This window comes from Budorcas taxicolor, chromosome 22, assembly GCF_023091745.1.
Source record: "Budorcas taxicolor isolate Tak-1 chromosome 22, Takin1.1, whole genome shotgun sequence".
Lineage (NCBI taxonomy): Eukaryota > Metazoa > Chordata > Mammalia > Artiodactyla > Bovidae > Budorcas > Budorcas taxicolor.
Window position 1 is genome coordinate 4,320,331 of NC_068931.1, and position 71,168 is coordinate 4,391,498.

At 49.6% G+C, this 71,168-nt stretch overlaps 3 protein-coding genes across 4 annotated transcripts in view; all 3 read right to left on the reverse strand.

The window, feature by feature from the left end:
- ZNF407 (zinc finger protein 407) overlaps positions 1–15,167 on the reverse strand; it is a 383,689-nt gene extending 368,522 nt beyond the window's left edge. The window contains exon 1 of the mRNA XM_052660331.1: positions 15,116–15,167. The gene's annotated coding sequence lies outside the window, so the exon portion shown is untranslated. The remainder of the gene's footprint in view (positions 1–15,115) is intronic.
- Positions 15,168–25,481: 10,314 nt separating this feature from the next.
- Positions 25,482–46,792, reverse strand: CNDP1 (carnosine dipeptidase 1). The gene is made up of 11 exons (XM_052660531.1): positions 46,694–46,792; positions 45,037–45,186; positions 43,486–43,648; positions 42,750–42,838; positions 38,011–38,211; positions 36,750–36,834; positions 32,433–32,593; positions 31,028–31,192; positions 29,268–29,409; positions 25,741–25,888; positions 25,482–25,557 (listed from the first exon to the last, which is right to left on the reverse strand). Exons 1-11 carry the CDS (start codon positions 46,775–46,777, stop codon positions 25,482–25,484), a joined length of 1,464 nt encoding a protein of 487 aa, XP_052516491.1. The 5' UTR covers positions 46,778–46,792.
- A 10,730-nt stretch (positions 46,793–57,522) lies between these two features.
- The window catches only part of CNDP2 (carnosine dipeptidase 2), a 15,350-nt gene continuing 1,704 nt past the window's right edge, over positions 57,523–71,168 (reverse strand). For both annotated transcript variants that reach the window (XM_052660439.1, XM_052660438.1), the window contains exons 2-12: positions 69,593–69,683; positions 68,369–68,512; positions 66,080–66,242; positions 65,231–65,319; positions 63,640–63,840; positions 63,348–63,432; positions 62,521–62,681; positions 61,688–61,852; positions 58,741–58,882; positions 58,419–58,566; positions 57,523–58,060 (exon numbers count right to left, since the gene is read on the reverse strand). In XM_052660439.1, coding sequence (XP_052516399.1) covers positions 57,991–58,060; positions 58,419–58,566; positions 58,741–58,882; positions 61,688–61,852; positions 62,521–62,681; positions 63,348–63,432; positions 63,640–63,840; positions 65,231–65,319; positions 66,080–66,242; positions 68,369–68,512; positions 69,593–69,652 — 1,428 coding nt within the window. In that variant the 5' untranslated portion in view covers positions 69,653–69,683 and the 3' untranslated portion in view covers positions 57,523–57,990. The remainder of the gene's footprint in view (positions 58,061–58,418; positions 58,567–58,740; positions 58,883–61,687; positions 61,853–62,520; positions 62,682–63,347; positions 63,433–63,639; positions 63,841–65,230; positions 65,320–66,079; positions 66,243–68,368; positions 68,513–69,592; positions 69,684–71,168) is intronic.

Consider the following 71,168-nt stretch of genomic DNA (forward strand, 5'->3'; position numbering starts at 1 on the left):
TTCCTTCTTCTTCCTGGATTTTTTCTATATGCTTTCCTACATGTATTACTTTGGGAGGAAGACTATGGGGGAAGCTTTAAAAAATTCCCTACACATGGTTAAGTAATGGAAAATGATTCCTCTCAAGAAAGGAAGAGCAAGCCCTCAGGTAGAAATACATTTATGATTGTGGTTCTTGGACTAAATTGAGAATCAAAACACCACAAATAAAAGGAAGATTAGGTGGTGACTTGCAAAAACCAGAGATGTTTGGGGTCTAATTTTAGTCAAACACCCAGGGATACGAAGAAATTTCCCTGTGGCCACTGGACTGCCCACTAAACTCAGAAAGGAGGCGGCGGCCCAGGAACAGCAGGCACAGCTGGCACCCACGTCTTGGCCTCCCATTCCATCCCCACTGAATAGACCCTGGGCTCCTGAGGACTGGCGGGACCTAGGCCTGAGGCATGGTAGGTACGTGATAATTAAGTACCGTTAAACATAGGAATGAAGAAGTCTATGTTGACGACTGGGAGACAGACAGGCAAGCAGACAGACAAACAGATGGACTGACAGGGCCAAGGCATGGCTCTGTTTAGAGCAATGCTGAGGACCAGCCGGTAAACGTGGAGGGAGTGCAGGGGACAGAAAATCATTTGACAAAAACTGTATCAGGGAAGATGGATGCTAAGTCCAGGGGGGTAATTTTGATATGCAGAATATCTGAGTAGCATTAAACCATCTCCCTACACTGCTTATTTGTTGCAAGGGAAGATGACAAACTGAGTAACTGCACAGTGGCTACACCAGCTACATCTTGCAGGGGTGATCAAAAGTAACCTCAGCGGTGAAGGTGGACACGGGCTGCCTGCAGACAAGCACCCTGAGAGGGCAGGACGCCTGGGCTCACTGCAGCTGAGAACGGCGAACCTGCAGCTAACGGAGACGAGACAGCAGACAACCCAGAGCGAGGAATGCTTTATTTGATGATGAAAAAAAAAGTGGGGAGGACTGCATTCTTCACAAATGTCAGTGTCATAAAAGACAAAGACAGACTATGGAAATGTTCCAGATTACAGGAGGCTGAGGAGACATGTGGCAACGCACTCCAGTATTCTTGCCTGGAAATTCCATGGACAGAAAAGCCTGGCAGGCTACAGTCCACGGGCTCAGACACGACTGAGCACGCACACGCACACGCGTGCACACACACACACACACACACACACACAGACATGACAACGAAATGTGATACGTGTTCTCAGACTGATCCTCTGGTGGCAGGAAAACGTGCCAATAAGGGCATCCTAGGTCGGCTGACCAAAAGCACCGTGCTAGTTAACTGTGTGTATGGCTCAGGGCTGCACAGACAGCTGGTAAGATATTCTTTCCAGGTACATCTAGGAGGATGTTTCTGGAAGAGAGGTGCATTTGAACAGTAGACTGAATAAAGATCTTCTCTCACCAGTGTGGGTTGGCAGTGCCCAACCTGTTGAGGGCCGGAATAGAACAAAATGATGGAGAAGTGGACAGAGGGCAAATTTGCTTTTTCTCCTTGAGTTAGGACATCCACCTTCTCCTCTAACATCAATGCTCATGGTTTTTGAGCCATCAAACTCAGACTGAATTGTCACCAGCTCTCCTGTTTCTCCATGCTACAGAGAGATTATGGAACTTCCAAGCCTCCATATTCACACTGACCAATGCCTACGAAAAAAAAAAATCCGGATATATATCTGTATACATCCTATCAGGCTTCTGAGGCGGCGCTAGTGGTAAAGAACCCACCTGCCAATGCAGGAGATGTAAGAGACCCGGGTTCGATCCCTGGGTCAGAAGATCCCCTGGAGAAGGGAAAGGCAACCCACTCCAGGATTCCTGCCTGGGAAAGTCCACGGTCAGAGGAGCCTGGTGGGCTACAGTCCACGGGGTCACAAAGAGTCGGACACAACTGAAAGTGGCTCAGCAGACAGCATGCATACACCCTGTTGGTTCTCTTTCTCTAGAAAGCCCTGACTGACACAAGTTTTGGTACAGAGAATGGTTCTAGACGAATAGGATTTTCCCTTGAATTGGAACCAAGGTTTCTGGAACTGACTTTCTAATGACTACCTCCAGTAGCAAAGAGAGTACCGATAGCAGTCTGTGGTGTGAACAGGAAAACGCTGTCCCAAAGCCCCACCAGACACACAGGCCTGCCGATTCCCAGCTGAGTGCATCCGCTTCCATCAGAGCCTTGTGGATTAAGCGCTGAGGGCACTAAAGAGTGCTCATCATGGGAACAGTATTTCCAAGTATGACAGAAATGCAGTCGTGGCCTTCAATAAAGCTACGCAGCACAAGGAGCATTTTCAAGTAAGTATGTGTTTTTAGCAAGTGTTTTAGGAAAAAAAGGAGACACCAGCCTATGACTCCACCTGTGTTACTTCTTATGGCAAGGCTAAGTCTGGGAAAAAAAAAAAATAGGTAATATACTATGGCATAAAATATAGCAAAAGCAATGAAAGAATAAAACAACTAAAGTATGGAAAACTCTGCTTACATATATCTTACTCATTTACTAATTTTTTAATTATATTCTAAGAAATCAATTAAAATAGTTAAGAGTTCTCCACTCTAAATTTGTCAGTAAATCAGGGTGTTTGGAAAGTCAGTCCCTGTCCCTCCACTGGCAAGCTTTCACAGGCGGCCTCAGTCCCTCGTTTTCACACATGAGTACTGGCACCTTGATGGCACCTCTCAGAAAACACTGTGGCCAACGAAATGTCCTAACTCTGTATACTGAGAATTAAACATCCTGAGAATTAAATAAGAGAAGTCTATATTGGGTTGGCCAAAGAGTTCGTTTAAGTTTTCTGTAAGATCTTATGGAAAACCCCAAATGAACTTTCTGGCCAACCCAATATGTGGAGAAGGAAAACTACAAAATGTTAATTTTCTACACATTCGGAGCTTTCCTTAAGATTTGAGTACCGCGGCTTCCCTGGTGGCTCGGACGGTAAAGAATCCGCCTGCAATGCGGGAGACCTGGGTTTGATCCCTGGGTTGGGAAGGTGCCCTTGGAGGAGGGCAGGGCAACCCACTCCAGTCTTCTGGCCTGGAGACTCCCATGGACAGAGGAGCCTGGAGGGCTGAAGTCCCTGGGGCCGTGGAGTCGGACGCGACTGTGACTGAGCACAGCACACACAGCAGCTAGAATCGCCCTGACAAGAAGCCAGCGCCCTACTACCACAATCGCGGCAAGAAGTGGACTTGCACCCGGCTCAAACACAGGTTCACATCTCGCTCCTGTAACTCCCCAGGCCGGTGCCCCAGGTAAGCAGGCCAGCAGGCAGGCTGCTCCTAGCCAACCCAATATGTGGAGAAGGAATGTGTGACTCCGAGATCCTGGCGCTTTCCATCCGGATGCTCTGCCTCAGAGCTCGCCCATTCTCTGCATCCCCCTGACAGAAGCAGCAAAGAGGCAGGGCATTGCCTCGTTAAAAGCCTTGTCCCCCAAGCGGCATCTGCCACTTCCACTCAATTCCTGCTTCGCTGCAAGAAAATCTGCAGTGTTCCCTGGAGCCACGCACCTGGCCTGTGTGGAAGGGAAGGCCTGAGTTAGGTGGACAGCTAGCCATCCCTGCCACCAATCCAAAAACTACCACACTATAAGCCATCCCATTAAGGAAGGCTTTTGGTCTTTATTTGTTGCTTGGTCTTTATGAGACTTCCCAAAACCTGGTTTGATAAATGCAGCTGTCCCTTTAAGAGAATACTTAGAGCCATTAGTTCCATATTTGTAAAACAAAGAGACTTACAGACTATATCAATCCTTGGAAAATTTAGCTAATCATCAAAACAAGAGTCCCTCGGGCCTACACGTGAGAGATTCTAATATCTGGGGTGCTGACAAAACCTGTGGTTTTAAAGAGCTCCCTGGATGACTCTGAAGAGGCAGATTTGGGCCCACTGGCTAAAAGTCCCTCCTAACCTCAAGAAAACCTGTATACTTAACACACATGCACCACACAGAGCTGAGGTGGACAGAAGAGCAAAAAAGGTGAGTCAGGACGGAGAAAAATGTACTGCCCTAAACAGGGGCCCCACACCACATTCCAGTCTCACTTGCCTACTTAATAACTGGCCACACATTATTCCGAAAGTGACTTTCAGCAAACACTGCCTCAATCTGCCTCAACCCTGAAATCCTAGGGTTTTAAACACTACCCCATGGGAAGCCAGATTATGGACCCTGAAGGTTCTCAATGAGAGCCACTCGATCTCATTTTCTGAAAGACTGTAATTTCCACTTCCTCTCCTTGAATGATCTGAATTTTCTGGACTATTTTTAGACATACATTACACCTTAGTTTAAATTCTAACAGTTTTCTGATTTTATACAGTCCTATAAAGCTGTGATTCTTCATTCTGTAATAACTGATCCAATAACAATATATCAAACTCTGATCCCTAATCCACAGTAATTCACAACTGAACTGTACACTTGGGAAGGAGTGGTTTGTTGCTTGTTGCAGGTCTAAAACTCACAGTTTTCATTATATTTAGTAACTGACAAGTCGGCTAGGCTTTGGTTACACTGGATGATCATACTGGTGTTACTCCAACTGTGTTAAGCAATGTCTTTTCCCAAGGAGGTTTCTTATTACCTTGCTTGTTTTTATCTAAAACTACTTTGCTTTCTAACAAAAGGGGGAATGCACAGCATATAAGGGAAAACAAAAGAGAAGTGTGAACATCAAATACACTGCAAAGCACTGAGAATCAGGACTGAGATTGTCCCACTTTAGCAAAACACAGCTGAAACGAGAAGAGCTGAAGCACCTAAACCCCGTCTGAAGAGGCCTGGGCTCCACACGTGCCCGTCAGGGAACTGCGACAAGCGCCACGTGAGTCTGAAATGCAGACATCCCACTATGGAAGGACTCTCATGGGCTGTCGGCTCCTTAGTGAGGGGCTGGCTCTGCTAGAAAGGATGACATTACATCATTACAAATGCTTGACACTTCCCGTGTTTTAGACAATTTCAGCACTCCGAATATCAAACAAAAATAGTGGAGCTATTTGGTTCCACAGGACATGCAATTTGACTTCAGGCTTCTAGAACCATCTTTTTATTGTCCCTCTACTTGCTCATTTCAAGGAGCAACTGTCACATCATGATGACTTAAATTAAGGTTTACAGCATAAGTAATGTTTATTTAAAAAACAGTCCTTATAATATGGGATACATATGACACTCCAAAAAAAGTTATCAAAGGTAAGAAAGAAAAAAAAGGAAATAATAGGGGAAGGCAGCTTTCTCAAAAGTGCCCTTCTTAGCAACCTAAGCAAAGAAGTAATGGTTTCCTAAATCCTACAGCATGACACAACCACTTCCTAATGAAATGGAATATACAGTCCTTAGAATTAAAACAAAACGCAATTACTTTTCCTGCTTTCAAGACCGTCACATGCTAGAATAATAAAGGCATGTGTGTGTCAGTGGCTCAGTCGTGTCCGACTCTTTGCGACCCCATGGCCCTAATTTGCATTTCTCTAATTATTGATACTGGGCTTCCCTGGTGGCTCAGCGGTAAAGAATATGCCTGCAACGCAGAAGACACGGGAGACTCAAGTTCGATCTCTGGGTCAGGAAGATCCCCTGGAGAAGGAAGTGGCAACCACTTCAGTATTCTTGCCCGGAAAATTCCATGGACAGAGGAGCCTGGGGGGCTACAGCCCATGGGGTCACAAAAGAGTCAGACACAACTGAGCACCGCATACAGTCATGTACTGAAAAGAGCTATTCCCACTTGTGACTTTTCTGTTCACCTTATTGATGGTTTCTTTCAATAAGCAAAAGTTGTTGATATGACTGTTGTCAAACATCAGTCTTTCCTTCTATGGTCTGCACCTGCTACGATTTGCGTAAGAACCTCTTCCCTCTAACAGAGTGACAGGACTATTCCCCTACACTGTCTTCTAAAAGTTTCACAGTTCTGCCCTCTACTTGTAAGCCTCTAACTGATTTTGGTGAATGATATGAATTAGAAATGCATCCCATGGATAAGAAGGCCCCTGTTTGGTAAGGGCCACAGTCACAGCCAATCATTACTAGACACCAAATATGCCCCAAGTGGTAGGTGTTAATCACTACTTTATTGAGGTTTATACTGATCTCTCATTGAGGCAAACAAAAAACTAGACATTGTCAACAGGAAAACTTGGAAAGTTTAGCAAATTAGTCAGAATATGATCCCCAGCCACCACATTTCAGACAGAATCTTTAAAAATATCCCAAAAGGGAGATGGCAGGGAGAGAACATAGGCATACCTATGGCTGATTCATTTTGATGTTTGGCAGAAACCAACACAATTCTGTAAAGCAATTATCCATCAATTAAAAAGTAAGTTTAAAAAAATACCCCAAAAAACTCAATGTTGTCTTATTCTTAAAAAAGAAAAAAAGAACAAGAGAGACTTAAGCATTGGGGAAATGGGGAAAGTATGGGAAAATATGCATTCTCAATAGTACTGGTTGGCATATAAACCTTTACAACCTTTCTAGAGGGTTATTTTACAATTGATAATCAGAAACTTTCAAACGTGTATCTTCTCTGAGCTCCCAATGACTCTGCAGAATTTACCTTAAAGAAATAACTGGACAAAATACGTGTTTAAGGATATGTTAAGGATATGTACCATGGACATCTTTACAACGCAAAGAATCGGGAGCGACCCAATACCCAGTGACAGGCACTGGTTAACGAAGCTGCCGTGGTGCGTCCACGCTGAAATTCTGTCCATACTACAGAGCTGCACTGACGTGGGGAAACGTTCACGGTACTCTGGGAACATTCAGAAAAACAGTTACAAAATGCACACATAACATCTCTTTCAGTTCAGTTCAGTTCAGTCGCTCAGTCGTGTCAAACTCTTTGCGACCCCATTAATCGCAGCACGCCAGGCCTCCCTGTCCATCACCAACTCCCAGAATTCACCCGAACTCATGTCCATCGAGTTGGTGATGCCATCCAACCATCTCCCCTTCTCCTCCTGCCCACAATCCCTCCCAGCATCAGAGTCTTTTCCAATGAGTCAACTCTTTGCATCAGCTGGCCAAAGTACTGGAGTTTCAGCTTTAGCATCAGTCCTTCCAATGAACACCCAGGACTGATCTCCTTTAGAATGGGATGGCTGGATCTCCCTGCAGTCCAAGGGACTCTCAAGAGTCTTCTCCAATACCACACTTCAAAAGCATCAATTCTTCGGCACTCAGCTTTCTTCACAGTCCAACTTTCACATCCATACGTGACTACTGGAAAAACCATAGCCTTGACTAGACAGACCTTTGTTGGCAAAGTAATGTCTCTGCTTTTGAATATGCTATCTAGGTTAGTCATAACTTTCCTTCCAAGGAGTAAGCGTCTTTTAATTTCATGGCTGCAATCACCATCTGCAGTGATTTTAGAGCCCAAAAAACCAAAGTCTGACACTGTTTCCACTGTTTCCCCATCTATTTTCCATGAAGTGATGGGACTAGATGCTATGATCTTCGTTTTCTGACAGTTGATCTTTAAGCCAACTTTTTCACTCTCCTCTTTCACTTTCATCAAGAGGCTTTTTAGTTCCTCTTCACTTTCTGCCATAAGGGTGGTGTCATCTGCATATCTGAGGTTATTGATATTTCTCCCAGCAATATTGATTCCAGCTTGTGCTTCTTCCAGCCCAGCGTTTCTCATGATGTACTCTGTGTATAAGTTAAATAATCAGGGTGACAATATACAGCCTTGACGTAGTCCTTTTCCTACTTGGAACCAGGCTGATGTTCCATGTCCAGTTCTAACTGTTGCTTCCTGACCTGCATATAGGTTTCTCAAGAGGCAGGTCAGGTAGTCGGGTATTCCCATCTCTTTCAGAATTTTCCACAGTTTATTGTGATCCACACAGTCAAAGGCTTTGGCATAGTCAATAAAGCAGAAAGAGACGTTTTTCTGGAACTCTCTTGCTTTTTCCACGATCCAGCGGATGTTGGCAATCTGATCTCTGGTTCCTCTGCCTCTTCTAAAACCAGCTTGAACATCAGGAAGTTCACGGTTCACGTATTGCTGAAGCTGGCTTGGAGAATTTTGAGCATTACTTTACTAGCATGTGAGATGAGTGCAATTGTGTGGTAGTTTGAGCATTCTTTGGCATTGCCTTTCTTTGGGATTGGAATAAAAATTGACCTTTTCCAGTCCTGTGGCCACTGCTGAATTTTCCAAATTTGCTGGCATATTGAGTGCAGCACTTTCACAGCATAACATATTTATTGTCTCTTTATACCAGGTACCAAGCAAGTTACTGGTTAAAGAGAAAGGGGTCTGTTCCCTGCCTCCTAGCAGCGTTCAGGCCCAGGGAGGAGACAAACCAGGTATGTATCTTCCAGCTGACTCGGGCTGGGACATTAAAGGCACACACATTTCGAAAGCAAAGCCAAGTTACAGGTAGAGATGCGTAATACAGCCAACAGTTTCATCAGCCAGGAGAACACATGCCCCAGCACCCCGGGGCGGGCCAGGCGTAGGCAGGGGGAGATGAGGGGTGGTGAGGCCCTGTGATGACCATCCATCTCCCACGACAGTGCTCCAGGAGGATTCCAGGAAATGCAGCCGATCCTGGAAAGCTGTGCACTGGAAAACACACCTGAGACAGAACCATAGCTATGCAATTCCAACAAACAGCTTCCACCACTGCCAGTTCAAGACGGACACTGATTGCGATCACAGACAAGTCGCTGAGCCAATAACTGGTCTCCCAGCAGTGACACCATTGCCCTTCCTGCTGTCTGAGTCTAACAAATGCAGTGAAGCCTCCCAAGAAATCTCCCACGGTTCACGTCAGCCTCAAAGTGTTCTGACATTAGATGTTCATTTATTTAAAACTTATGCACCAAAATCAGTCATTAGCAGGGTCAATAATTATGAAGAGAAAATGTTTAACCATAGAGCACAGAAAGATGTCAGACACCACCTCAACCAAGAGGTCAAAGGTAACATTCACCACTGATAAGATATACCGACATCACGTGCACTCCAGTGTGACACACTGAGGGCAAGCCTCACCACTGGTATATTCTTGCCCAAAACACCTAACCCTCAATTTAATCCTGAAAGAAGATGACACAAATTCAAACTCACTAACAGTCTACAAAAGAACTGATCAGGACTCTTCAGAAGTGCCAAAGAATTGTTGCTTTCAAACTGTGGTGTTGGAGAAGACTCTTGAGCGTCCCTTGGACTGCAAGGAGATCCAACCAGTCAATCCTAAAGGAAATCAGTCCTGAATATTCATTGGAAGGACTGATGCTGAAGCTGAAGCTCCAATACTTTGCCTGCCCGATGCGAAGAGCCGACTCATTGGAAAAGACCCTGATGCTGGCAAATTTGAAGACAGGAAGAGAAGGGGACGACAGAAGATGAGATGGTTGGATGGCATCACTGACTCAAAGGAGATGAGTTTGAGCAAACTCGAGGAATTCGTGATGGACAAGGAGGCCTGGCATGCTGCAGTCCATGAGGTCACAAAGAGTCAGATACAACTTATTGACTGAACAACAAGATTACCACCACTCTTCAGAAGTATCAAGGCCAAAGAATATAAACCTAAAAGGAACTGTCACAGACTGGAAGAGACTGCAAAGACATGATCAGTTCAATTCAGTCACTCAGTTGTGTCCGATTCTTTGTGACCCCAAGCACTGCAGCATGCCAGGCCTCCCTGTCCATCACCAACTCCAGAAGCTTACTCAAACTCATGTCCATTGAGTCAGTGAGGCCATCCAACCATCTCAGCCTCTGTCGCGTCCCCTTCTCCTCCCACCTTCAATCTTTCCCAGCATCAGGGTCTTTTCCAATGAGTCAGTTCTTCACATCAGGTAGCCAAAAGTATTGGAGTTTCATCTTCAGCATCAATCCTTTCAAGGAATATTCAAGACTAATTTCCTTTAGGATGGACTGCTTGAATCTCCTTGCAGGAGACAGGGTAACTGTGTGCAAAGGAGGTCCTGGACTGGATGCTGGACCAGGAAAAGGACATCAGAGCTGAAACTCAAATACGGTCTTCAATTGTATCAACAGCCTGCTTTCGCTAACTACGCTCTGGTTACATAAGATGTTAACATCAGGGACCTGGCTGGAAGGTTATAAAACTCTCTGGACTGTTTTCGAAATTGTTTTGTAATTCCAAAATTATTTCAAAGTAAAAAGCATTTAAAAATTATTTAAGATGAGAGGTAAAAATGTACGGGGACCACTCATTAACTCTAACATAAAAATACACTACCTCTTCCAATAACTGTGCTAAAAAACCGCAGCAATTACAAATAAGGCTTAAACCAGAATAAATGACAATTATTCAATAAAAGCCCATGAACAGGATAATCTAGAGAGCAGAGTAACTTTCCAGATAAGTGACCTACCTTATTTTATTTTCCCCTTTACTCTTTTTTAATTCAATTCAACTTACATTTTTTTAACATCTATTATAGGCACAAACTGTGTTTGGGCCTGACAAGATTTTGATATATAAGAAAAGAACATTTTAGTACATAAACGGAAAAGCATAGAAAAATGACACTGGAAGTAACTTTTTACTCCCAGACAATCCAGCAGTCAGTCTGGACACTGTTTTCGGTGTGCATGTTGGTAAGATTGGGGCTCTCACAGCTGAAGTGTATCCCCTTCAATAGTAAGTGTCTCTGACCACTAGAATCACCTTCAAAAATTACCCCTGAAAATGCCAAAATGACTCTGAGAAATACTCCATGTCTAGTCCTTTCTATTTTCATCCAATTGTATGATGTCCTTTCAACAGTGTCTCTGACCACTAGAATCATCTCCAAAAATTACCCCTGAAAATGCCAAAATGACTCGAAAAATACTCCATGTCTAGTCCTTTTTATTTTCATCTAATCATATGACATTGGTGCATTACTGTTTGTAATGAGTACGAGGGGAAAGGTGAGGCTGGTAAAACCTGTGGTTTACTTGCACTCCTCTTATAAGAGATCAAAGGCAACATCACGTGAGACCAGGTTCCCAAAGTGTGGTCTCGAAGCTAAGAGCTTCAACATCACCCAGGACCTGTTAGAAGTAAGAATTCCCAGGCCCTGTGCAGACCTGCTGAATCAGAGCCCCGGGTGATGTCCAGCATCCATGCTTTCACAAGCCCCCCAGGTGACTCCAATGCACCTTAAATTTGAGAAACACTGATGCTTCAAAGAGCAAGAAAGATTGGCCTATAAACCAGGAGGCCTGATTCTAATCCTTGTTCTGCCACTAATTTCTGAGACGGATCTGTCACTTAGCTTCTGTGGGGTTCAGCCTCCTCATCAGACAATGAGGGAACGAAATAGATCGCTTCCACAGCCCTTATGCCCTCTAAAATGGGACAACTCTATGAGGCCCAAAAGTGAAAAAAAGATCCACAGCATCTCACATATTTCTCTTTCATCAAAAAGAAACAAAAGTTCTTCATCAACTGGTCTCTGAGTCATATTTTTCATAATTTTAAATAAAGCTGCATAAGCTTTAATGAAAGTCATATAAACTCTGATTTTGCAGTTTTCTATTTGTTCTATATCAAGTCTGTTTTGGAGGAGTTTCACATAACAAAAATTCCAAGAAACCGTCTCTACAGACTGAGTTGTAACTTCCGCCCCCCAACCCCTACCCCATATTCATGATTTGAAGCCCTAATGCCCAATGTGGCAGTATTTAGAGATGGGGCCTTTGGGAGGTAGGCTTAGTAAGGTCATGAAGGCGAGGATCCCAAGATGGGAGTGGTGTCCTCTTAAGAGGAAGAAAGACCAGCGCTCTCTCACTCTCCACCACATGAGAACAGAGCAAGAAGGTGGCCATGTGCAAGCCAGCAAGAGCCCTCAGCGGGACTCGGCACCCTGATCTTGGACTCCTCAACCTCCAGAACTGTGACAAACAAACGTCTGCCGGCTTGGCTGCCAGGCTACGCCGTTTTGTGAGAGCAGCACGAGCTGGCGGAGGCACTCAGGCTCTGGCATGGGGCTCTCAGACACCACCTTACAGTTCAGAAGAAGGGTGCTCCGTGACCTCTCATAATGCGCGTGATCAGACCAGAGGAAGCATTTAGCAAGCATGAAAAAGAGTAAGTTTTGTTTCCTAGACCTTTGGCCTAAGCTATACCAACGTAAATACAAGCTCTGTCTTTATTCTTCCTACATCTGCAGTTTCTATCAGACACTAACACGTGCCTGGCTCTGTCCTGACCCAAGCTTCTATCAGCCTGATCCCAAGCGACCCTGGACCTTGGCATGATAACCCCACTATTCCTTCAGAGACCAAGAATAGTATTTCTCCTTTAGTGTATTTAAAATTACTGTGACTTTATGTTAGCAATATATATGTTTTTTGTTTCAATAAACTCTATGAAACTCAAAACCAAAATCATAATGCCTATTATTATCTCTTGCTATTCCACTAAACAGTATAACAACTCAAGGAGGGTTGTAATTACAAAAGGTCTAAGGAAATGTTGTACAAGTGAGACATTATGCAATAATTCTTTCCTGGAAGAAAGAAATTATTTAGGAAAATGAAAAACTGTTGATTGGAAGAATCTTTTGTACGGTATTTCATTTTTAAAAAGTACACTTAAAGTTTCAGTTTGAGAAGATAAGAATGTTCTGGAGGCAAATGGTAATGATGGCTACACAATGTAAACATACTTAATGTCACTGAACTGTACACTTAAAATGGTTAAAATGATAAATAATATATTATTTATATATCATATCATATTACCACCAAAAATTGATATACTGATAAATTACACTGGGCTTCCCAGGTAGCTCAGATGGTAAAGAATCTGCCTGCAGTGCAGGCAGAGACCTGGGTTCAATCCCTGGGTCAGGAAGATCTCCTGGAGAAGGGAATGGCAACTCACTCCAGAATTCTTGCCTGGAGAATCCCATGGATAGAGGGGCCTGGCAGACCACAGTCCATGGGGTCACAAGAGTTGGACACAACTGTGACTAACACACACAGTAAATTATGATACCTTTTAAGATTTATATTTAAAACATACCCCTTCATTTCAAGCTAAGTGCCACCCTCTTTCCTTAAAATATTCGTGTAATAAACATTCTTGAGAAACTCAAAATTAAAAAAAAATAACAAAATGTATCAGTCTTAGGTATTTCCATTACGACAGGGCTTTAATTTATCCTCGTATTCATGGATTTATAAACCGGGATTCTTCTCACACCCTGTGATACCTAAGAAAACAGATCTCTTCTTTGAGGGGCTGTGAGAGAGGGAGGGAGGAGAATCAGATTAGAAGAATCTGTTTTATAACGGCTAGAGAGCTCTCCTCTAATAAAACCTAATTAGAATGAATGCTGGGGAAAACGTCCCATCAATCAAGGGAACCCCCATTAACCCTGGAGATCTCACTCAAGGCTGCACCCTGCAGGCTCTCAGCGCTCCACCCCCGCAGTGACCACTCCCCCTGTAGGCCCGCGCTCCACTTCAGCACTGAGCAGCAGGCACTGTATCTGTCTGTGTATCTGTCTCCACGACCCGCCCTGAAATCATCTCGGGCAACACGTTCATCTCTCCTTCACCTAGAAGGGTGTCTGACAGGAAGCAGGAAATGTTTAAGTCAAGTCAGAGACTGTGCTTTGCTGAACAACAATGGAACTCTGTCCAATCTTGCAGTTTTTGTGCAAATTTGAAATTATTCGAAAATAAATTTTTTTAAAAGGGGACGGGTAAACTGCGCTGTCCGCAATCATCACAGCTGTCTCACATGTCACATCAGAAGACACGAGCTACTGAAGAGTCCTGCCCTACTGTTCACCACCGGCGACACTAGGAGGCCGTCATTTCATACGGAGCAAACTTGAAAAGGAGGCTTCCCTGGTGGCTCCGTGGTAAAGAATACGCCCGCCAGTGCAGGCAGGGGACCGGGGTTCCAACCCTGGGTAGGGAAGATCCCCTGAAGGAGGGAAGTATTCTTGCCCGGAAAATCCCATGGACAGAGAGGAGCCTGGCGGGCTACAGTCCACGGGGTTGCACAGACTCGGCCACAAGTTAGTGTCTGAGGACTTGAACACAAACTTGAAAAAGAATGAGTAACAAACATTTGAGATTGGAATCCCCGATGTTAACTTTGACCAAGTTATTTACTTTGGGTCTCCGTTGGTGAAAAGGGAATAATTCCTACTCTACAAGACTGCTGTGCTAAATCTGAGTATCTGTCAAACGAGCTCCTAAGGATGCTCTGATCAATATACGTCCGGTCCTCCCACTGGACTAACAAACACTTCACCGCAGGGCAGGTGCAGGCGGTGACCAGTTCCAGGGGCTCAAACTGTAAAGTTCTCCCTCGATCGGCGCCAGGGCTACAATCCTCGATGAAGGAGTCCTGCACGTGTGTGCGTGGGTGCCCACCCCGCCCAGGCGTCCTGTTGCAGAGTTCCCCTGGAAAACAACCCGGGCCGTTCACACCGCGGCGCAGCCGACAGGGGTCAGCCGCTTTTGCGGCCCGCGGCGCCCGGCCGGGTCCCCGGCTAGCGGCCCGAGAGGACGGAGGGCGCGCCCGCCGGCTGCACCGGGCGGGACCCACGGCGGCCGGCAACCCGGGCGGTCTGTGTCCCGGGCCGGGCGGCTTGAACCCGAGCGGCCGGGCCCCGCGGCCTCCAGCGCTCCGCCCGCCGGGCGTCCGTAACGGCGGCGGCGCGGCTCGGGGAGGCCGGGAGCGCGCGGCCGGAGGCGGCCAGCACGCGGCGCCCGGGCGCGCTGCGCTTCCCTGCTGAGCAGCCCGGCGGGGGGAAGCGCCGATCGCGGGCGGGGGGCGCGCGATCGCGGCCTCGGCGCTGACAGCCAGCCCGGCGGGGAGAGCCCGGCGCGGGCTGCGGGCGTGTGTCGGGGGCGTCGGGGCGGCGCCGGGAGGGACCGCCGAGCCGGGAGGGGCGGAGGCGGGGGGAGGGGGGCGGAGGCAGAGCGAAGGGCCGCGGCGGGGCGCTCAGCACCCATCGGCCCGCGCCCCAGCCCGCGGGCCCCCGCCCCCGGGCCCCGCGCTGACGCCGGACGGCCCCCGCCCCCACGCCCCCCGCCCCGGCCGGGGGGGAGCTCACCTGTTTGTCGGCGGGGCCGCTCCCGCTCGCCCCTCTGACTGACTCCTCCGGCTCACCGTCTTCCCTCTGGGAGGAAGGGGCGGGACTTCCGGCTTCGGCGCTCCCCACTTCCGGCGGCTCCGAGGACAACTCGTTCGGGGACGGGGCGCCGGGCATCTTGGCCAGAACCCCGGATCTTGGAGCCGGGGCTAGTGAAGGCCACATCGAGTTCCCCCTCCCTGTCCCGACGGGCCGGAGGGCCTGTATACCTCCTGTGTTCAGTCTGGTGCCTCCTGCCGGTAGTCACTGGGCTGTGGAACAGGAAGTCCCGCCCCCTCCCCAAGTGAGGAAAACAGAAAAATCGGAGAGGTCAGCTGCAAACCAGGGAAGATGCGGGTCAATCTGGGTGGACGACTGGCGGCGTCCGACCCGGAGGGCAAGGCGGGGTTTGCGGGGCTCGCCAAGCGGATTCCTGCCGGACGGTCCGCCGCCCTTCCGACCCCGTGCCCACCAGTCCACCCCGCTCGCCCGCCTTCGCGGATCCCGGGGGAGGCCGCCGCCCTGGGCCCGAGTGGGCCGAGCGGGGCCTTGCGCTGGTCTTGTGGGGACAGGGTCTCTCTGCCGCGCCGGGCGCGTGCGCGGCTCCAGGGACTCAGGAAGACCTGACAAGCGCCTCAAAAAAAGGGATCCTCGGAGCCACGGGCCGAATTCCGATACTAACAGGGAGGCAGAGATGCCAAAGGTGGTTGTTGGCCGGTTTGGCAAGAGAAACCGAAGACATCTCGGGCGTTGAAAACGTCCCCGCCGAACCGTTTTTGTAAACGTGAAGGGCACAGCGCAAGAAGGGTTAGGAAGACCGGCACGACGGAGCCTAGTAGCCACCGACCCCTCCTGCCCCTTTCCGGGGGACTTCGGGAGACCTGAAGCTTACAGCTTTTCTCAGGAGACTCAGAAGTCCGGAGAGAGGACCGCAGCTTGAAAAGTCTGCAGAGAGGAGCGGGCCGCGGTGCCACCCCGCTTAGGGTCAGTGTAAAGACAGAGCTTGCTAAGGAGTTTTGACTTTGTCTCGAAGATGTAGGGAGGGGAATTTCCTAAATAATCAGCTTTGTATAATTTTTAAGTAAGTGGAGTTTTTCCAGGATAGTATTACACTGATAGGCTTATCTCAACCTGGTGGATCAGATAGATGGTAAAGAATCTGCTTGCAGTATGGGAGATCCAGGTTCGATCTCTGGGTGGGGAAGATCCCCTGGAGAAGGGAATGGCAACCCACTCCAGTATTCTTGCCTGGAGAAGCCCATGGACAGAGGAGCCTGGCGGGCTACAGCCCCAAAGAGGGAGACACAACTGAGGGACTAACAGTTTAACTTCTCAACCAAATCAATTCTCAAGGGCAGTTCCAGATCAGTGATTCTGAATCAGAACATTCAGGTGATAATCGTTTTTAAATACTGTCTTATATTTTTCATAGAGATTATCTGGTCAGATTCTTGTTACAGTCTACGTGAAGCCTCATGCCTGTCACCCACAACAGGAAATTGCAGTTTAGAAGAGTCAACTATTCCCAAGATCACACAGCTAGGAAAGGTGGCCCTCGCCTACAGTCAGCCTTTTCCAGTCCACCATGCGTCTTTTGGATGACAAGGTGATGAATTTCTCAGCAGTTACAGTAGCTAGCACTGTTTTCCAGGTAGAATAGACATTCTGTTGATTTTGAGTTCGATTTATCTTGCTGCCTTTCTTTTCTTACCTTGGGAATTTGACTTTCCTCTTCCTTCTTGGAGCAGTGTAAGCAAACCTGAGTTTATTTTTCAGTTCCCCATCATCCGTTATTTTACTGAGACAGGCAGGACCTTTACATTGTATAGTGACCTTCAGGAAGTCAAGTTGACTTCATTTTCCTCATGTATAAAATGAGTCATTTAGGGTAAAGTTCCCTTCCTTCTAAATTCTGTTAAATGTAAATGGAGATGTTCTCAAATTTCCAAGCCACAGTAATACTGTTACTGTCAGTAAAACAGACTGTTCCATTAGATACTAATAACAGTGATGCTATGCGTGCTGAGTCACTTCAGTCGTGTCTGACTCTGCAACCCCATGGACTGTAACCCTCCAGGCTCCTCTGTCCATGGGATTCTCCAGGCAAGAATAGTGGAGTGGATTGCCATGCCCTCCTCCAGAATAACAGTGATAGCCATAGTTTATAGAGCACCTACTGTATATCATGCAGTGTGCTAGAGAATCTAAGAATATAGGGAAAAATTGATTGTTTTTCTGTGTCTTGTTAAATTTTTTATATATGTATGTCCTTGTATGTGTGTGTATATATGTAGTAAGGGCTTCCTTAGCTCAGTGAATCTGCCTGCTAAGGGGTCAGGAAGATACCCTGGAGAAGGAAATGGCAACCCACTCCATTACGCTTGCCTGGGAAATTCCATAGACAGAAGAACCTAACTGGCTGCAGGCCATGGGGTCACAAAAGAGTTGGACACCACTTAGCGACCAAACAACAATGCATATGTAATAAAGCCCCTTTGGAGCATCTTTAAGAGAGATTTGTTAAAAGGGATATCCTTCCGTGATTCCTGGCCTCCATTTTTTCCTGATGGGCAGAGGTCATTCAGATCTTTTCTCCCTTTTATATTTCCCTATATGTAATTTGTCATTTTTCTCAGGCTACTTTCAAATTTTTCTCCGTATTTTTGGTTTTCAGCAGTCTTGATTATGCTGTGCCTTGACATGGTTTTCTTCATAGTTATCCTGTTTGGAGTTTTCTGAGCTTTTAATACCTGTAAATTTATGTATTTCAGCAAGTTTGGAAAATATGAAACAATTACTTCTCGAAGTACTTTTTCCCATTCTCTCTTTTTCTCTTGAATTCCAGTTAAAGGATCAAACCTTCCCAGGATTGAACTGGGGTCTCCTGCATTGCAGGCAGATTCTTTTCCATCTGAGCCACCAGGGAAGCCCCAGACATACATGACACCTGTTGATATTATGTGTGACTTACTGAGACTCGGTCCTCTTGTCTTCATCCTTTTTTTTCCCCACTGAGAACTTGAGCTTGGATCATTTTCATCAGTCTGTCTTCTATTCACTGATTCTTCTGTCATCTGTCATGCGTTAGAAGCAGCTAGTGATTTTCTTTCCTTAATTCAGATATTGGATCTTCTAGTTCTGAAATTTCTAGTTGGTTCTGTCTAATCTACTTCTAAAAATTAAAATTTCTATTTCTCTACTGAGATTTTTTACTTGTTGACTTATTAAAGGCCTATTTTCCACTAGCTGTTTTGACATTTCGTCTTACTACAACACTGGAATCATCTTCAGGTTAACCTTCATTAATTTGCTCTTTTCTCTTGATTATGAGTCATGTTTTCCTTTAAGTGTCCAGTAATTTTGGTTGTATCCTAGATATTTGAGTAACGTGGAGACTCTGAATTCACATGTTCTTCTGCAGAGGTTGTTGTTACTGTTTTAACAGGCAGTTATTTTGGCTGTACTCATACTCTCTCTGTCATGATAGCGGTGAAATCACATTCACTTCCCTCAACCTTAGCCGGCAGGATTTAACCTGCCTCACACATACACAGCCCCAGGGTCACCCAGAGACTCAGGCAGACTGTGTGGAACATGGGGCTGAAACTCCTCCCCTCACCCTGCACTGATATCATAACCCTGGGGTTAGCCTTCTGGCTCCTCAGGTGTGGTTTTAAATAAAATTTAGATAACTGCCTTTATCTATTTATAATTATTTATTTAAATTTGAAAAGAAGCATTGGTGACTTCCCTGGTGGTCCAGTGGATAAGCAGGGGATGTGGGTTTCGTCCTGGGTCTGCGAGCTAAGATTCCACATGCTGCAGAACAACTAAGCCGACACACCGCACCCACGACAAGAGCCCGCATGCCACAGCTAGAGAATGCGGACCCTGCTCCAAAGATCCCCTATGGCCGCTAGGACCCGATACAGCCAGAGAAATAAACAAATAGAAATGCAACCAAAAAGAAGTATTGGTCATTTTTGGTGATTAACCATTCTTGATGACTAATTTACTTTTAACAGTGTCATTTAAAGTTCTAATTTCCTTTAAGTTAACGCCTTCTGCTGTTACATTCACATGCCATACAATAACAGTGCAAGTGTGCTGTGAACACTTAGTGAAGTTGCTCAGTCATGTCCAACTCTTTGTGACCCCATGGACTGTAGCCCACCAGGCTTCTCCATCCATGGAATTTTCCAGGCATGAGTACTGGAGTGGGTTGCCATTTCCTTCTCCAGGGAATCGTCCTGATCCAGGGATTGAACTTTGGTCTCCCACATTGCAGGCAGACGCTTTACCATCTGAGCCACCAGAGAATCTCCTGTGAACACTTAACCACACTAGACATTTAAATGTAAGTTCTCCTTAAGTGCGTTTTGGTGAATTTCAGTGTGGATGGTGAGATGATGTAAAACTTCATATTTTCTGTTACTCAAAGGCATAATTTCTCTGACATCTTCATTCTCAATAAGAAATTACACTAGAATGTTTTTAAGTAAAACTTTTCCACATGATGACAGTTTTTTTCCTTGTTCAATCTACCTAATCGAAAAAAACTGAGAAGCATTTATTTACTTATAACTGTTAAGAAATTACAGTCATTACATCTACATCCGTTTTCCACATGACGCTGGAAAGAACAAGAATAACGTTACTTTGCTTCAGAAAATCTCCTGTATTTCTGTCTGTACTTCGCTGATTGAGCCCTTGGACAGCCCTGCAAAGAAGAGAATATACCCAACGCAGCCCTCAGCCTCCCCAGGCTTTCTTCCTAAAGAGGAAAACTGATTCAATCCATTAAGAGGGAGGTTATCTTTCTTAAAGTGGCCTATGTCTAAGGTGCAGATATTACAGGGTTGGTCAGTGGAAGAACAGGAATATATGCACAAATACTAGGACTTAAGTTTCAGTGCTTGTCATGAATGGCCGTGCTGTTATGAACAGGTAAACGATTCTGCTAGATTTAACTATAGACTACATTATCACAGAAACAAGTATTTCATCTTAACAGAGTCAAGACCTCAAATCATTATTTAACTCTTTAAGTTTAGTTCAGTCGCTCAGTTGTCCGACTCTGCGACCCCATTAATCGCAGCACGCCAGGGCTCCCTGTCCATCACCATCTCCTGGAGTTCACTCAGACTCATGTCCATCGAGTCCGTGATGCCATCCAGCCATCTCATCCTCGGTCGTCCCCTTCTCCTCCTGCCCCCAATCCCTCCCAGCATCAGAGTCTTTTCCAATGACTCAACTCTTCGCATGAGGTGGCCAGAGTACTGGAGCTTCAGCTTTAGCATCAATCACTCCAAAGAAATCCCAGGGTTGATCTCCTTCAGAATGGACTGGTTGGATCTCCTTGCAGTCCAAGGGACTCTCAAGAGTCTTCTCCATCACCACAGTTCAAAAGCATCATTCTTTGGCACTCGGCCTTCTTCACAGTCCAACTCTCACATCCATACATGACCACAGGAAAAACCATAGCCTTGACTAGACAGACCTTAGTCAGCAAAGTAATGTCTCTGCTTTTGAATATGCTATCTAGGTTGGTCATAACTTTCCTTCCAAGGAGTAAGCGTCTTTTAATTTCATGGCTGCAGTCACCATCTGCAGTGATGTTGGAGCCGGAAAAAAAGTCTGACACTGTTTCCACTGTTTCCCCATCTATTTTCCATGAAGTGATGGGACCGGATGCCATGATCTTCGTTTTCTGAATGTTGAGCTTTAAGCCAACTTTTTCTCTCTCCTCTTTCACTTTCATCAAGAGGCTTTTTAGCTCCTCTTCACTTTGCCATAAGGGTGGTGTCATCTGCATATCTGAGGTTATTGATATTTCTCCCAGCAATCTTGATTCCAGCTTGTGCTTCTTCCAGCCCAGCACTTCTCATGATGTACTCTGCATAGAAGTTAAATAAGCAGGGTGACAATATACAGCCTTGACGTACTCCTTTTCCTATTTGGAACCAGTCTGTTGTTCCATGTCCAGTTCTAACTGTTGCTTCCTGACCTGCGTACAGATTTCTCAAGAGGCAGGTTAGGTGGTCTGGTATTCCCATCTCTTTCAGAATTTTCCAGAGTTTCTTGTGATCCACACAGTCAAAGGCTTTGGCATAGTCAATAAAGCAGAAAGAGATGTTTTTCTGGAACTCTCTTGCTTTTTCCATGATCCAGCGGATGTTGGCAATTTGATCTCTGGTTCCTCTGCCTTTTCTAAAACGAGCTTGAACATCAGGGAGTTCACGGTTCACGTATTGCTGAAGCCTGGCTTGGAGAATTTTGAGCATTACTTTACTAGCATGTGAGATGAGTGCAATTGTGTGGTAGTTTGAGCATTCTTTGGCATTGCCTTTCTTAGGGATTGGAAGGAAAACTGACCTTTTCCAGTCCTGGGCCACTGCTGAGTTTTCCAAATTTGCTGGCATATTGAGTGCAGCACTTTCACAGCATCATCTTTCAGGATTTGAAACAGCTCACCTGGAATTCCATCACCTCCACTAGCTTTGTTCGTAGTGATGCTTTCTAAGGCCCACTTGACTTCACATTCCAAGATGTCTGGCTCTAGATTAGTGATCACATCATCATGATTATCTGGGTCGTGAAGATCTCTTTTGTACAGTTCTTCCATGTATTCTTGGCACCTCTTCTTAATATCTTCCTGCTTCTATTAGGTCCATACCATTTCTGTCCTTTATCGAGCCCATCTTTGCATGAAATGTTCCCTTGGTATCTCTAATTTTCTTGAAGAGATCTCTAGTCTTTCCCATTCTGTTGTTTTCCTCTATTTGCATTGATCACTGAAGAAGGCTTTCTTATCCCTTCTTGCTATTCTCTGGAACTCTGCATTCAGATGCTTATATCTTTCCTTTCCTCCTTTGCTTTTCACCTCTCTTCTTTTCACAGCTATTTGTAAGGCCTCCCCAGACAGCCATTTTGCTTTTTTGCATTTCTTTTCCATGGGGATGGTCTTGATCCCTGTCTCCTGTACAGTGTCATGAACCTCATTCCATAGTTCATCAGGCACTCTATCAGATCTAGGCCCTTAAGTCAGTTTTACCTAGGAACAACATGAGGCAGAGAGCATAAAGATAGACATCCACGTCAGGGACAACCAAAAAATGCAGCTGCAGAACCGGAGGACGATGTCAGCGAGCAATACTGAGCACCTACTGTATGCAGTGCACTGCGCTGGACCCGTGAAGTATAGAGATGAGTTGGAAATGGAAGACAGAGATGGGAAAGAAGTGTAAATGTTTCCTTTTAAAACTTCCTTTCATTGGTCTCCTGCCCAATAAGTGAGTCGATTTCTCTCTGCTCTCTCAGTGGAACCAACCTGAAAAATACTTCCTTTCTGGCTTCCAAATCGCAGCAGAACCCAGGTTGTCACATGGCTCAGGGCCAGGTGGAAAACCCAGGTGGAGCAGAGACCCCTCATCACCTGAGGGCTGAATAATTAACTAGAGGTTGCAGGGCTCAGGAGTGCAGCAGGAAGGTAGATCAGTGAAGGAATAATAAACTTAAAATTTATAATTTAGTGCTTTGGTAAAACTGATGTTACTTTGCCCAGAAGTGGCTACAACGTATCTTAACCACCTTTGTCAGTCCTCTAACATGAACACCCCTTTAAAAACACAAACGGGTGGACTCCTCTGGTGATCCAAGACTCTGGCTGCCAACACAGGGGACACAAGTTTGACCCCTGGTCCAGGGAGATTCCACATGCCCCGAGGAAGCCAATCCAGAGGGCCACAGCCACCGAAGTGCACCTTCCTGGGGCCCCTGCTCCACCGCGAGAGATGCCACGGCCGGGAGGAGCCCACGCACCGCCCGGAGAGCGGCTCCCGCCGCCTCAGAGAGCGGGCCTGAGCGCAGCAGCGGAGACCCAGTGTAGCTGTGATACATTTTAAATTTTTTAATATTTTTACAAAATACAAATTGGCATCATAAACTTCTTGTATATTTAGTTGTTGGGAACTCTGTGAAATATACCAGGTAGGTCCCACAAAATCCAAGATATTAGAAGATTCAGTGTAAACTGGTGAGCATAAACCAAGCTTAATAGGAAAGAATATCAACACCTGTCAGTACTTAACAGCTAGATTAATTTTAAGTTGTCTTTATTTGGCTGTGCTAGGCCTTCATCATGGCATGTGGGATCTAGTTCCCTGACCAGGGGTCAATCCAGGTCCCCTTCGTTGAGAGCGGGTGTCCTACCCACTGGACCCCCAGGGAAGTCCCAACAACTAGCATTTAAATGTCCTCTAGGCGATGGCACCCCACTCCAGTACTCTTGCCTGGAAAATCCCATGGATGGAGGAGCCTGGTAGGCTGCGGCCCATGGGGTCGCGAAGAGTCGGACATGACTGAGCGAGTTCCCTTTCACTTTTCACTTTCATGCATTGGAGAAGGAAATGGCAACCCACTCCAGTACTCTTGCCTGGAGAATCCCAGGGACAGGGGAGCCTGGTGGGCTGCTGTCTATGGGGTCGCACAGAGTCAGACATGACTGAAGTGACTTAGCAGCTTAGCAGCAGCAGCATCAGAGGAAGAATGCCCCCGCCTGAGCACCCTCGTGAGGCTAGGGCCTCAGCTGGGTCCCACATCTGTGACGCGGGTCAGGACAGGCTGAATTACTGGCCCTTGGGTCCAGCCATGTTAGATGAGGGGCAGCAAGTTTTAAAACTGACATTTCAAGAACCCATGAAGCAGTAGGATGTGTTATGCTTGTTTTTTATTTAGAATTATAAGAGAAACATTTTTTTATAAACCCTTAAATCCTCCATTAATGTGATTTAAATAATGAATTTATAAAGATTAAATCGGCTTGTTTACATATCCTCGACTGTAGAAAAATTGGAATATTTTTTGTTTGTTTATACCATCAAATCCAATCAAGCCAAACAAGATGGTTAACTGAAATGATTAATGATTAATGCATTGGCTGATGGCTTTAAATTTAGACTGTGTTACTGATGTCAGGGTTGATTAGTTCTCTATCTAAAACTGATGCTATTAAGAGCTTTGAGCAGTTTAGATGTAGTCATTGAGTAAAGTTCCAGCTGGGTGAGAGAAATCCTATCAGGATGAATTCTGGCAAATTCACATGTGCATAGATGCTGAAGAGAAGGCAGGCCTTTACTGGAGGGGCAGGAAGGAAGACCAAGATGCAAGAGGGGCAGCAAGCTGGCATCGGGTAAAGAGGCTCAGAATTTCAAACACACTCATCTTCACCCAAGGAATCCCAGGGGGCATGATCCCACTGATCATTTCCATCTCAGCAGTTTTGAAGAAGGAAAAGGGGAACAAGAGGTTAAGGTGGTACCATGCTGTAGTTGAGCTTCCCAGGTGGCGCTAGTGGAAAAGAACCTCCTGCCAGTGTAGGAGGCATAAGATATGTGGGTTTGATTCCTGGGTCTGGGAGATCCCCTGGAGGAGGAAATGGCAATCACTCCAGTATTCTTAGGTCACCTCTCCCCGCTCCAGGGGAAGGTCGGGTGGTGTGTTATTTACAACCCACCTAAGACCCTCTTATTTTGGGGCTTCCCTGGTCGCTCAGCTGGTAAAGAATCCGCCTGCAATTTGGGAGACCTGGATTCGATCCCTAGGTTGGGAAGATCCCCTGGAGAGGGAATGGCTACCCACTCCAGTATCCTGGCCTGGAGAATTCCGTGGACTATACAGTCCATGGGGTCACAAAGAGTCGGACATGACTGAGTAACTCACTTTCACCAGTATTCTTGCCTGGGAAAATCACATGGATGAGGAGCCTGATGGGCTACAGTCCATGGGGTTGCAAGGAGTTGGACACAACTGAAGCAGCTTAGCACATGAACACATTTTAGTAACTCCTCTAGCAGGGAACCCACAGCGGTAGTCAATGCAGGAGACCAACACATTTATCAACAAGAGAAAGGAGACGTAAGAGCAAGGGTGACATAGGATGGAGAGTCAGTGGGTGGAATGATTGTGTCTCTTGAGCACTTAGAGGCCTGGAACACAAACCAGGATCACGCCAATGGAGCTGCAAGCAGAGAACATAGTCAGAGGCTTGTCCTCACCCTGAAGGGCACCGCAAGCCCAAGCCGGAGAGGGCTGCAGCAGGACGTGGGGAAGTAACTTGTCCAAGGTGGCTGTGACTTCAGAAAGGCGTGCAGCAGCGACATTAAACCATGTCCAATGTCTGTGCCTCAGAGATATTTTATTAGTGGTCCAAAAGTCCAGGGACACTCTAAAACAGGAGAGGAAACATTATTTTCAAGAGCAAAACTCTCTGGATATTTAGATTCTGTTCTTGCCCAGGGTCATGTGAGAGGGGAATCTGTTAGCAATTCAGACTGAGGCTGGAAGGTTCCTACCATGATGAATGCAGCTTTGCCATCTCTAGGAAAAAGGCAGCAAATAATTTGGATCCCTCTATATAGTTCCACCTAACAAAATAAATAAGAGACACTGTTACTCCTGCTCAAATGACAGAGGAAAAGGGTTCTATACTTTAAACAGGAAGCCTTGATGATGCTCATTCCAACTAGAGGAGGCAGCCTGTCTGGGTCAGCGGTGTGGAGGCCCTGGGCTTGTGCAGGGAGGCACCAGCGCCCACGGGCTCCACTCACCTGTTGATCTTCTCATTCTGAGAGTGTTCTCCATCATCCACAGCGCCCAGCGGCAGCATTATCACACTCTTCTGGGTGGTGTCCTGGAGGATCTTGGCGATGGGTATGGTTGACCCATCCCGGATCATATCTGGCTCGGTCCCAAAAACTGAAATGCAGGAAAGGCAGGCATTTGAATAACGCAATGGCAAGACCACCCCAAGTAATCTCCTCAAATGTTCTGCTTACTTTGTCTTTTCTTTAAAAAAAAATCATTAAAAATTTAATATTTGGGATAAAAAGCTTCTTGATTCCACATAATATATATTCTAAAATCATCAAAAGAGTCAAGAAGAAAACCACAGTTGTCTTCTTTACAGTTATGTACTTAAAATATATATATTTTGGGGGGCTTCCCCAGTGGCTCGGTGGTAAAGACAATCTGCCTACCAATGCAGGAGACACGCATTCAGTCCCTGGTGCAAGAAGAGCATTCAGTCCCTCGTGCAAGAAGAGCGTTCAGTCCCTGGTGCAAGATTCTCTTCTGTGATTTTGCTTCGTTTTTCATTCCTGCTCTGTCACCAGCAACTTGTCCTGTAGCCTGGAAGGTCTGAACTCATCGCTTTCTAGACCTTAGGATATCCATTAATACTATTTCCTGGAGTACCTTGAAAGTTGAGTACATGTGCCACAGAGCAACTAGGCCCGGAGGCCACAACCACCGAGCCTCTGCTTTAGAGCCTGCTCACCTCGAGCTCATTCTCCACCACGGCAGAAGCTGCCACAGTGCACAGCCCTCCCACCACAATTAAAGAGTAGTCCTAACAGCAACAAAGACCCAGAACAGCCCAAAATAAACAAATGTTAAAAAGAAATTTTTAATGTATTTTTAGGTTTTTATTTTGAACTAATTTTATACTTACAGAGAAGTTACAAAAATTAGTACCAAGTTCCCATATATCCTTTCCTTTTCCTAATGTTAACATACAACCACTGTACAGTTATCAACAATAGGAAATTAACATTGGGGTAACATTGTTATTAATAGCTAGACTCAGGCCTGAAGGGAATTTTATCACGTTTCCCCTTTCCTCGTTCCAGGATTGAGCCCAGACTCCCACAGTGCATTCTGTCATCACTTCTGAGTCCCCTCTGGCTTGTGACAGATTTGTACCTCTCTTTGAATTTCATGAACCGGACCCTCTTGTAGAGTGCTAATCGGTTGTTGTGTAAAGCATCCTCCTGATTAACTTTGTCTGATGCTCTTTGTCTGATGCTTTCTCATGATCGGAAGTCATGCATTTTTAGCAGGAGTACCATGAGATGGTGTACCCACTTTTATGGTTGCTACATGAATTAACTATTAGGAAAGTGGGAATTCTTTTGTTTTTATTTGTATTTTTAATCAACATATAAATAAATAGCTGTACTCAACTATTACCTGAATGTCTCAGTATTTGTGTACTCAACTTTCAAGGTACTCCAGGAAATAGTATTAATGGATATCCTAAGGTCTAGAAAATGGAGAAGGCGATGGCACCCCACTCCAGTACTCTTGCCTGGAAAATCCCATGGACGGAGGAGCCTGGTAGGCTGCAGTCTATGGGGTCACAAAGAGTCGGACATGACTGAGTGACTTCACTTTCACTTTTCACTGTCATGCATTGGAGAAGGAAATGGCAACCCACTCCAGTGTTCTTGCCTGGAGAATCCCAGGGATGGCGGAGCCTGGTGGGCTGCCATCTATGGGGTCGCACAGAGTCGGACACGACTGAAGTGACTTAGCAGCAGCAGCAAGGTCTAGAAAGAGACGAGTTCAGACCTTCCAGGCTAGAGGACAAGTTGCTGATGACACAGCAGGAATGAAAAACGAAGCAAAATCACAGAAGAGAATCTGCCCCAGGACATGCTTATCCACAGAGCAAGGTGTGAAGGTGAATAAAGGCAGTGTTAGCAGAATGGTCCAGAACATAGACAGGCCCTAAACTGCGTAAGCTTCCCTGCAAGAGTAGGTCAGGCCTTGACATTTCAATCACATGCCTCTCTTCAGTGGCAGTTCCTTTATCTTCCTAACCCTTCCTCCTTTTCACTCGGCAGTGGGGAAGATTATGTAGCTCTAAGTCTTGGACTTGCCCTGTGATGGTTAATGTCTGTGTCCCTGGACTGACCATCCTGGTAGAGAGTGAGGGCACCAAGGAGGTCTGGACCCCAAGTTCCAGCTCGCCATCATTAGGGGCGTGCCCCAAGGCCCCTCTGTATATAAACAAGTGTCAGTGTCTTCCTGTCTCACATTTGGGCAGACCCCCAAGGCCGCCCTGCCTTTAGGAGAAGCCCCCATTTTGTAATTGTTGGCAATGTCCCACTCCTGTTGAAAAAAGGCTGGCTATTCCTTCTCCCCTGGCAGCCCGGGCCCAGACACGTGTCCCCTGCTCACCACTCATGGGATGCTATGAATATGAAAGTCAAAAGAGGTGCCATGGAGGAAATTACAAATAAGGTACTCCCCATTTCTGGAGAAGGACCGCTGGTTTTAGATACAGATGGGCTGGAATTGAGTTTCTCTTGTGTTCTGTGATTTTGTACAAGGAGCTCATATCCAGGAAGCTGCTTCAGTGGAAGCTCATGTTCCTGCCTTGGGGCTGTTTGCTCCAGCCAGGCAGCCCAGCAAGGGCTTTGGAAGAACGAGACCATACATGGTGGGAATTAGAGACCCAAACTCATTCCAAGATGGGTCCATGGTTAAACATTCTCATGGGGGGACCCTGTGTTCACCCAAAACCCAAGCAAGGAGGGTCAAGCTTACACATATACACACCCCTCTAGGGTGAGCCTGGCTCCTGGAGAATACCCTGCCTTATGTAGAAGGTCTCGTTTTCTGCTTCTTGATGCCCTAAGACCATTAATACCCAAAGCGCCCTATGACCAGGAAGAGCAAATTCCCACAGGGCAGCCTGGTGTCAGCTTGCTCATTCCACTAAATCTTAGCTGCTTCATGTTTAATCCCAGAGGATTTCCTTTACTTTCATGCAGCTTCAGCTGTGCCTTTAAAAGGATGTTTTTAAATATTAGTCATCATTTCCTGGGTCAGGAAGATCTCTTGGAAAAGGAAATGGCAACCCACTCCAGTATTCTTGCGTGGAAAATCCCATGGACAGAGGAGCCTGGTGGGCTGTAGTCCATGGGGTCGCAAACAGTCAGACATGACTGAGTGGCTAACTCTTTCCATACTCCCATCATTTCTATGAGCACTGGAGGTTTTCAAGTCCATCATTTTCCCCAAAATTCAGGTCTCCTAGTGAGCTTAAATGCTGGCTTTTCCACTAATAGCTGGGTGCCCTTCAGCAAATTACCTTGTCTCTTTGGGCCTTCTTTGTAAAGTGGGGAAGGTAATAGGGAAAACTCACGATACAGAGCATTGTGCATGCTAGTACAGCCTGTAGGAAAAGGACGATGACACTGAGGCTTTACTCTCACCTGCCTTGTTCACTGCTCCCCCAGGCACCAACCCCCCACGGTAAACTGGCAACTCAAAATATCTTAAGCCCAACCTGTTCTGATGGCTCTTTTTGCTGCGAGATACTGACGGCCGCTGATATTTGCGATCCACGGGTGCAGTCCCAGCGCCATGGAAACAGTCATCTGGTTGGAGCTGTTTCTTTTGGAGAATATGTATTCAAGATGCTGCCTCACCTGAAAGGTAACATTTTCAGGTGTAAGAGAAACCTTCAAGTAATTCTCTCATACCATGAATGCACAGTCATCTCTCATCAGGAAACGAATTAAACCTCAACCCAACAAATCTGAGTATTTTGGGCTTTGCCTGAGTTCTTCCAGAGGGCCGGCCTGGAGTGAGCAGGCTCTCCAGGACTGGAGGGTGAGCGGGGGGCTTCATCCAATGGGAACAACACTGGGTCTCACTCCCCTTCCTCCCCTAGACTCTCCAAGCCCAGCCCTGCCCCAACCTATCCTCTGCACAATGTCTGTTAGCATCTGGTTATTTGGAATTTTGTTAGTTATGAAACATAATACAAGTATAACTTCATCTGATGACTGATTGCCCTCTTTGGACTTATCAGTACCTTCATGACTGTTTGGGGAACATCATGAATTTGGAAATTTCCCAGAAGTGAGAGCAGTTCTGAGCTAAGCTGTGAAGGAGCCTTGTCATCAGTGTCCTTCTCTTCCCTCGGCTCTGTTAGCTGCTACTAGGGAAATCCTCCGAGAGTAACTTCAGACTCTGAAATAGCCCTTCCAGGGAACTCCCAGGGGTCCAGGGGTTGGGTCTCCATGCTCTCACTGCTGAGCGCCCGGGTTCAATCTTTGGTCAGGGAACTGGGATCCCACAGACCGTGTGATGCGGCAAAAACAAAACAGAACAAAAACTCCTTCCACTCTTGGCTTCAGCAGATGTCAGTGGACACCTGTCATGTGGCAGGAACCGTTCTGGGTGCTGGGTGAGCACCCAGGTGGTCACAGCTGTGAGCAAAAGCAGAATGGCCCTGCCCTCCTGGAATCTATATGTTGTAGAAAGAGGGACAGTAAGTCCACAAAGAAAGGGGGGGGTGGGGAGGGAAGAGGGAGGAGGGGAGGGAGGAGAGGGAGGGAGGGAAGAGGGAGGAGGGGGAAGGAAGAGGGAGGAGGGGGAAGAAAGAGGGAGGAGGGGGAAGGAGGAGGGAGGAGGGGGAAGGAGGAGGGAGGAAGGAAGAGGGAGGAGGGGGAGGGAGGGAAGAGGGAGGAGGAGGAGGGAAGAAGGGGAGGGAGGCAGTGTGTGGATGCAATCAACAATAAAAGGGAGACGACATGGGGACAGAAAGGGATGGGATGAGGTGTTTCCTGAGCGCATTTATTCAGAGTCTACTTTCCATTAAACTTGAGCGAACTGACACTTGGTGGATAATTTAGACACTGAACTCCCGCCAGATAGCATTGTCATTAAAATGGCTGCGTTCAGAGAGCGGATTTCAGACAAGCTGATGACTGCGGCTGCGGGTTTTTCCGGCTCAATCCAGCCACAGGCAGTTAGCTGCTCCATCTGGATGGAAAACCAATCTTGCCTTCAAGTCTACCATTTAATCTTAAAATTTCCCATCACTCTAACTCCAAACGGTCACTTATCTGACTACTGTAATTGCATATAATTGAGCAGAGAGATTTTCACCAAACTAAAATTTCTATCAGTTTCTTGACATTTGTTCCAGTCCCTTTTCTATTGGGGAAAAGAATGATACTTCAGTGCTAACAACTGAACTGCCCCCTACAGTGTGGTGTGCAGCACTCGGACGCAGTGCAGAACCAGGCACGCGGTTACCTGGGTCTCCACCACAGACATATCCATGTGAGGGACTAGACGGATGGAGAATTTTCCTATGACTCGGCCAGGAATGACTGTTTTGGCTCCAGGCTCATGAAACGCACCCTCAATCCCATGGATAGAAAGAGATGGGTACCTCCATAGGTGCATTAGAAGTTCCTCCTATGAGATAAAATTATTTATTACAGAGAAGAATGTTTCATTAAAACCCAGCTGAGTGGTATCGCTTGTGTCACCAGTTTCTGTACGTCTGTGACACCGCTCATGACAAGCTAATTATCACCTCCTTACTGAGACGGGTCTGGACGGCGGTACTGGTGGACTTCCCCAAGGACCCAAGACCTGCCTGAGCCGCTTCCGCTGACCACAGCCCCTCATCACGCCAGCTCTGAAGTTTGCAGTTAAAACTGGGGTTCAATTATAAATTTCTGTCCCCAGCCATTCCAGTGATAACTTGTGTGCTAGCTGCATTTTGTTTTCTTTGACAGAAGCCGTCAAAGAAATCTGCAGACGTTTGAGCCAGTGGCCCCCAGAGAGCCAGTCTGAGCGAACAGATATACTTCCTGATAATAAACTCCTCACTTCTGTTCAGGGTCCCTCCCTCCCCTGGAGGTTCCTCCTCAGGAACCAGCCAGAGTGGCCCATCACTGGAGGGGTGGGCGAGTTTTTGTTTCTTAAAAGGAAGAAGAGAAGGAGAAGGGAAAGCAAAGAAATCTAAATTGGCCAGTGTGTGCGTGCTCAGTCACTTCACTCGTGTCCGACTCTCTGTGACCCTACAGCTACTCTGTGGGATTCTCCAGGTGAGAATACTGGAGTGGGTTGCCACTCCCTCCTCCAGGGGATCTTCCCGACCCAGATATAGAATCTATGTCTCTTATCTCTCCTGCAGCGGCAGGCAGGTTCTTTACCACTAGCACCATCTGGGAAGCCCAGATTTGCCAGTAGCTAATGCTTTTGGCTCTGGGCTCATTTACTACACTGAGGCAGTGATGGAGAATTTACGGATTAAACCCTAAAGCTCCAGTTTTGTCTTTTTAAAAATAAATTTTAGAAAAGAACACTTAGGGATCTTGGAACTGAAATAATCTCAGCCTATCTCAATCTCTAAATAGACAGGAAGCTCAACTCACTGGCTGAGGCTGGCATGGGCTTGAGTCTCATAAACCGACTGGAAACACAGGGCCGTGAGTCAGGCCACCCAAGGCCCATGCCGGACGGACCCCAGGAAAAGGGCTGGCTGATCTTGACCCTGGGATGGGACCCTGAAAGGGAAACCTGCCCTCATGAGCACGTGCTCCCAGCTCTTAGATGTGCAGAACAGCAGCGCATGGCAAACCAGGCGCTGGGAAAGCACAGGTTCTCAGCATTCCTCTTTCAGATTACCCATCGAGGAGTGACCTACCTTGGTGTCAAACAGGAACCTCTTAACCTGGCTGCTGTTCCGGTACTCCCCCATGTCCAGGTCGATGTCCTCATACACCCTCTTCTCCTCTTCGGTAACAGGAGCCACGTGCTCATAGATCCCAGGGACCAGGATGCGGCCAGACGCATCCACCAGGCTGCCTATGAGAGACACACAGGGGCAGAGGCGGGGGCAGTTGCAGATGTGTGGGGTCCTAGCCCTGGAGAGGAGCCTAAGGATGGACGTGATTGTTTCCAGCCCGTTAATCTGCTTCACCAGAGCCCCATAGCTCATAAGGTAAAAATTGTAAGGCAGGTACCATTAAAGAACAAATATTCATTATAAAGAAGAAATTAAAGACCATATTTTATAATATACATTCATTATAAACAAATACAACCATAACTGCCCTTCAGGGATGTACTTGTAGATGCTGTGCGCTTATCCGTCCCGCTAGGGTCCTGAGTTATGAATTCCCGTCATTTAGCCTAATAAGGGGTATCACATGTCAAATAAAAGATGCAAACTCATTAGTAAAATTCAAGTCAAAAATAAGTTGGCAATGTATGGCAAAACCAATACAGTATTGTAAAGTAAAATAAAGTAAAAATAAATAAATAAATAAAATAAGTTGGGCACCGACAGACTGGGGCTGGCTGTAACTGACTCACAATCAGCCTCTGTCATCCCTTGCTCCTTGGAAGAAAAGCTATGACCAACCTAGGCAGCATATTAAAAAGCAGAGACATTACTTTGCCCACAAACATCCATCTAGTCAAAAGCTATGGTTTTTTCCAGTAGTCATGTATGGATGTGAGAGTTAGACAATAAAGAACCTGAGAACTGAAGAATTGATGCTTTTGAGCTGTGGTGTTGGAGAAGACTCTTGAGAGTCCCTTGGACTGCAAGGAGATCCAACCAGTCCATCCTGAAGGAGATCAGTCCTGAATATTCACTGGAAGGACTGATGCTGAAGCTGAAACTCCAATGCTTTGGCCACCTGATGAGAACTGACTCATTGGAAAAGACCCTGATGCTGGGAAAGATTGAAGGTGGGAGGAGAAGGGGACGGCAGAGGATGAGATGGTTGGATGGCATCACCGACTCAATGGACATGAGTTTGAATAAGCTCCGGGAGTTGGTGATGGACAGGGAGGCCTGGCGTGCTGCAGTCTATGAGACGGACACCAACTGAGCGACTGAACTGAACTGAATTTCTGTCACCCCACTGAAAACAACACAAAACTTAAAAGCCCCCCCAAGTGACACAGTCACTGAGTCTTTAGCATCACTGAACCTAAACTTCTGCTGCCCGGCCCATCTTCGAGGACAGAGGTGAATGGCAGACAGACCTGCTGGCAACCCAGCTGGAAAGACACAGGTAGGAAACCAGCAGTGGGACCACCTGGGCCAGCCCATGGGGCCAGCCAAGGCAGGCGGCACAGTCAGCGATGAGAACGGACACGTGTATCTGAAATGCCAAGGGCAGCAGAGGCCAGGATGCCCAGGGTCCGGGTCACGGTGCCCATTTAGCCAGACCTCACCCCTGAGTGGGGCAGGGGTGATTCAAACAGACATCTGAGACCCGAGGCTGTGATCTGAACAGCTCACCACTTTCTCCAGCAGAAATGCCCCAGGGCCCAGTCCTGTAAATCTCTGTTTTCTCAGGATGGAAGTGGCCTTCCCCATGCCAGCTGGGGGAAGTGAGTATCTGATTTGTTTCAAAAACAAAGTGAAAGCATGTGCTTTTCATCCTGTTCATGACCCTGGTGGGACTTTTCCTAGCAGAGACTATGCCCTGGCAGGGCTGAATGGAGTTCCATGTCTGGGTGAAACCACAGTCTACCAGGATGTGGTGAGGCAACAGTGCCTGGGGCAGGTGGGGGGAACTTCTAAATGCAGTCCCAAAGACGTAGGGATGCCACACTTTCTGTGCAGGGAGGCAGTGGAGGATGAGCCTGATAAAACAGAGATTATTTTATCTCCCCCTACCCTGCAAAACAAAAATATTAAGTTGTATGCTATCTGAATTCTTCTGGAAACAATTTAAACACTTTAAAGAAAAATGGCTCGCTATTTTCTGTCTGAAGCCATCAAGCATGGAAAATACTGGCCAAGAGTTACACTGCAGGAAAACTAGAAGGCCTTAAAAAATACATGATAGATGAATAGGCAGACAGCAGAGAGGGCACAGACAATAGATGGATCTCACTATTTCACTGGGTAATGAAGCGGCAGGATGCGCGAGGATAAAGTGACACTAAAGACTGGGGGCGACCGCCCAGCAGGTCTGCCGGAGGGCTGGTGGTTCCCTGGGGGAGGCCCCAGGCCACCGGGACGTGAGCATGCAGGGCTGAGGTAGCGCTGTGTCAAGGCACAAAAAGGAGGGGTCTTTGCTGATTGATCCCCAGGGTGCATGCGTGCCAGGTGGCTTCAGTCCTGTCCAACTCTTTGTGACCCCAGGGACTGTAGCCCTCCAGGCTCCTCTGTCCATGGGACTCTCCAGGCAAGAATACTGGAATGCTTTCTGGCAATTTTCCCAAAGGGGCTTGTTGTGAAATTTGCCCAAAGTCAATCTTTATCCAGGTGAGAAGGATCCAGATGTTGTGGGGTCTGAAGCTTGTCTAACCTGAGAACCTCTCTTTAAAAAAAGAAGCAAATTATGACTTGAATTGATGCTTTTGAACTGAGATGTTGGAGAAGACTCTTGAGAGTCCCTTGGACTGAAAGGAGATCAAACCTGTCAATCCTAAAGGAAATCAACCCTGAATATTTGCTGGAAGGACTGATGCTGAAGTTGAAGCTCCAATACTTTCGCTACCTGATGTGAAGAACTGACTCATTTGAAAAGACCCTGATGCTGGGAAAGATTGAAGGTCAAGGTAGAAGGGGACAACAGAGGATGAGATGGTTGGATGGCATTACTGACTCAAGGGACATGAGTTTGAGTGAACTCTGGGAGATAGTGAAGGACTGGGAAGCCTGGCGTGCTGCAGCCCATGGGATCACAAACAGTTGGATATGACTGAGCGACTGAACAAGTTATTAACAGCACGTGCAGAGTCCCTACCAGGAGTGTGCAAGCCACCCTGCAGATGTAGCTTCCTTCAGCTCCACGATCCACCTGACTGCTGGGCTGTCCAGGTGTAGGTGAGAGCTACAGGTGAGTCAGGTGGGTGAGCTGGCTCCCTGGACACAGACACAGACACACACACAATTACATTCACCTGCACCCACCAGGCCCACCACCAGAGAAGTTAGGGATGAGGGGTGGGGGACAGCGAGCAAACTTGTTAGGGGAAACACTGACTGAAACCGCCCACCCTGGCCAGGCACCATAGTAACCATCTGCATGAGTTGTTTTATGACAGGAGGTGCTGGTAAGGAATGCAGAATTAGCAAGCCACCACCAACCAGAAGAATTACAGGAAAGGTCTAAAGGAGGTGCCACTCATCCTACCAACCCCCCAGGATCCTCCTCGCTGGCATCCACCTTGGCTGAGTGATGCCTATGCCACCGAGAAGGACCCTGAGCCAGAGTGATTGGCCAGAGAGCACCCAGAAACAAATCCCATCACCATAAAACCCAGGACGGCGAGCCACATGGCAGAGCAGTCCTCCTGGGCCTCTTCCCCTGCCGCTGTCCACCCGGGGGCCCTTCCAGTGAAGTCTCTTGCTTTGCCAGCACATGTGTCTCCTCAGACAATTCATTTCCAAGTGTTAGCCAAGGGCCACTCTTGGGCCCTGGAAGGGCTCCCCAGTGCTGCAACAGACTCACTGGTGCCCCTGGGGACCCGCAGGACAGAAGCCAAGAGGTGTGGGTAGACTGGGCACCGGCCCTGGATGCTTTTCCAGAAGGGTCTGTCCACCACTGTCCCCGAGGATGGCCAGATGTGTTGTGACACCCAGTAAATGAAAAGGGGGTAGATTGAGAGAGGGTTTCAATCCATGGAAATAAATAACATGGACTTAATAAGCCTCAGGAGTTTTAGGTTTTCCTCTGAAAGTGAAAGTTGATCAGTCATGTCCGACTCTTTGCTACCCCATGGACTATACAGTCCATTGAATTCTCCAGGCCAGAATACTGGAGTGGGTAGCCTTTCCCTTCTTCAGGAGACCTTCCCAACCCAGGAATCAAACCGGGGTCTCCGGCATTGCAGGCGGATTCTTTACCAGCTGAGCCATCAGGGAAGCCCCAGGTTTTCCTCTGCTCCGCCCTTGTTCTGGGCTGGTCTGAAACCGAGCAGGAGAGGGCTGAGTCCAACAGAACCACGTAAGCAGATTCCTTGAGGCTTAAAAAGTGAAAGAGGACGTTACCAAGAAGAGCAACCAGATCCGCCATGGGTTCGTTGAGGATCCCACCAAAGGTCCCCGAGTGGAAATCTTGATCCCGGCATTTCACCTGTAAGACAGTCAAAAGGAGAGCAGCTCCCACCACGGCCGCTCAACGACAGCCCTCCCCTGGTGCCAGACCCACCCAGGTGGCCCTCAGGACTCAGGAGGGTCAGCTGACACCCCCGCTGCGTTTCTCGCACACAGATGGGGGGCTTCATGTCCCACTGGCTCCCCTGAAACTGGTGTTGGCCCCCAGCCTCACCTCCAGCAGTGCTGGGTCGCAGGCCACCAGCCCCCCGGCCCACGGCGAAGTTCACGGAGCTGTGTCCCTCTTGTTTCACCCCGTCTCTTATTCAGCCCTCCTTCCAGAGAAATTCTCCAAGAAACTGCCTTCTGCTTGTTCTCTCTTGCCCGCAGGACCGGTCTCCTTGTCTCTTCTAGTAAGCGCTTTTCCGTCTGCTCACCCCGATGTGAGCCTGGAGCCTCCTTCCTCTGCACGTGAAGTGAGACCCAAACGGCTCCTTCATGGGCTCCACGGGCTCAGCGCTCATCCCTCGAGGTCTGACCTTGGACCCACCCACAAGACCTAAGGCTTCTGTCTCTTTGGTACTCAACACTTCGGCATGCTCCCAGCTGCTGAACTGGAGGAGGTCTGGAAGGGAATATCTTCTACAGATGCCTCCCACAGCTGCCGTTTCCAGGAGGGCTGCAGACCTGTGACTCCATCCCCTTCACATGACCTTGGCCTTCTCCTGTGCACACAGTGTCCAACCAGCTCCCAATTTCTAATGAGTTTGGGTTTTTGTTGTTGTCTTAATCGTTTTCAGCTCCTTCCCTCTCAGCCTTCCTGCCCGGCTGGCCCTCCCCTGCCCTGCCATCTCACGGCACTGTCAGATGAATCCTTCACTTACTCACTTAAGCCCTCTGCCTCCTCAGGCAGCAATGCTAACAAAGCATTTGGGTTGGTAGTGCTCCTCCGGGACCCCGCGCTCTTATCCCTCCTTCTGGCCCCAGCATCTCTCCTGCATCGCCCTGGCCACAAACCCCTCTGCCTCCTCACTCCAGAAACGTGCACAAAGCACATGCATTCACTACTTGGGGGCTTCATGGACTCCCCCCAATCCCAAGACCCCGTGATTCCCCCACACTGGGTCAAGCACCCAGGTCTGCGTCTGCTCCGTCCTCCCACCAGGATCCCAGTGTGGACACCCCCACCTCCCTCACGGCCACGGTCGGCAGGTACCTCTACGGTGAAGTAGCTGTTCCCCCGCGTCCCGTAGATGAGCGCAGGCTTCCTCTGGCTAATCCACAGGTTGTCCGAAATCACGATGCAGTCCACACTCGAGAAGAACCCAGACTTTTCTTTCCGGACAAGTTCCTCCAGGGCTAGAGACCCGGCCTCCTCCATCCCTTCGATGAGGAATTTGATGTTCACCGGGAGATCCTGCATTAACGATGGGGCAAATTATGCTGCAGGAAAGAGTGGACCCCTTGCCCTTCACCTTTTGAAAACCCAGGACGTGTTTGTGTGTAACATAAATACACTGCACTGTTACACACGTTCCCACAAGCCTGTTTACAATGAAGCAGTTTTAACTCAGGTTGTGAGCAAGCCAAGGTAAAGGCCAATGAGGCAGGAAACTCGTGTTGGGGATCACGGATCTGGGAAGGGCGTTCCTAAAGAAAAGGCCGTGTCCACGGCACAGGGTTCTGCTCAGCCCTGCAGAGGGGCCCTACCCTTCCTCTCCCCAAGAGGACTTTTTCCAGGAAGGTTACTCCATTCCAAGTCTCTTTTCTGTCCTCATAATTCTGAGCATGATAAATGAGAGCTCTTTCCTTTGAAAGGCTGTCTAATGTTTAAGCCTCGGGATAATTTTTATTTCAAGTATCTGTTATTTTTCAGCTATGAGCTCAATTTGCCTTTTAACTTATTCAAAGGCTTTGATCTCGCAGCAAAATGGAACTTGAGGTTTTCTCTAGTTAATATTAGGGCGCCTTTAAAATTTTTACAGTGTGCCTTTCCCCCATTTGGTTTTGATCTTTTTGTGTCTTTATAATGTATAACTTCATATCTTTGAGAGCCACGTGGATAGGAGAGGTCAATGACCTTTCCTGGAACACAAGGCGAAATGGGGGCGGTGGGGGTTCAAAAGTGATTCAGTGCGGATAAGGCAGCCCAAACATACTAATTAGTTCTGATGAGTGAGACTGACTCGCCCCAGATGAACAAAGGCAGGATGAGTGGGGGATTATGTATGAGAAAGTAAGTGACCTTGGGTCACTCAGTTAGTTAAGGGGGTTTGGGGATAAAGATTCGCTCAGTGCATTCCCTGAATATATTTCTAGATGTCTTAGGAAGTCAAGCTAAAGTTCTGAAATTTTAATATTTGAAAGCTCTTTATTAACATTTAACTAGAAAACAATTGCTAAGGAGCAGTTGAAAAGCCTTGGAATTTTCTGGCAAAATGTGATTAATAAAATACAAGCCAGTAGCTATTAAGTGTCAGAGAAGGATGTGAGACCAGCAGCCAGGGCTCTCTGCTCTGTCCCTTGACACCCATGGGACCGAGGACTAGCCATGTCACCTCTCGAGTGACAGCCGCTTCTCTATGTGAGGCGGGTATTAATACTCACCCTGCCTCTTGGTAAGATGAGCCAGAGAGGTTGCGTACGTGTAAGTGCGCTGAACAAGACAGGACGGGGATGGGAGGGAACCAGGAAGCAAGAAGCCAGCGCTCAAAAAGGGCCTGGTACCAGAGAAACTTTATACATGTAACTTCACTTAATACACTCAACAGGCCTGGAGGTAGAAATGGTCAACCTTAGATCACAGATGAGGAAAGTGAAGCTTGGAGAGATGAACTGATTTGTCTAAGGGCCATGAGGGCTTCATATGCTTTGTTTGTGATTATGTAAGTTTCAGAACTGAAATTTAAAAAGCAAAGTAGCTTTTTACCTTCATACAGGCAGGGTGAATGGAGGGTTATATACTATGTATGCAGCACTTCCCAGGTGGCACTAGTGGTAAAGAACACTCCTGCCAATGCAGGAGACAGAAAAGACTTGGGTCCAATCCCTGGGTCAGCAGGATCCCCTGGAGGAGGGCATGGCAACCCACTGCAGTATTCTTGCCTGGAGAATCCCATGGACAGAGGAGCCTGGAGGGCTACAGTCCCAAGAGTCAGACACAACTGAAGTAACTTAGCACTCATGCATAGAAACTTATAAATATTGTTTCCCTCTTCTTAAAGAAGAAGAACAGAAAAAGAGAGGAGGAAACTGGTGAGGAAGGAAGGAAAGATAAAGAGACTAAGAAAGTAGAGAATTGAAGAGAAAGAAAGAAACCAAGGGCTTATTTAGAGGAGTGCACTAACAACAGGTCAACAGGGCCCGGCCAGAAAAATGTCCTGATTCATTAAGCTTGCCTTCCTCAGTGAGATAAGGCAGTCAAGCGGCGAGCACTTAAACCTTCCCTTCTGCTTCTTCTCATGAGAGAGAGTCTCTGGCATCTGATGAAATCACTTCCAATAAAAACCAGAAGCAAAGCCAGGGCCTGCTCAATGGACAGGATTTGGGAGAAGCAGCATCAAGGATCTCAGCCTCGGGCATGGCTGGGCCGTACTTGCCTTGTGTTTCTCCTGTAGACACAGTGCCCAGAGATGGACCCCCACCCCAGTACCCCCCAGACAGGACAGCCCACCATCGCCATAGCCATTGGCATCACCATCACCATCATCTCCATCCTCATCAGCACCATCACCATCACCATAACTGTCGTCATCAACGTTACCGTCATCTCCATCACCATCACCACCATCACCATCGTCTCCATCACCATCACCACCAACACCATCATCTCCATCACCATCACCATCATCATTACTGTCGTCATCAGCACCACCATCATCTCCATCACCACCATCACCATCACCATCATCTCCATCACCACCATCACCATCATCTCCATCACCATCACCACCATCACCATCACCATCATCTCCATCACCATCACCACCATCACCATCATCTCCATCACCATCACCACCATCACCATCATCTCCATCACCATCATCTCCATCACCATCACCACCATCACCATCATCTCCATCACCATCACCATCATCTCCATCACCATCACCACCATCACCATCATCTCCATCACCATCACCACCATCACCCATCATTACTGTCGTCATCAACATCACCATCATCTCCATCACCATCACCACCATCACCATCATCTCCATCACCATCACCATCATCATTACTGTCGTCATCAGCATCACCATCATCTCCATCACTATCACCTCCATCACCATCACCACCATCATTACTGTCATTATCAGCATCACCATCATCTCCATCACCATCACCACCATCATCATCACCACCATCACCATCACCATCATTTCCATCACCATCACCACCATCAACATTACTGTCATCATCATCATCACCATCATCTCCATCACCATCACCACCATCACCCATCATTACTGTCGTCATCAACATCACCATCATCTCCATCACCATCACCACCATCACCATCATCTCCATCACCATCACCACCATCACCATCATCTCCATCACCATCACCATCATCTCCATCACCATCACCACCATCATTACTGTCATTATCAGCATCACCATCGTCTCCATCACCATCACCACCATCATCATCATCCTTACTGTCGTCATCAACATCACCATCATCTCCATCACCATCACCACCATCACCATCATCTCCATCACCATCACCACCATCATTACTGTCATTATCAGCATCACCATCGTCTCCATCACCATCACCACCATCATCATCATCCTTACTGTCGTCATCAACATCACCATCATCTCCATCACCATCACCACCATCACCATCATCTCCATCACCATCACCACCATCATTACTGTCATTATCAGCATCACCATCATCTTCATCACCATCACCACCATCACTGTCATCTCCATCACCATCACCATCATCATTACTGTCGTCATCAGCATCACCACCATCATCATCACCACCATCACCATCACCATCATCTCCATCACCATCACCACCATCACCATCATCTCCATCACCATCACCATCATCATTACTGTCGTCATCAGCATCACCACCATCATCATCACCACCATCACCATCACCATCATCTCCATCACCATCACCACCATCACCATCATCTCCATCACCATCACCACCATCACCATCATCTCCATCACCATCACCATCATCATTACTGTCGTCATCAGCATCACCATCATCTCCATCACCATCATCTCCATCACCATCACCATCATCTCCATCACCACCATCACCATCACCATCATCTCCATCACCATCACCACCATCACCCATCATTACTGTCATCATCAACATCACCATCATCTCCATCACTATCACCTCCATCACCATCACCACCATCATTACTGTCATTATCAGCATCACCATCGTCTCCATCACCATCACCACCATCATCATCACCACCATCACCATCACCATCATCTCCATCACCATCACCACCATCAACATTACTGTCATCATCAGCATCACCATCATCTCCATCACCATCACCACCATCACCATCACCATCATCTCCATCACCATCACCACCATCATCATCTCCATCACCACCACCATCATTACTGTCATCATCAGCATCACCATCGTCTCCATCACCATCACCACCATCATCATCATCCTTACTGTCGTCATCAACATCACCATCATCTCCATCACCATCACCACCATCACCGTCATCTCCATCACCATCACCACCATCACCATCACCACCATCACCATCATCTCCATCACCATCACCACCATCACCGTCATCTCCATCATCACCACCATCACCATAATCTCCATCAGCATCATCCTTACTGTCATCATCAACATCACCATCGTCTCCATCACCATCGTCTCCATCACCGTCACTGTCGTCACCATCCTCACTCCCAAGTGCAGCCAGCACCTACCTCGTCCAGGGCCTTGAATGCGCTCACTGCGTTGATCCATGCTAAAACAGGTCCTTTGTTGTCTGTTGTTCCTCGGCCATAAAGTTTTCCTTTAAAAGTGGGGGAAGAATTTTCAGAAAAGCATGGATGCCTCTGCCAGGTTGAGTGAATCAAAAACAAAAGTAGATTTGCAGATAATTGTTTGAATCGGGTTCTCTCTTTTTCTAGGCAGCAGTCTTGCTCTGAACTCACAAAGTATTATTCCTTATATACAAATAGTACGCTAGTCAACAAATGGAAGCTAATTGAAAATATACAGGGCCCTTTGGCCTTAACAGTAGTTACCTATTTTTATCCAAATTCATTGAAAAAGACCCAACGATTTGTTGCAAAATATCTGGTAACACAGGGTTTCACTCTGAGATTTTACAATTAGCAGGGGAAAGGAAAAGGGTACACAGGTGTCTCCATTGATCTTTCTTCTTCTTGTCTTTATAAAGCATAATTACATTTGATGTTTTTAAAAAAGAAAGTATGTGAAATCCAAGAACTCCCATCCTGGGGACTTAATTCACCTAGGGGCACAAAAGCTCATAGTTTCTTTCATAAATGAAAGAAAATCAGCTTCGTTGAACCAACTGGCAAACCATGAGTGCTGCATTCTGTCCAATCCTCACAACCACAGGTAAAACCTGGAACCTGGGGCAGAGCTGCATCTCAAAGCCTTAAGCTCTGGGAGCGATCCTTTGCCACTGACCGTCCACCTCCGTCAGCGTGTATGGGTCCGTGAGCCACCCGTCCTCCTGTCTGGCAGGCTGCACATCCAAGTGGCCGTAGAAGCACACGGTGGGCTTCTTGGGGTCACTGCCCAGTTCAGCCAGGAGGATGGGAGGTATTGGGAGGGTCTGACCATCAGGCAGCTGCAGAAGGAAAAGGGATAGTTTAAAAAACATAACTATTTAGTTCTTCTAGAAAATTCAAAGACACGGCACTAGGAGTCTGTTTCTACCCCCTGGTCCCTGGAGAGCCACGTCATCTTCATCTGACTCTTAAGGGGGTACCACAAGACACTTCTAATGAAAACATCATGAGAAGTAAAGTCCTTCCTCAGACACACACTGACAAAGAGTAAACTCAATTGAACATGTTTTTCCATAAGAGAGCTTTCCCAGTGGCTCGGCTGTAAAAGAATCCGCCTGCAATTTTGCAGCTGCAGGAGACACAGGTGTGATCCCTGGGTTGGGAAGATCCCCCAGAGGAGGAAATGGCAACCCACTTCAGTATTCATGCCTGGAGAATCCCACGGACAGAGGAGCCTGGCGGGCTGCAGTCCATGCGGTCACAACGAGTCGCACGACTGAGTGACTGAGCACCCTCTTAGTCTGCACTCAGACTCCACCAGCTCCAAGCAGGCAGACACAGTCCTGGAGCCCAGTCTTCGCACACACGTCAGCGCTGAAGCAGCGGACATTGGGAGGTTCAAGTAAAGGTCCATATGTCCCCGTGTGAGTGTGTGTGTGTGTGTGAGACTGTGTGTGTGTGATTGTGTGTCTGTTTGAGTGTGTGTGCGTGTGAGACAGTGTGTGTGAGAGTGTGAGACTGTGTGTGTACATGACTGTATGTGTGTGTGAGTGTGTGAGAGTATATGTGAGTGTATGTGAGTGTGTGTGTCAGTGTGTGTGTGTGAGTGTGTGTGTGTGAGACTGTGTGAGTGTGTGTGTGTGAGACTGTGTGTATGTGTGAGACTGTGTGTGTGTGTGTGAGACTGTGTGAGTGTGTGTGAGACTGTGTGAGTGTGTGTGTGTGAGACTGTGTGTGTGAGTGTGTGTATGAGACTGTGTGTGTGTGAGTGTGTGTGTCTCTGTGTCAGTTGTGTCTGACTCTTTGTGATCTCACGGACTGTAGCCCGCCAGGCTCCCCTGTCCATGGGATTCTTCACACAAGTCCTTGTCTGGAGCGGGTCGCCATGCCCCCCTCCAGGGACCTGCCCCCGAGGGGCAGTGGTGAGCCTTGATTCTGAGAGGTCGGGTCCTTTAAGGAGGCATTTGCGCTTAAGGGAGAGGGCCCTTGGGAGAAACGCAAAGCACGTGAAGGCCGTGAACAGCACAGGTGAGGGGCTTTCACGCGCCCCCTTCACCTGCCCCATCTCCCCCTTGGTCTGGCAGGACAGGAAGTCAGTGCCACAGCCTCACGGCGAGTGGAGACGACGGGGCGGGCGGGGGGACTGAGGAGCCCAGGGAAGCCCCGTCCTGGCCCAGGAAGGGGAGCCTGGCGGAGGCGGGAGGCGGGGAGGAGGGGGCACCAGCACCTGCTGAAAGCCCGCGTCCACCGAGGCCACGCGGGCTCCCAGGCCCCGGAGCCGGTCTGCGGCCAGGCCCACCATGTGGAGCAGCTCTCGTCGCAGGCGGGGCGCTGGCTGCACAGAGTCACTCTCGACAGCCACCCACTCCTTCAGCGTCTGGGAGCAAAGGCGACAGGTGGTTAGCGTGGGGGGGGTCGTTATGTCTGCTCCCCTGGGGCACACCTCGCAGGACCCCGGGGCCCCTCTTCTGACCTGGAGACCCAGCTGGAGGTGAGAACAGGAGCCCGGGGGAAGGACGGATGGGGAGCCTGCCTCTAAAGCCTGGACCTGGGCCCCCAGGCCTCAGCCCCCACGGAAGGGCCGCCCCATCCCCCGGCAGGCTTCTGAACTGAGAGCCTCTGGCCACCCGCTCGAGGACTCGGCTTCCCACGAACACCCCTTGTGGGTCACTGACTCACCTCTCTCTTCTCTCCCCACTACGAATTCCAGCCTATACTGGACAACACCCCAGTAAAGTTGTGAAAACCCAACAGGCATTTTCTTTCTTTTTTATTTTTAATATAAATTTATTTCTTTTAATTGGAGGTTAATTACTTCACAATACTGTATTGGTTCTGCCATACATCAACACCCCCACGAGGAAAGAGCCCATGAAGGCCCAGCTCAGGGCCAGCAGTCTGGAGATTCTAGTGCTTGAGTATGAACACGGGGGTTCAGTCTGTTTGCACAATAATATTCCTGACGTGGGCTGGTTGGGCCAGTGAGCAGACACAGTGTTGGGAGCTCAGAGTATTCCTGGTGGTGGAGGCGGGTGGGGTGTGCAGGGGTGGGGGGTGGGGGTAGGAGAGGCAGCAGCAGGAGAGGGGTGTGCCAGGTGGGACGGTGGGTACAGTGCCCCCCAACCCCCATGACTTTCTGCTCCCCAGGCCTCCCTCTCCCCCGTGGTCCCTGCTCACCATGTCTCCCCCCCCCACACACATGCCCACACCACGTGCAGACGGCCACGTGTCATGATGAAGCAGAGAATCATAAAGGAGGCAGTAAAGTGCACGTGGGCTACCACGCAGACAGCCTTGCCACGAGCTTGGCAGGACTCTGTCTGGACTTACAGCTGCTGTAGCAGCTGGTGATGTAACGGGGACATTTCTGGCAGGTTTGTGGGTGGAGAGGACCTTGGCTAGGGACCCTCTGAAGGGGAGGGGAGGATGGGCCATCTGATGACGGTCCAGGGTAAACAGGGACTCACTGGAGCTTCCTGGTCATCCCTGAATGGACATACCTGGAGCAGACGTGCTGGGAATGCCCCCTATTAGGAGGAATGGCCAGGAGGGATCTCTTACCTAAATCTAACACACATTGACTATTTTAATTCAACGAGGAGCCATATGCATTTTAAATAGAATCAAGTTGTCAGGAAAAGAATGAGATGGTTAGATAGCATCACTGACTCAATGGACATGAACTTGAGCAAACTCCCAGAGATAGTGGAGAACAGGGAAGCCTGGCAGGCTATACAGTTCATGGGGTCACAAAGAATCGGACACGACCTAGTGACTGAACAGCAAGCTGTCAGGAAAAAAGAAAAAAAAAATCCACACCTCCCAGCAAGCTCTCCCAGCTTCCCAAAGTGCACTGAGAGTTCGGTGCATGGCAGGCCTCTCACCTGCACAAGTTCATCTTGATGGAGGTCAATGTACTGGAAGACTTTCTCCAGCGGCCCAGGGGGTGGGGTGGACGCGGAGAGCATGCCTCCCACCAGCAGCAGCAGGAAAGCAAGGAGAGACTCCGCCTGCGAGTGGGCGACAGCGGGGGACCATTTAAATTAAGGACCAGGTTTAGGACTTTCCCTCTCTCAAATACTTCCATAAAGTTAATGTTCTCCGACACAGCTGCTGTCCGTCTTTTGAACTGAAATAACACAAGGGAGTAGAACAGGAGATGTATTTTTGCTACATCTTTTCACAAACACTTCCTTTGCATTGCTAGAGAATTTTAATAAGACAGAAACCAAGTTAACTTGTCTTTAAGCAACGTTCTGATCTTTCCCTGATACAATCTTCGCTATGGGGTCTGGGGCTTCCTTCAGGAGGCGCTAGTGGTAAAGAACCTGCCTGCCAATGCCGAAGACGTAAGAGACACACAGGGGGTTTGATCCCTGGATCCGGAAGATCCCCTGGAGGAGCGCATGGCAACCCACTCCAGTATTCTTGCCTGGAGAATCCCATGGACAGAGGAGCCTGGCGGGCTGCAGTCCGTGGGGTTGCCAAGAGTCAGACAGTTGTCTGACTCTTCAGTTGTCTGAAGTGACAGCACACACATGGGGTCACTTCCTGTAAAGTTAGATCAGTTTCCTACATCCCAGGTGTCAAGGGCAGTGTTTATAGGAGAGAAAGGTGTGAGTTAATGATATTAATTTGAAAATGAAACAGCAATAAAATTTCTTTGGGTAATCACCAAAGAAAGCTTTGGTAATCTTTCACTTTACTAGAAAGAATATTTTGTAAGGACTGACTAAAATCCTGTGCAGTGTTGTAGGGCTTCGTGCCATCCACTCCTGAGGTCAGAATACTCTAAGAAGAAGCTTTACAAGATTTGAGCTGATAAATAACATGGCAGGACTGGCAAGCATGTAGACACTGCTGGCCACGGTCTCTGCCTGGGAGCCCCTGACCCACGGTTTTGCAGCCGGGTCTCTTCCTTCCTTTGTCTGAGACCCCATTACCTCCTCCCACCCTACCTGTGAGCCCTTTCTGGTCTTCCCTCTACCCCTACAGAAGATTTCAGGCTGGGGGCAGAGCAGAAAAAAAAAAAAAAAAACAGGTCCAGAACTGAGTAGAGCTTCCAGGTTGAAAACTAAGCTAATTGTCTTCCTTCTCTTCATTCTGGATTGGTTCTGTACCATTTTGAAATAGATTTTATTTTTCAGAAACATCTTAGGTTCGGGCTGCTTCTCCCCTTGGCCTCTGATTCCAGGCACCCACAGAGTGAAGGTGAGGACTTGAGTCTAGAAGATAAATAACTGCTGCTGCTGCTAAGTGTTGTGTCTGACTCTGTGTGACCCCATAGACAGTAGCCCACCAGGCTCCCCCATTCCTGGGATTCTCCAGGCAAGAACACTGGAGTGGGTTGCCATTTCCTTCTCCAATACTACAACTCAATAATAAAAGACAAATTAACCTAATTTTTAAAATGGGCAAAATATTTGAATAGATACTTCTCCAAAGAGAATACACAAACGGCCCACTAGCTTGTGAAAAGATACTCGACATCACTGCCACCAGGGATCTCAGATCTAACCACAATGAGGTAACAATTCACACCACTCAGGATGGTTAAAACCAAGTCAGATGACCACAAGGGCTGGTGAGGGTGTAGAGAAACCAGAAAACTCGTGCATGGCTGGTGGGGATGTAAGATGGCACAAGCGCGTTGGGAACCAGTCTGGCTGTTCCTTCAGTGGTTCAACAGAGCCACCGTACGACCCAGCAGTTCCACTCCTAGGCGAGCGCCCAAGATGGATGAAAACACACATCCGCCTGAAAACCTGTACCTGTTCGCTGCAGCATTGTTTGTATTGGTCAAAGGTGGAGAGAAAAACCCAAACGACCAGCGATGAATGACTGTACAGACAAAATGTGGTAGAGACACTCCATGGAATATTACTCAGCCATGAGGACAAATGAGGTTTTGACATGTGCTACAATATGCGTGAACCGGAAGAAACAAAAGGCTACACTTCGTATTTGTCCAATTACATGAAATGTCCAGAATAGGTGAACAGGGAGACAAGAGTAGGCTGGTGGTGGCCTAGGGCTGGGAGGACTGGGGGTGGGGGTGGGATGGGGGGAATGGGCTATGCCTGCTCATGAGCTGGGGGATCTTCTCCGGTGATGAGAATGCTCTGAAGTGGACTGTGACAGTGACTGATCAATGCTGAATTGACGGAAGACCACTGGCCGCACACTGTGAATGGGCAGAATGCGAGGGAAATGAGTCATATTGCAATACAGCTGTCATCAAGATAATACTCATAAATACAAGCACCCACGCCACCACAGAAATGCATTACTGAGTATGAGAAACGTGCACAGACGAAGCCGCGGAGAGGGTCCATGGGTGTCGCCGCGAGCTGAGCTTCTCCGCGGGCGGACGGCGCGCTTGGCCCGGCAGACGGCGCCGCTGAGCCGCGGCCTCGCCTCCTCTGCTCCCAGCTCACCCGACGGGAGCGAGTGTCCCGGCGGCTGGGGGTCCCGCGTCGGGGGCGGGCAGAGCCTGGAGCCGGGACGGCGAGAACGCGCAGGAGGCCAGCTTTTACAGCTGAGCCATCTAAATGAACTGATGAACTGTTATTTTTATTTTTCATCCAATTTCCATTACAAAAAATTATTTGTTGCTCCTCTCTAGTGAAATGTGAAAGGAAAATCTGAGAAGGAAAAGGAAGCCACGGGAGAGGACGGAAAGCCTCGGCGGTGACGCCCAGAGCACTTGCAGAGGGAGGGGCGCCGAGGACTGGCTTGTTCCCCAGACCGGGTCCTGCGCGCAGGGCCTGCTCCGCCGCTCCCTCACCCGGGCGTTTTTTCCTGTCGTCTGCCTTCTCCATTTCCGTTTGCCTCCCCTCTCCATTCGCCATCAGGCCCGCGGAGGCCGGCTCTGGGCGCTCATCCTGCCTTTAGGACCCCGGGTGAATCTCTCCTCCTGAGCCTCGTGTCATAGTCATGCTTGACCTGAACGAGTCACTCACAAAACCCTGGGCCTGAGAGAGGGCACCCCTGGCCTGGCCTTGGCGGGAAGGAGTCCCTGGAGAGGAAAAGTTGCAGGCCGGGGTCCAGGAGCAGAGCCAGACGCCCAGGTCATAGTGTCCTCCGGGCAGGGCCGGCCCTGGGCTGCTCTGGAGGCTCCTGGGAATTCCAGCTGGGTGTTCTGAGATGAGACCTGGAGTTCCCGGTGCCCATGGGCTGCGTCCATTTAAACGTAAGGACTTCTGACTTCTTGAAGTACCCACCACACCTCTGCGGTGACCATCGTTCACCCGTCAACCGAGCTTCACTTCCTCAAAGCCTCGCCCCACCATGGACACAGGCCTGGGGGGTCTCTCTGCTCTAGCCTGCCTCCAGTCAAGAACAGGGGAGAAAGTTAGATGAGCTGTGTGCTTAGCAGACAGTGGCCTTGGAATGCTCCTGGGCTGCCTCAACCAAAGACGCTTCTCTATCTCCTGCCAGAAAACAGCAGGCATTTCACGAGGAGGCTGGGTTGTCCTTAGCTTCTCGTGTTGAGCGGCATGAAGAACAGAAAATGAAAGCATTCTTGCCTCCCACCCCACACAGCCAGGGACCAAGAGTGGTCCCCTGAGTACACATGACGGCCCATCAGACAAGCCCTTTTCTGTCCGTAAGCAATTTTAGTGCCAGGGTCCACCTGGATGCCCAGAATGCTACTTACCAAGGCTTTCAGAGTCCCACGTGATGGCTTACAGCTGTTTCTCTACCTGTGTCAGCTTTGATGAATTTTATGATATAGAAAAAATCAGCCTAGTTGAATCTCATCATGAGAGGATTAAAAAATAAAAATTCCAAACCAAAAAAGCCGGCTTTGCTGGATTCTGTTCATTCCCCTGCAGGCTCTGAACTGAGCCAAGGACTCCTGCAGAGATGAGCCAGTTCAGCAAGCCCGTGAGGGCGGGGCTTTCAGGGGGCAGCCTGGGCATGGCCCTGGGCCAAGGAGCAGTTTCAAGGAGCCGGCCTCCCCAGGAATCCCCAGGAACCATCACTTTCTCCTCCTTCTTGTGGGCTCAGATGGGTGAGCCTCACCTCAGAGGAGAGCTTGTTGTTGGTGTTCAGTCACTCGGTCGTGTCTGGCTCTTTGCGACCCCGTGGACTCCAGCACACCAGGCTTCCCTGTCCTTCACTGTATCCTGCAATTTGCTCAAACCCATGTCCATCGTGTCGGTGATGCCGTCCAACCATCTCATCCTCTGTTGTCTCCTTCTCCTCTTGCCTTCAATCTTTCCCAGCATCAGGGTCTTTTCCAATGAGTCAGTTCTTCACATCAGGTGGCCAGAGCATTGGAGTTTCAGCTTGAGCATCAGTCCTTCCAGTGAATATTCAGGGCAGCTCAGCTGAGCCTCATTCCCAGACCCAGAGGCGATGCCTCATGCTGCACGCAGGCGGCTGGGACACAAGCACTGGGCTCACCTCTTGGTAGGTATCAAGTCAAAAATAACACACCAGTCAAAGAACAGGCGGAGGAAGGGTTTATCCCTTGCAACAAATAAGGAGAACACTTAAGGGATCTTTCTCAAAGGAGTGTCGCCCAGAGCAGAGAGATTTGGGGAGTTTTAAGCTAAGCTTATGTGCATCTTCATGAAGGGGCTGAAACAGCAGAATTCAGCAGAGAACTGGCACCAAGCTAGTTGATAGATGATTGAAGTCATGAAGGTCAGAAAAGGTCAATATTATCATCCCTCAGATTCCAGTTGGTCTGCAGGTGGAGCTAATCTTTACCTTCGTGCTAATCTTTACCACTGAAGCAGACCTGGGAGTCTTTACAGCTGATTTCCTTATCTTTGCTGTTGTTATGTCTCTCGTCTGATAACGATCATTTGTTCCCACAAGATCATGAATTACTGAGAGTATGGTGGCCAAGCTTAGATCCCAAAATGACTCGGGCAAAAATGGCTTCTCTTCTGTCAAAAAGCTGCGCTGGATTCTTTTCCTTCGGGACCCCTACCCTACATGCCCACGTTGCTTCCCCACGGTTTTCTTGGCTCTTTTTCTGAGACTCCTACTATGGCTGGAGTCTCTCATATCTCATCTTCCCTCCAGCTGTCTTCACTCTTCTGGTTTCCATCCTGTCATCCCTTTGCCCCACTTGCCAGGCGAATGCCTCAGTCCACTGTCCAGCTCATTCATTCTCTTTGACGGTGGCCAGTCGGCACTGACATCCTCTGCTGAGTTACTGCCGTGACTGGTTCCATTTTCAGGGTTGCTAACTGGTTATTTTATACAGGTTTCCCTGGCGGCTCAGATAGTAAAAAAAAAAACAAAAAAAAAACCTACCTGCAATACAGGAGATCTGGGTTCCAAACCTGGGTTGGGAAGATTCCCTGGAGGAGTGCATGGGAACCCACTCTTGCCTGGCAACCTCATGGACAGAGGAGCCTGGCGGGCTACAGTCCCAGTCCATGGGGTCACAAAGAGTCGGGCATGACTGAGCTAGTAACCCACTTTCATCATTATTAGGACAGGACTGGTAACTGCAAGGTCAAGGTGATCAGGGGTGCGAGGCTTTGTGTGACTGCCCCAGCACAGCACTGCCCCCAGCACAGCACTGCCGCAGAGGTCCTTGGCCCTAGGTACCCGAGAAACTGCAGAGCTGAAATCTGTTAGTACCGACACTCTGGGCGCGCTCACCGGAGCAGCTCCCGGCCCTGGCCCGGGTCTCTCTCCCTCCCCGTCCCGCAGCCCGTGGGGAGCCCATCTGTGCCTCCCCCACCACTCTCCTCTCCTTTCCCGAGGCCTCCATTCCCTCCACGTGCTCTGAAGCCCATTCTCTGGGGGTCAGTGGGGGACAGCGCCCCCATCTTTATGTGCCGCCGCAAGCTGAGTGCGGTTCTCAGCACTTAGCATGTGCAGAGAGGCCCTGATGTCCAATCAGAGCGCTTCTGAATGGGGTGGGGGGCGGGTTGAAGTTGCTGGAAAGACTCATTGAGAGGCAGAGACTTGGGGGTTATGGGGCCAGCGGAGGGGGGGTGGTCTCTGGGGACAGAAGCCCCTCGAGTCCAGGTGTTTAGAGTTACCTACAGTCTCCAGAGCGGAGCTGGGGCGGGGATGTCCTCAGGCTCCAATTCTCCCCCTCCAGTGTTTCTCCATCTGCCCTGAGACACTCAGAGTAGACGTTTAACAGTGAGTCTGGACTCTGTCACGAGGATGGTGATATTCGGCCCTTCAGGCAGGAGCCCTGTCCTGGGGGCCCCGCCGTGTCTGAGAAGACCGAGGCTGGACTCACACCACCTCCTCTCTCCTGTCACATTCTCCGGAGTCTGGCTCCCAGCACCAGTCAACTCAAGAAAGAATTAGGTTTTATGAAATACATCTGCTCAAACATAGCTTCCAAAATCTTTTGGGTAACACAAACCTTTAACTTACATTCAGTTAAATGATGGTTAATCAGTAAATGTTGAGATCATTTCTCAATAAGATAAAACACTGAGATTTCTAAACGTAAGTTTAAATGATCTACTCTGGGCTTATTGAAGAGACTAAAGCTGTTTGAGTCTGTTAGCAAATATGTTCTGTCACGTTGAAAACAAGTCGCACTAGGAGGGAGCTAGGAGGAGAGGGTTAATAGTCTGTAGCATTCTAGAGTAAGCTGCTTTGAGATAACAAAAGTTGAAAAGGTTGCTAGGTAATGTCACCTGTCCAAGATGGTCATCCAGCTTTCTTTTTCATCCCAGGTGGCATTAGTGGTAAAGAATCCTCCTGCCAATGCAGGAGATGCAAGAGAGGTGGGTTCGATCCCTGGTCAGGAAGGGTCCCTGGAGAAGGGTATGGCAGTCCACTCCAGTATTCTAGTCTGGAGAATTCCATGGACAGAGGAGCCTGGCTGACTACAGTCCATGAGGTTGCAAAGAGTCCAGGCATGACTGAAGCCACTTACCACAGACCACCAGGAGGGAGCATATGCCCCTAGAAATGATGACTTGATATGTTTGTAAATTTGCTCATCTACTACAGAAAGCTGTATGTGACAAACAGTTCACAATTGCTTACCTCCCAACATCCACAAGATATTAATTACTAAGAGTTAAGAATTCTAGTCTTATATGTAAGTGAAACTACTAGAAATAAAAATGATAAAGAAAAAAAACTTGATACAAAGTATGCAAGGAAAGCAAGATGTGATTTTTGGTTAAAAAAAGGTTTAAGGTATAAGTATGCATTTTTGATAAGGGAAAAGGAGAATAATTTTGTCCTTGTTTAGAGATTATTTAATTGTTGCTTCAATTCTTTTTTAAGGAGAATAAAGAACAAAAAATAGGTATTAATTTACAGAACAGAGTGAGAAAGAGAATTATTAATACATTGTGTGGTCAAGCCGGTTAAAATTAATTAAAAGATTTTTTAAAAAACCTTTAATATCAACAGTGTGCTATGCAAAATTAGACTTCAATATTCTGTGTTACGGAGAAGGCAATGGCACCCCACTCCAGTACTCTTGCATGGAAAATTCCATGGATGGAAGAGCCTGATATCAGGGCTGCAGTCCAGAAGTCACTGGGTGACTTCACTTTCACTTTTTAGTTTCATGCATTGCAGAAGGAAATGGCAACCCACTCCAGTGTTCTTGCCTGGAGAATCCCAGGGACGGGGGAGCCTGGTGGGAGGCCGTCTATGGGGCCACACAGAGTTGGACAGACTGAAGCGACTTAGCAGCAGCAGTAGCAGCATTCTGTGTTAAGAGGACAAGATTTTCTTGGATTATCACAAAAGATTTTACTTTACCTGTTGAATAATATGCCTAGAAAACAAAGATTCTGTACTTACCAAAATAATTTCCTATACTTCATGCTGTCTTAATCAGGTCTTTGATTACTTCAGAAAATGGAGTCTTCTCAATATTAAAAGAACTTAGGTCTTTTTATAGCTATGTAACTTTCTGTACCTGCCTTTGAAATCCTTTGTTACTTTGGTTAAAGAGATAACTAAGTATCATTTCACAGTTACATGCGATCACATTGAATAAAGTATCATAAACCTGTTGACATATTTGAGAACTTTCCCAAGTCAGGGTTGTTGTTTTTTTTTTTAATGTGGACCACTTGATTGAATTTGTTACAATATTACTGCTGCTTATGTTCTGGTTTTCTGGCCACTAGGCATGTGGGATCCCCAACCAGGACCTTTACCCCCTTGCACTGGAAGGCAAAGTCTTAACCACTCCACCACCAAGGAATTCCCCAAAGTCAGGTTTTAAAAGAAATCTTTTTGACTTCAAACCAACTTTGGGAATTTTTTTCCCAGAGAGCCCCCAGAAAATATCAAAGATCTGTGCTCTCTTCTTATAAAAATAGCGATATAAAATTAGACTTATTTGATATGTTAAATTACATGAGAAGCATTGTGAAATAAAGGTGATTTTAACCTTCTTTAGGTTATATTTGTATTGATATATGTAACTAATAGATGTGTTCCAAAAACTGCATACAAATTCCAAGGAGCTTCTTAATGTTCTTACTGTCCATATAATCCACCATAACACCAATTTTTATCTTTGAAAGCTGTATGCCTTAGAAATAACCAAATTTCCTTGTCCACTGAGTAATTTTTTTAAAACGAGCTCTCACCATATTTGCAACCATGGCTACTAAGTCTTTTGTCATCCACAGTGAGTTACTGTTTTATCCTGATTCTTCTCTGAAAACTTTTTTTATAATCAGCTGCAGGCCAGCACGCTGCATGAGGACATCACCTGAGTAACTTTGCTCTTCCGTGGGAAGAAACAGGAGCACGGAGAAGTTCACTGCTGAAAGTCCAGTTCTCTCCACCTGCCTGGGCCTGGTGTCCACACCTCGGTCCCAGCCTTCTTCGAGGGGAGCTGATTCCAGGCACTGAATGAAATGCTTGAAAATAATGATGGAAACAAATGTTTAACCATCTATTGGAATGCATGACCGCCCAAGGGCTTCCCAGGTGGCACTGGTGGTAAAGAACCTGCCTACCGATGCAGGAGATATAAGAGGCTCAGGTTCAATCCCTGGTTTGAGAAGATCCCCTGGAGGAGGGCATGGCAACCCACTCCAGTATTCTTGCCTGGAGAATCCCATGGACAGAGGAGCCTGGTGGGCTACAGTCCATAGGGTCACAAAGAGTTGAAGCAATTTAGTATAGTCACTCAAAGAATACTGATAAAGTACTTTCAGATGGTGCGTTGCCCAGGCTGAGACAGAGGGCCTGAGGACACATCTAAGTGCAGGCGGGGATCAGCTGCTTCACCTGGCTCACTGGTGGGATGTATGCACCATAGCCCTCTGGTCCCTGAGACCCTGAGCAGTGAAGGGTCTACTTACCATTCTTCCTAGTTGGGGTGTTTGGGTGGCAGTTCGGTGGACCTCAGCCATTCTTTGGGACCTCAGAGGAAAGTGAGAGAGGACGTCTCACCGAGGCCCCCAGCTGGTCACATCATATATCCCCCTGCCCCAAAAAACGAGTTGGACGGCATCCTCCCCACTCTCCCAGAGGGAGCACAAGGCTGAAATAGTGGGCCTGTACACACTCGGAAATCAGCCTGGCAGTGGAGGAAGAAGCAATGCGTTGCATGTGCAGACCGGGGATGAGGTAGTGGCCGGGAAGTCATCTGACGTTACTGAGGCCATTGCGGCCGGTTCAGGTCATCTGTGACAACCCAGGGCTTTGCTGGGCACACGCAGAGGGCGTCATCTTGGAGACAGAGCAGGGGCACCCTCCCGAGGCCGGCAGACTGGAGGGACGCACCGAGAACACGCCCTGTCACCTCTGGCGGGGCTGGTTCGGCCCCTGGGGTGGGCTGGGGGTGGGGAGTCTGTGCCTGGCCTCCTTCGGTTCCGGGAGCCGCAGGCACCTGCCGAGTGAGTTCCTTGATTTGCAGACACATCATGCGGCCTCTGCCTTCACTATCACCTTGTCCTCTCCCTGGGTGCACCCCTGTCCAAACCACACCCCCGCCCCCTCCCCGCATAAGGACACCAGTCACACTGGCCACCCTTTAACATACGGACTTTGAAGGGACGCGGTTCAACCCTGGGATCTTCAGTTTCTGTTCAACGACTGTCCCTCTCGACTTGCCCACTGAACCGGCCATCTCAGGGAACTCAGGAAAATAAAAATTAAAAAAAAAAAAAAAGCTCGGCACACACGTGTCCACTTTGGGGCCCTCCTCTTAGGATGTGGGCTAACAGGTTCTGCTAAATGGAGCTGAGGCCTGATGGTGTGCATAAACCCGAAAGTAACAGGCGGCTCTGGGCTCCACGGTGAGCCGGAGACGGCGCACGGTCTCATTCTACCGTGGGATGGCGGGAGGGAAAGGCAGGCGGGTTAGGGAGAACGTCCTTACCCCCCACCCCCCAAAATCTCGGAGGCTGATGCTACAATCCTCTCTGAAAAGGGAATGACCCGGCGTGCTCCCTGAGGCCTTGCTCTAACGCTAGATGTTCGGTTCCTCTGTGTTCTCGGGACAGAGCTCACCGGCGGCCAGGGGCGGCAGAGGCAGGCGGGGTGGGTGGGCCCCCGCCCCCGCCCCCGCCCCCGCCCCCGCCCCCGCCGCGTCTCCTCCCCCGCCCCCGCCCCCGCCCCCGCCCCCGCCCCCGCCGCGCCTCCTCCCCTGCGGCCAGTTCCCACAGACACCGGGCTGCGTGGAGTGAGCTGCGCAGGCAGTCATTCCTCTGGAGGCTCCACTTTTATTGTTAATTCTGGCAACACAGACTGAGACCAAATAACCCTCTGGCTCAGGTTTAGGTTTTGAAGGATTTTAATACAGAGATGGAACATCGTAACGGGTAAGATTTTGAGAACAGGACAGGATGTGCCCGAGACAGCTCAGATCAGGACGGCTGCCGTCGAGGCCCCAGGCTCTGGGACAGGACGCTCCGAGCGGGCACGACCATGACTTGGGGACAGAGGCAGGGCCAGGAGACCCTGAATCCCCTCTTCAGCCCTGGTGGACGCCATCCAGCACTTTCTATGGAGGAACATGTGCTACCTTCTGGAGACCATGGCACGCTGACCACCGGGGCGCAGTCAGCTCATCCAGGGTCGCTGACAGGCCCTGGGCCTGACCGCTTATCACGGCCAGTAGAGGCTACTCCATCCTGAGACGGGGCGGGGGCTCTCACATCCGCGCTGGAAGTCTGCAGAATCTGACAGAGGGGTGGAGCGGCGGGCGGTCCCGAGAGAGGCGGGGGAGCGCGTGGGGATGGCGGGGCGGTGCTCAGTCCTTCAGCTGGGAGACTTCGTACAGGTACGCGGCCAGCATCTTGGTCCCCTCGATGTAGTTGCGCCTGGCCGAGAGGAACGGGGGTCAGTGACACGCCCGAGCTCTGGGCCCACGCATTCCTTCCGGGAGCAGATGCCCGGCGCCCTGGCTTGCTGGCCCCAAATGCTCTGGTCCCGGTTGGTTCTCAAGCCCAGCCCAGCACCCCATCGGGACCAGCCCTGATCCTGGCCTCCTGGATGTGCGGGCTCCCACCAGGACTCAGTGCAGCGCCTCTCTTCGGCCACAGGCGCCCATGTCTGGGCCGAGGTCTCCACCTTGCGTCCTAACACCCAGGGCTCTGGCCTCGCCCCCAGCCCTCGGGCAGGGTCTGTCTCTGCTCTCAGCAGCCCGCGCCCTGCAGTCAGCCCCTCTTCCGTGCTCACCGGTTGAGCTTCTCGTTCTGGGAGTGCGCTCCATCGTCCGCCGAGCCCACGGGCAGCAGCATGACGTTCTTGCCCGTGGCCTCTTGGAACGTCAGTGTCACCGGGATGCTGCCGCCTTCCCTGGTTAAGTCCGGCTCGATGCCAAACACTGAGGAGGGCGGAACAAAAGAAACCGAGCTTTAGGGGCCCACCACATATCCACCGCCCAGCAACCCTGAGCCCAGGCCCTCTGCAAGCGGCTCTGCTTCCAGGGTGGGAGGCAGCATGGCCCAGCCCGCACAGGGAACCTCAGCACCCGCCCGCCCCCAGGGGCGCGTCCCACCTGTCTTCAGGGCCCTCCTCCCAGCCAGGTAGTGAGGGTGGTTGAAGTCGGACACCCAGGGCTTCCCGCCGTGGCCCATGTACACCTTGAACTTGTTGGGACTGTGAAGCTCAGCAAACTTCTTGGTCAAGTAGCTTGTAACCTGAACCACAGACAGGAGGGACAACGTCTCACAAACCTGGACTCTGGTCCAGGGCTGGGGGTTCATTCCAGAGACAAATCTCCAGGGGGCAGATCTCCACGGGGTCTATGAGGGTCTACACGGGGTCTGTGAGGGTCTACACTGGGTCTATGAGGGTCTACACAGGGTCTATGAGGGGTCTCCATGGAGTCTATGAGGGTCTACACTGGGTCTATGAGGGTCTACACAGGGTCTATGAGGGGTCTACACTGGGTCTATGAGGGTCTACACTGGGTCTATGAGGGTCTACACTGGGTCTATGAGGGTCTACACTGGGTCTATGAGGGTCTACACAGGGTCTATGAGGGTCTACACTGGGTCTATGAGGGGTCTCCATGGAGTCTATGAGGGTCTACACTGGGTCTATGAGGGTCTACACAGGGTCTATGAGGGTCTACACTGGGTCTATGAGGGTCTACACAGGGTCTATGAGGGGTCTCCATGGAGTCTATGAGGGTCTACACTGGGTCTATGAGGGTCTACACTGGGTCTATGAGGGTCTACACAGGGTCTATGAGGGTCTACACTGGGTCTATGAGGGTCTACACAGGGTCTATGAGGGGTCTCCATGGAGTCTATGAGGGTCTACACTGGGTCTATGAGGGTCTACACTGGGTCTATGAGGGTCTACACAGGGTCTATGAGGGTCTACACAGGGTCTATGAGGGTCTACACAGGGTCTATGAGGGTCTACACTGGGTCTATGAGGGTCTACACAGGGTCTATGAGGGTCTACACAGGGTCTATGAGGGTCTACACTGGGTCTATGAGGGTCTACACAGGGTCTATGAGGGTCTACACAGGGTCTATGAGGGTCTACACTGGGTCTATGAGGGTCTACACAGGGTCTATGAGGGTCTACACAGGGTCTATGAGGGTCTACACAGGGTCTATGAGGGTCTACACTGGGTCTATGAGGGTCTACACAGGGTCTATGAGGGTCTACACTGGGTCTATGAGGGTCTACACAGGGTCTATGAGGGTCTACACTGGGTCTATGAGGGTCTACACAGGGTCTATGAGGGTCTACACAGGGTCTATGAGGGTCTACACTGGGTCTCTGAGGGTCTACACAGGGTCTATGAGGGTCTACACTGGGTCTCTGAGGGTCTACACTGGGTCTCTGAGGGTCTACACTGGGTCTATGAGGGTCTACACTGGGTCTATGAGGGTCTACACAGGGTCTATGAGGGTCTACACTGGGTCTATGAGGGGTCTCCATGGAGTCTATGAGGGTCTACACTGGGTCTATGAGGGTCTACACAGGGTCTATGAGGGTCTACACTGGGTCTATGAGGGTCTACACAGGGTCTATGAGGGGTCTCCATGGAGTCTATGAGGGTCTACACTGGGTCTATGAGGGTCTACACTGGGTCTATGAGGGTCTACACAGGGTCTATGAGGGTCTACACAGGGTCTATGAGGGTCTACACAGGGTCTATGAGGGTCTACACTGGGTCTATGAGGGTCTACACAGGGTCTATGAGGGTCTACACTGGGCCTATGAGGGTCTACACTGGGTCTATGAGGGTCTACACAGGGTCTATGAGGGTCTACACTGGGTCTCTGAGGGTCTACACTGGGTCTCTGAGGGTCTACACTGGGTCTATGAGGGTCTACACAGGGTCTATGAGGGTCTACACTGGGTCTCTGAGGGTCTACACTGGGTCTCTGAGGGTCTACACTGGGTCTATGAGGGTCTACACTGGGTCTATGAGGGTCTACACAGGGTCTATGAGGGTCTACACTGGGTCTATGAGGGGTCTCCATGGAGTCTATGAGGGTCTACACTGGGTCTATGAGGGTCTACACAGGGTCTATGAGGGTCTACACTGGGTCTATGAGGGTCTACACAGGGTCTATGAGGGGTCTCCATGGAGTCTATGAGGGTCTACACTGGGTCTATGAGGGTCTACACTGAGTCTATGAGGGTCTACACTGGGTCTATGAGGGTCTACACTGGGTCTATGAGGGTCTACACAGGGTCTATGAGGGGTCTCCATGGAGTCTATGAGGGTCTACAGAGGGTCTATGAGGGTCTACACAGGGTCTATGAGGGTCTACACTGGGTCTATGAGGGTCTACACAGGGTCTATGAGGGTCTACACTGGGTCTATGAGGGTCTACACAGGGTCTATGAGGGTCTACACTGGGTCTATGAGGGTCTACACAGGGTCTATGAGGGTCTACACTGGGTCTATGAGGGTCTACACAGGGTCTATGAGGGTCTACACTGGGTCTATGAGGGTCTACACTGGGTCTCTGAGGGTCTACACTGGGTCTGTGAGGGGTCTACCCGAGGTCTGTGAGGGTCTACACGGGGTCCATGAGGGGTCTCCATGGGGTCTATGAGGGTCTACACAGGGTCTATGAGGGTCTACACTGGGTCTACAGTGAGTCTACAGGTGAACACTGGGTCTCATCTCCTCCCCAAGCCCTCTCCCCTCTGGACCCCCAGCCCCCTCTGTTGCTCACCACAGACCAGACCCTGGACTCTCACCACAACACATTCAGCCCAAAGTCAGCCTTTGCTTCAAAGCCTTAGAATGAGGTCACAGGTCAGATTTTAGCACACCTCAGCAGGGACAAAGGTTGTGCACAGGGGATGCTGTTTTATTTGGCCTTTATCTCTGATTAGGATCTGACCTGCTTATTCTAGTGATGTCTGAGCTGGGGAGCACCCTTCCCTGTCGGGGGGCCCCTGGGGCCCTCAGTGACCATCTCCTCGGGCACAGCAGCACTCCTCGCACCCCCGCATCCACATGCCTGCTTGCTGACCACTTCCGGAGTCATGTTCGGGACGAGTCGGATGGAGAACTTGCCGACCACCTTGCGTGGAATCACGGTCTTGGCCCCTGACCCGGAGAAGGCACCTTCGATGCCGTGGAGAGACAGGGATGGGTAGCGCCATCTGTGCATCAGGATGTCCTTCTGCAGAGAGACGGTCAGGGGTAAGCACTGGCTGGCAAGGCATCCCCACTGGCTGGTCAGGGGTCCCCACTGTGGGTCAGGGGTCCCCACTGTGGCTTGGGGGTCAGCACCAGCCTGTCAGGGGACAGCACTGCCAACAGCAGTCAGCACGGTGGGTCAGGAGTCAGCACCAGCTGCTCGCAGGGGAGATCAGGCGGCTGGGGGACCGCACGCCCAGAGGGAGGTGGCACCGACCTAGCAGGGCCGCTGGGTGAGCTGGCCCACAAGGCGCCTGGCGAGCTCCTCTTGCTTCCGCAGGGCCTGTGGCTGCAGGTACTTAGAGCTGGAATTTATATCCAGACCTGATTCTCCCAACAGATAAGTAAATGTTCTGTGCAATCAGCCTTCACCTTGGCACCCAGCTCTCCAAGGAACAGTGAGACACCCCTGGGCAGATGGGCTGTTTCCCAGCATATGCAAGCCAGGAGAAGCTCCCCCACTGCAGGTGCCCTGGTCCCCGGGGTGGCACAGCGGTCTGACACCTCACAGAGCTCCCTGCCTGGCACATGTTGCCCGCTGATGTTGGCAGCATCTGGCGCTCATGTGTCCGGGGTATGCCCGGGTCTGTCCAGCCTGCAGCCGCCTCCCCCAGGGCCACACGCACTGCGAGCCTGGCAGGTGGGGGGCACCTTGCAGCCGTGCAGGAGGGTCCTGGCGCCCACGTCCCTGGCATACTCCTCCAGGTCAAAGTCGATCTTGTCGTAGAGCTCCAGCTCCTCCTCAGTCACAGGGGCCACGGCCTCACTGATGCCTGGGATGAGGATCTTCCCCTTCTTGTCCATCAGGCAGCCTGGGCGGTGCGCAAGCAGGGGTGAGTGGGAGCCGGCAGCAGCCCCCAGGCCCGGCTGAGCACCTGGGCCGCCTGTCATCTGTTACTGTGACAACCCAGGAGGGCGTGGGGCCGCCTCCTGTTTAATCACCACCGGGAGGGCAGGGGAACCACCCACGGTCACAGGGCAGGAGACACAGAGCAAACTGGCTCCTGTGGCCCACCCACCGTCAGGCCTGTGTTTCCTTTCTAATGCATGTTCCCTAAGAAGCCACCTACTCCCAGGCCTAGGAGGGAAAACCCAGTGATACAGAGCTGACTCCAGGCCCAGGAAAATTGACTTCACGTACAGCACACACTGCCCACCCGGGAGGAAAACGGGACTCAGCACACGGTGGGTGGGTCGGGTGCCAGGTGGGGCTGTGAGAGAGACCCACAGGAGACCCGCTGTGGCCAGTGACAGCCAACTGGACCGGAGCAACCCCCTGCAGGAAGGTGAAACACCACCGCAGCCAGGGCAAAGATGGCTGTGATTCTAGGGACCCGAGGCGGGGTCTGGTGACCGGGGGAAGCGGGTGGGGAGGGAAAGGGGGGCAGACATGAACCACTTGGGCCTGTTAGAGGGAGCAGCCAGAGAGGGAGGGAGAGAAGACCCCCGAGTCGCTGCAGGGGCCCACCCGAGCTCACCCATCAGAATGATGAGGTCAGTCATGGCCTCGTGCACCGAGCCGCCGTACACGCCCGAGTGCAGGTCCTTGTCGCTGCATTCCACCTGCGGACACACAGCCACTCTGTGGGCTGCTCTCGGGACCTCGCCCTCACCCCGCTGTGGGAGAGCTGGCAGAGGACGCTCACAGGGCACGCTCCGAAATCGAAGTTTGCTGCCCCAGAGGCCTGGCCAGGCACTCCCTAAATCACAAGGCTGCAGCAACCAGAGCCCCTCCCGGAGCCCCTCCCGGGGGAGGCGCGGCCCGCGCACCTCGATGAAGAAGTAGCAGATGCCCCGAAGCCCGTAGGTGATGCAGGGCTTGTTCTTGCCCAGCCAGTAGTTGTCGGAGATGCACACGTAGTCCACGTCCTTGAAGAACGCGTCCTTCTGGGCGAAGATCAGCGCATCCAGGCCCTCGGAGCCCGACTCCTCCATGCCCTCCAGGCAGAAGCGGACGTTGACGGGGACTTCCTGGGAGGGGGCGGTGAAGGAGGCAATCAGCGCGCACGGACTTTATTTCTTAGAACAGTGGACAGGAAGCCACCAGTGTTGTGAGATCGTCCATTTCAAATACCCGACTGACTTTCCCCGCGATGACCGCGGGGTGGGCAGTGGGGGCTGGCAGAGACGCTCCGCCCCAGCGCTGGGCTGCCGGGACATGGCCTGGCCCCGGCCAGTCACCTGGAAGGACTGCTCCCAGGGGCCCCCAGCCCGATCGCGCGGCCCACTTGCAGGGTTTCTGTGGTTACCCAGCACAGATCAGGTGTCTCTGGCAAAGCGGAGCTGCTTGAAGACAGAGGCCGGGACACAAACCCGGCAGGAGCCTCCGTTCGCACCGTGATGGCCACGCCGTGCACCCCTGGAAGGAGTGAGCGGGTGCCTTCCTCCCGCAGGGCCGGGCCCTCCACCCACCGCGGGCCCTCCTTCTCCAGAGCCGACAGTGACTTTGAGAGGCAGCGCTGGGGTCCCAGTTCAGAGCCGCCCCCGGAAGCGCCGCTCACCGCACGCCCCGCCCCTCCACCTCTCCAGGGGAACAGAGATGCGCTGGGGGCTGGGTCTTGGAACAGACGCCGCTCCTCTCCGCCACCACAGACCCCAGGGCCCCTGAGCACAGCACACTTGGACCCTTTTCAGATCTACCCCTCCACGTCCTGACAAAAACGCTTGTCTTATCTCATCGCAAGATAAGAGCAAGATGCAGAAACTGTCTATATGTTATGATCACAACTGCTGCTGCTGCTGCTAAGTCGCTTCAGTCGTGTCCGACTCTGTGCGACCCCATAGACGGCAGCCCAGCAGGCTTCCTGGTCCCGGGGATTCTCCAGGCAAGAACACTGGAGTGGGTTGCCATTTCCTTCTCCAATGCATGAAAGTGAAAAGCGCAAGTAAAGTTGCCCAATCGTGTCCAACTCTTAGAGACCCCATGGACTGCAGCCCACCAGGCTCCCCCGTCCCTGGGATTCTCCAGGCGAGAGGACTGGATTAAGAGAATAACAGGAAGTAAGGGGTCTGCCCGCTATCACAGCCTCGGTCCCATCACAGCCTGGGTCCCCTGCTGGTGAGCACCCCTTCCCAGGCACAGTCCGTGCCCGGAGCTCTCGCCTCCCCTGCTGGCTGGGTCCCTGCTGAGTCACCAATGGGGTGACCTTAGAACAACCATAAACCACTGCATCTTCAGTGTTTCCTAAAACTAGAAAATAGTCTATGAAGCGGAACGTGGCCCCACTGCACTGATCCCGCTCCGGGACAGGGGGCGGGGAGTGTGATCTTTGATCTTTATGCTGTTCTGGGAACAAAAGGCCCCACTGGGCACCACCAGATGGAACAGGTGAATGGGGGTGGCAGGGCGCAGGCGGCATACCTGCTTGGTTTTCTGGAAGGCTTCCAGGGCGTTGATCCAGCCGGCCACCGGCCCCTTGTCATCGGTGGCTCCCCTCCCGTACAGTTTGCCTGGAATAGCAATCAGCATGTTCACTGGGTGCTGGTCACAGGCGGGGCTGGGCGGGGGAAGGCAGATGAGCAGGGTGAGATGAGAGTGACCTCTGGGTGCCCAGGGCAGGGTGCGGAGCAGGGTACCACTGGGAGTGGCTGGGAGGGGATGAGAGGAGGGGTGCTCAGAGTGCGGGCGGGTCCAGGCCCTCAATTGGGGACAAGATGGCAAGTGCACCGCAGGGACCACGTGAGCTGTGATGACCTGACTGCCCCTGCGCCGCTGGAGAGGCTTCAATAGGAACGCAACATGTCCCAAGGAAAGGTTTCAATTAAAGACAGCCTGGAGTCAGCCCAAGGGGACAAGGTACACACGAGGGGGCTGCTCCACAGGGCAAAAGGCCACGTCCCATGCGGAAAAGTCAATGTTCAGAGATGAAGGTGGGGCAGGGTCGGGGGTCGGGGAAATGCTGACTCTTCCCCTAGAGTCGGGCTGGATTCAGGTCCCAGGTTGGGGCCATGCTGGCTCAGGCCAGGCTTCCTGGGAAAGCGGCGGCAGGCGCAGGAAGCCCAGTGTGCCCAAGGCCACGGAGACCAGGCTCTGTTGGGAAAGGAAGACTTCCTGGGGTTTCAAGGATGGAGCACAGATGTGAAGCTTCCAGAACCCGATTTCTAGGTTCTGTGAAAACAGCTGGTTCTGGAAAGATGGCAACTGAGAGGCTGGGCTGCACTTCCCAAAGCCAGTGTGGTACAGGTCCCCCTCCTCCAGGGAGCAGCCTACCGTCTCGCTCCACCAGGGTGAAGGGCTCGCTGTCCCAGCCGTCCTCCAGGGCTGCCGGCTGCACGTCCAGGTGGCCATAGATGCACACCGTCTTCTTCTGCGGGTCAGAGCCCAGCTTGCCAAGTAAAATGGGCGGAAGTGGGATCTCGGAGCCATCAGGGAGCTGGGGGAGGAGGGGAGGCCATGGAGGATGGTCCTCGGTCGAGTGTGGTGCTAACCCCAGTCTCCCATACACAGACAAGGCAACGCCTGAGAACCCACTGCACAGTGCAGGGAACTCAGGGCTCTGCGGTGACCGGAAGGGATATATGTGTACGTACAGCTGATTCACTTTGCTGTACAGGAGAAACCAACACAACATTGGAAAGCAACTTCACACCAATTAAAAAAAAAAAAAGAGAGTGGTGTTTACAGCAGGTGCTATCAGCATGCCCCGGGCAAGTGTATCTGTTCTCATCAATCACCCTCTATTGCAGAGCTCAGTATCAGATGGTTCCACTGAGTCAATAATTAACAAGAATATATGTTCCCATAATCCAGAGCACAGAGACAATCATGTTTATAACTGCAGGCAGCTTGCTCAATTTTTAAAAGATGATCTTTAAAAATGCTCAGTTGTGTCCGACTCTTTGCAACCCCACGGACCATAGCCCGCCAGGCTTCTCTGTCCATGGGATTCTCCAGGCAAGGACACTGGAGTAGGCTGCCATTTTCTTCTCCAGGAAAAATACATTGCTAAGGTGTGAGCGCTCAGTCGGAATAGTTTCACCTATTTTAAAGTAACAACTCTTAAAAATTATTTGCCACCTAGATTTTTTTTTTAGCGTATTAGGAAAAAGGGAGAGGAAGCAAGACAAGTATGCTCCTAACAGAAAACAACTCCAGGAATACTGGTCTGTCCTCTCACAGTGAGGAGTCGGGAAAGTGCCAGGAATTTGCAACATAAATCCTAAGTAACCTTAAATTAACTATTCGGTCTGTGGTGAGCAGAAGTCTCACATGCAAACTGGACTGGAATCGGAAGGCCCAGACTGTAACCTCCTTTGCCATGGACCTACTATGGGAGGCTCTCTTCCCAGGGAGACAGAGCCTGTCCGAGCCTCCGGGTCCTTCCATTTATGAGAAGAGCAGACCAGGCTGAACGCCCACTCCTAAAATCCCAGGACTGTGATTTCAACCGACACGTAAATCATCAGACAAGAGAACCAAGATAAACCAAACCCAGTCAGCCCTGCAACATAAAGGAGTATTAGAAAGGCTGATAATGCATGGCGCGAAACATGTAATTAACACGGGGCTGACATCATCTGAAACGAAACCAGCAGAATAAGGTACTGCACAGCGAGATTACTCATTCGAGTTGGAATCTGTTAGATTCCTGCATTAGAATGCAGCTGAGCCCTGTGCCCCACACATAAAGTCTCTCTTTCTCAGGAACCGAGTCATGAAGAAAGCACTGTTTTATCAGTCATGACACTGGGGACACAGTGGGTGTGAGTGAGTGGGCGTCTTCATTAGCTTTGCATCTAATGGGTAGAGTGTACCTTGGTCTGAAGGCCGCCTGGCTTCGGGGGAGGAACCTCAACTCATGTAGGAAGGGCCATTCTGTTTGCTTCCTCTTGGCTAACCCTCAACAGTTCCCCTCCCTGGAGGAACATGATGGGTACTGTGAATCTTGGTGCACTCAGACTCAAGAAGCCACCCAGTTTACCATCCAAATCAGGCCACCTGTGCTTGTTTGAAAGACCAGCGAGTTGGGCTTCCCTGATGGCTCAGTGGTAAAAGAACCTGCCTGCTAATGCGGGAGACACGAGTTTAATCCCTGGTCCTGCAAGATCCCACATGCCATGGAACAACCAAGCCTGTGTGCCACAACTACCGAGCCTGTGCCCAGAGTCTGGGAACTGAAACCACTGAAGCCTGTGTGCCCTAAAGCCCGTGCTCTGCAGCCAGAGAAGCTATCGCAGTAAGAAGCCTGTGCAACAACGAGAGAAGAGCCTGCACAGCAACCAAGGCCCAGCGCAATGGAAAATAAACAAACACGTACGTTATTAAGACACAATAAAGACTAGTGATTTATCTGCAGCAAAGCCTTCAGAACTTGTGAGGACCTGCCAACCCCTCAATAAAGCTCCCGTCCAGCCCCAGGGCCCACCTTCTAGGTCCTGATGCCCACAAGCTCCACGGAGCTGCCCAGGAAAGCCCCCGGCCTGCCTCGCCGCCCACCTTCTGGGTCCCGATGCCCAGCAGCTCCACGGAACCTCCCAGGAAAGCCCCCATCCTGCCCACCTTCTGGGTCCCGATGTCCACCAGCTCCACAGAGCCGCCCAGCTGTTTGATGTCGGCGGCCGCCACCTCCATCATCCTGCGGATCTCGTCTCTCTTCTCAGGCCATGCTGACACGCTCTGGATGGCCACCCATTCCGCGAGCTTCTGTGGGTGGGGAACAAGCAAAAGGGATTTGGAAAAGTTGCTCCAGGAGGGATGAAGGCGCTCACGGGTGGGCCATTTTCAGGCCCACAGAGCTGTCCGCTCCATCTGGATCCTGCTGCCCAGACATGGGGGAAGAGATCTGTGATGTCTGCTTTCTGTTTCAGATATAAGGACGGTTTGCACTGACCCCATACCAAGAACCATACAAAATGACAGGAGACCCATTAACCACCAAGCATGATGTGGTTGCAAGATGTGTAAGTTTTTTTTATGAAATGTGTTTCATAAACACGTTTATATCTGAATCTGACAAAATTGAAACTGAAAGATACAGAAAATACCCAATATCTTCACAGTCCAAGTTGCCTTATTTATTATCCTGAGAATGGCCATGTTCTCTGAAACAGAATTTTTCAAATGAGAACTGGAAAGATTTCACCTGAAATATGTCTACCAAAGGTGATTTTAAAGCATGGCTCTTTACGTTAACATCAAGAAACAGATTAACATACAAGATTACTGAATCATTTGAAACATGCAATGGAAGATAGTTCTTTATATCTACCACAAGAACAGACAAAAATCCTGAATTAGCTTTGCTGTTTCTAGAAACATGTATTAAGAGTTTCTATCAAAAGCCGAAAGAGTAACTTACATACTGTAATGAGAAAGCAGAGGAAAAGACCTCTCGACAATACACAATTTACCTTTTTTTTGCTTGGGGAGACAAGACTTAACATCTATTCAAACACACAACAGAGTACTGGTAACTATATTCATCACGCAGTGCCCTGGATACCCAGAACTTATTCATCTCGTAACAGGTCGGTACCCTTAGGCCAAACCCCCATCTCCCCACCCCTCGGTCCCTGGCAACCAGGGTTCGACTCTCCGCTTCTCTGAGTTCACCTTTTTCAGATTCCACATATAAGTAAGATCACACTAGCATCTGTCTTTCTCTGCCTAGACAGCATTTTTAATACTTGATTAGAACAGTATCAATCATATTAGCTCCTTTGAAGTTTCTCTGGGTCCTACGGGATTAAACTGAACGTGAATAGTCACTAAACGTTCTCTTACCTTAACATACCGATCCTGATTTTCGTCCACGTACTTAAACAGGGCGGTGAGGGCCGACATCTTTCAACCAGACCACAGACCCTGGAGACTCCTGGAAAGAAGAAGAACCTGTTAGTGCTGCCTCGAGACAGGGCCCGACTGATCCCCAGGCCCGGAAGGCACTTGTTCAGGATCATAAATTGCACCCCGCCCCTGACAGCACAGGACACGGCCGTCACGAGGGCTCCAGGAAGTGTCCTCAGAGAATGGCTTGGGAAAGCAGTCAGAGGCTCAGGCTGATCGCCATTCTTTCTTTCTTTCCTTTTTTTTTTTTTTCCAGAAAGAAACGTACCCAGGAATTGTGTGACAGAGTGGCAGGTAACTGAAGCAAGGGCCTGAGTTGAAGACAATCTGATATAATTAAAAGCAGGTACTTTCCAGGAGTACTGATGTACCACTGTTCTTAACACTTTTTAAAAAAATTTAATTTTACTCTCAAAGCACACAGAGAACTTCCCACTTACTATTACCACAGAGGAAATAATTACTCCAAGGCTCTCAGCAAAAATGTCATGTGTCCCTACACCGCAAACCAACAGCACAGCACCCAAGATCCAAGGAGAGGAACGTGGGTTTAGGTTAAGGAAACTGACAACACAGGTCCAGAAATGGCCAGGACAGCACGTGAAAGTCCACTGGGATGAGGACACACAAACCTGTTCCCTGGTGAGGGAACACAAGCGTCCACTCGCCAGGTGCATTTTCCAATGTCCAGCTTCTCCTGCTGGAGACCAAACTCATCCTGCTCCACCTTACCGACACAGGGGAGAAGGTGCCATTTGAGTCGGCATCTTTAAAAACTGGAACTCACATGAGATAAAGAAAATCCCGGAACTGGGACTTTCAGAAGGGGTTCCCCCCGCTTCTTCCAAGTGACAACTCAGCTTCCATCACGTGGCAAGATTCAAGCCTCAGCAGCGACTGAGACGAGCTCAGAGACCGGGAGCAAACTCAGCACCACAGCGAAGGGAAGTATTTTAGACCTGCAGCTCAGAGTCACAAGACCCTACTAACTGATCTCTGGAGCAAGACACCAGTCAAGTACCCGTGTATGGACACACTGCAGTTCAAGAGTATCTTTTTCTCAGTTTAGGACTTTGAAGTCACATCTAAACAGAAAGAAGTGAAAGTATTAGCTGCTCAGTCCTGTCCGACTCTTTGCGACTCCATGGACTGTAGCCCACCAGGCTCCTCTGTCAATGGGATTCTCCAGGCAAGAATACTGGAGTAGGTGGCCCTTCTCTAGGGGATCTTCCTGGCCCAGAAATTGAACCCTGGTCTACTGCACTGTAGGCAGATTCTTTACCGTCAGGGCCACGAGGAGCTCTAAACAGACGAGGGACTTAATTCAGAGTCATGAAGCCTGGCAGCAGACTGTGGATGTGCAGTGAGAGTTCAGTAAGGAAAATCCTCTTCCAACATCAGTGACAGAGCACACACACCTCCCAGCCAACTCAGGTTGTTTCAGCTGAGGGTCTTATCTTAATGCTGCTGCTGCTAAGTTGCTTCAGTTGTGTCCGACTCTGTGTGACCCCAT

Bases quoted from the DNA above. Each gene is read 5' to 3' on its own strand.
- CNDP1 (XM_052660531.1), bottom strand. From the start codon at position 46,777: ATGCTCTCCGCGTCCACCCCACCCCCTGGGCCGCTGGAGAAAGTCTTC. The intron at 42,839-43,485 runs GTCAGTGGCAAA...CCACTTTTAAAG, and splicing joins CACGCTGACGGAGGTGGACG to GAAAACTTTATGGCCGAGGA. The intron at 31,193-32,432 runs GTAGGTCACTCC...TTTATCTCATAG, and splicing joins GGTTCCTGTTTGACACCAAG to GAGGAACTTCTAATGCACCT.